The sequence below is a fragment of the Scomber scombrus genome, chromosome 1, assembly GCF_963691925.1.
Source record: "Scomber scombrus chromosome 1, fScoSco1.1, whole genome shotgun sequence".
NCBI lineage: Eukaryota > Metazoa > Chordata > Actinopteri > Scombriformes > Scombridae > Scomber > Scomber scombrus.
This window is the reverse complement of record NC_084970.1, coordinates 35,256,138-35,328,226: the sequence shown is the minus strand read 5'-3', so window position 1 is coordinate 35,328,226 and position 72,089 is coordinate 35,256,138. Positions and strand designations below refer to the sequence as shown.

Genomic DNA, 72,089 nt, shown 5'->3' with positions numbered 1-72,089 from the left:
TCGTCCTCCCAGGTCAAATTGACTCCTCTGTTTTGACTGTTCCTTCGTTCCTCCCTTCCTTCCTTCCGTCTGTCCTTCCTCTCTCCTTCTCTCTTTCTTTCCTTCCTCTCTCTTTCCTCCCTTCCTTCTTTCCTTCTTCCATCCCCCTTCTTTCCTTTCCTCCATTCCTTCCTTCCTTCCTCCTTCTCTTTTTTCCTCCCCCCTACCTTCCTCCCTTCCTTCTTTCCTCCGCCCTTCCTTCTTTCCTTCCTTCCTTCCTCCCTCCCTCCTACCTTCCTTCCTTCTTTCCTCCGTCCTTCCTTCTTTCCTTTCCTCCATTCCTTCCTTCCTTCCTCCCTTCCTTCCTTCCTTCCTTCCTCCCTCCCTCCTTCCTTTCCGTCCTTCTTCCTCCCTTCCTTCCTTGACTCGAGGACAACAGGAGGGTTAAAATAAAGTGGGTAAAACCAGAAATGTGATGAGGGTGGAAAACAATCAGGAAATAAGAATAGAAATAAAAAGGATAGTCCAAGTAGTAACACAGGTTCTAAAATGTAAAATAAAAGACTTATTAATTAATAAAATAAAGTTAAATTGAAAGCCAGATTACAAAGGTAGGTCTTAAGTTTGCTGTTTAAAAATATCTACACTCTCTGCTGCCCTCAGGTCTCCAGAACAGCTGCTCCAGAGACGAGGACGACGCTTCTCAGTGGGTTTTTTTGACATTGTTTTCTTTACTATATAAAGCACTTTGTGTTACATTCATACATTGTATGAAAAGTGCTACACAAATAAAGTTTAATTGATTGATTGATTGATTGATGTATCTTTGCACTGAAGATCTCTGAGAAATTCACATTGAAGCACAAAGGCAAGAGGTTGTGATATGTAGCACAACAAGCTAGTAAAGCTTTAAAACATAACAGTGTTCCTGCACATGCTCAGAACTAGAACTACTCTCTGGAGACTGAAAATCACTGTTATTAGTCTTTGGAGCCGTTTCTAAATAAACTCACATGACCAAACTCTCCATAATTAAGGAACATGACATGTGTAACGCGACATGTTCCTTCATTACGAAGAGTTTGTTACGCGTTTTTAATATGAGTTAAATAGGAATAGGATATTGTAGTAGCTAAGTTCATTGTTGCCGTGGCTCTGCACAGGAGAAACAACCGAAGAAGAAGAGGAAGAGGAGAACTCACAAAGATGAAGAAGTTGAAGATGAACATCAGGTACTTCATACAGCTGAGGCAGTCCCCCTCCATGGCTGAAACCTCCCCCTGCCCCTGTAGACACACACACACACACACACACACACACACACACACACACACACACACACACACACACACACACACACACACACACAAACTGTTAGTACTAAACAAGTAGAAAACAATAGAAAAACATAACACATAAAATACAAAGAGCTGATTAATTTATCACTGAATAGTAAATTAATTGGCAACTATGAATCATTTGAGTCACTTTTAACAAAAAATGCTGAATGCTGTGGTTTGTATAAGCTTCCTACTTTTGTTTTATATCATTGTAAATTAAATATCTGCATAAATAACAGACAGAACAAACCATTAAAATTTGGCAAAGGCTATTTGCACCCCTGGATGCTATTTGCACCCAGTACAGGAGTGCATGCTGTCGGAGGGGAGCGTCTGGAGATATGGGGAAGACTCCCGTATCCCACCGGGACAGCGGGATAAATATACGTCGCTGTTCTCTTCTGTATATCATATCATAATTTCTGTCCGGTGAGAGCTATCACTTCTCTGTCAGGTCTGGCGTGTGAGCAGCTTTAAATGCATGTCTCACGGCCTGAGACTTCAGAGGTCTGAAATGTATTTGGTAACCATGGCAACCATGGATCTGTCAAAATTTGATTCCCATCATATAACAAACTGAAGGTTGTAAATTCAGACATGTTCGGGTTGTATGCATTTACTTAACAAGTGAAAATGTAGCAAAGTTTTTCTGCTGAAAACATTATCAATATATAACTGCTGCTGCAAAACTCGAACCAGAGTCTCCTGAACTAATGACGGACACGCTGCCCGTTACGCCACTGCTTCATTCATACAAAGTAATGTGACAGCCCAATATGTTTGCTAATACGGAAGACTGATAAACTGACGCTTGTATGCATTCACTGAGGAAAGATTATGAAAATATAATACAACTTTCCCGCCAGAAATGTCTTTAGAACAAACATTAGAGATGAAACCTTTCTAAATTCGCCCTTTTCTGCTGGCGTGGAAGATGAATGTCCGCCATGTGTTCACGTTGTTATACGTCTAGGGTGCAAATAGCTAAGCTGTGTGGCCGAGGCTATTTGTACCAGGGGTGCAAATAGACACTCCGTTGACTTGTGGACATTTTAAGGATCATTTTTGACAATTTTCCAACATAACAGCTGGCATTTTTGGCACAATGGGTATTTTATTATTATTTATTACATATATTGTGTTTTATTAGTACAATTTTGGGGGTATTTTAGTAATTATTTTAGTTTTTTTCCCCCCTGTGTGTAGTTACAGACGTGTTTTATGGCTGTCTTGACTGTAGATGTAGCTGCTGGCTGCTGTAACCAATAAAGTATCTATCTATCTATCTATCTATCTATCTATCTATCTATCTATCTATCTATCTATCTATCTATCTATCTATCTATCTATCTATCTATAAACAACAGTCACTTTAACTGGATGCTTCACACTTTTAGACATAATTCAGTATATTTAATGATACATTTGCTGTGATTTTAAAGCTTCTATTAAGACAGAACAGGTAAATGTAATATTTTAGTCTTATAATGGAGCATAAAAGATAAACACCTCACACTGAAGCTTTATGCAGCAGGTTGCATGAAGACTCTGCGGCTCATATGAGCAAAACACAACGAGCAGCACTTGAGAAAAGCGTGATGACACATCGGCAGTGACAGTTCTTTGTCAGTTGTGGGGACGTGACACTGACAGCCTGTGCCTGTGGGATCGTTTGACACATGGAGGGACGTTGGCTGCCGTCGTGGAGGACATGTTGGTGTAAGTGGGGCCAGACGTTGGGGGTGTGAAGACGACCAACTGTGCACTTATGGTCCCTGATGGTGTTTACTGGTTAAAACTAACATACAGCCTCCTGTCACAACTGAAGGGGACAGAAAGCAGTTTAGTTCGATGATTGTAAATGTAATCAGGAGCGTGACTTCTCTGATTAGATCTTACCAACAGCTGCGTTTAGCTTGGTTTGATTAAATTCTTCCTTTTGTAGTTGAACGTTGTCTGTGTTTTTCATCCATGGTAGATACTTTATTTATTTAAGGAACAAAACACAATGTCTCTTTGGAGAGACCACTGAAATATGGACGATATGACAGCTTCCCAAAAATGAAGCCAATACATCTCTATCTCCCCCTGGTGGCTGACTTCAGTATAGGTCATAAATCCCATGTTAGCAGATGGCACACGAACCAGTTAACCTTGTGTCGTCCTCCCGGGTCAAATTGACCCAGTCTGTTTTTACTGTTCCTTCTTTCCTTCCGTCTGTCCTTCCTCCCTCCTTCTCTCTTTATTTCCTTCCTTCCACCCTTCCTTCTTTCCTCCCTCCTTCTCTCTTTCTTTCCTCCCCCCAAACTTCCTTCCTTCCTTCTTTCTTCCGTCCTTCCCTCCTTCTTTCCTTCCCTTCCTCTCCCTCCTTTCCTTCCTTCTTCCTCCCTTCCATCTTTCCTTCCTTCCTCCTTCCCTTCTTTCCTTCCTTCTTCCTCCCTGCCATATTTCCTTCCTTCCTTCCTTCCTTCCTTCCTTGACTCGAGGACAACAGGAGGTTTAAATACATTTTAAGTCATTCTTATCAAGCTGCTCTTTCCACAGCTGGGTTGAAACAGCCCATCAAGGACCTGAATATCAGACTGAACCTGCGTCTAGTCCCACGTACACCAAACATACTGGTGTCAAAACTCAGTCACATTTTTTAAAACATTACCACCATGAAGTTTCCCCTCAACTTGATGAGCATCACCTGAACGCTTCATTTAACAACTGGCACTGGAGAGTGTAAAGGACGTCTCCTTCAGATCTGAGTAAAGGCAGCAGTGTGATCCAGACGTGCAGAGTTTGCAGGATCCAGCTGCTCAATTTGTACAAAACAGCTGTGAGACTTTCATTTAATAGATAAATAGATGGTGGAAGAGTAGATGGCTGTTTATTAAGTGATTTACATTGTTGTTTTCATGAATATTTTAATCTGCTTTGTTGAAGTTTTGTGCTGTGGGTCTGATGGTGCGAACTACATGAATATTTGACTCTGGTGTAAAGTTACTGTTGATACTACAGTATGTGTGTGTGTGTGTTTGTTTAAAGTGCTATAGAAATAAAATTGAGTTGCGTTAGCATAAATAATTCTTTAGACTATTCACATTTCTCCAATCTTTGTGAGGTCCACGCTATATCTAATTGGATTTTGTGACTTATTTTAAAACAGTTTTTAATATTTAACATGGTCTTTTTTTAAATTTCACAATTAAAGAAAAAACCTAGCTTGAAATACTCATTGACCGTATTGTGTAGATGTTCTTGTTTTATATAGATGTTCTTTATTTGATCACATATTTATATATACTTTGTTTGTTTTTTTACCACAATCACTGGGGCCTGAATATGGTTTTTTTGTTCTCTTTCATGTATCTACATGGCTGTAATGACAATAAAAGTCATTTAATCCTTAAAACTGCTGCTCATGTAAAGTGAAACACCTTAAATCTAGGAAGTGAGATGTTTCCTGGTGGATGTTTGAGGTTTCGGAGATTAAAACCAGCAGTGATGACTGACTGGAAACCAACATCTGTCCTCAGCTGCTCCTTTTTAACAGAGCCGACACAGCAGTTAACACCAGTCCCTCCTGCTTATTTACCATCTCGCTCTCTCTGTCTGACTTTGGTGAGCTCTCAGCTGTGTAAATGTGTATTTACTGCTAATTTGACCGCACCGTGTGGGGCTTTTATTTTAATGAAGTAAAATGCCGGCTGCCCTGCGCTCACTGCAATTAAACACAGGTTTTGTGACTGCCGACGCACTCTGGGTAATTGCTTCCTCTTTGGTTGAGGTCAGAGTTAATAAAATAAGGGCATGTGTGGTGTGTTGGGGAGTTTGTCTACAACATGCACTCAGCATTATTAGCACATCCTTGTCAATCACTCCTGTCAACACAATTGCACAATTAGTGAAATTACACGAATATCGCAAGAAAACAGAAAGCGGCGTTTTGATTATGAAATGAACAAAGAGAAAAACACAATTACAGAGACAGTGCTGGTGAGAAAAAAACCAACTACTAACGAGAATACATGAAGAGCTGTCAAACAACAAAACATTAAAGCCCAACAAGCTTTGTAACACTGTCAGACAAACATAATTACACTGTCGCAGTTATTGCAATCACAAACATGCTGCCATAATTATAAAACATGAAAAGGCAGAAACAGACGTCTTGATTAAAAACGCAACAGGGGTCGTGAATGCAAAAAAACAGCTGTCACAATTACCAGTAATCAGGATTTAATCAATTATAATGACATAATTACATTACATCAGTTATAATTACATCATTATGCTTATGTTTTAGATGAAAACTGACATCCAAAAAACCAGCTGATGTAGAAAGGAATAACTAAATTCCCACCAGCTGCTGTTTCAATAATAAATAAATAAAACTAGATGATGAGGATGCTGTCTTGCACTTATTTTGGTACTGTTATTAACGTTTCCATCAATGAGTGTGGTGTGTTATTAAAAATGCTAAAAACAGAGGGGGAAATGAGCATTTTGCCACTGATGACTGACTGATTGATGTAAGTGTTGTGCAAGAAAAAGTCTGCTGATTCTGGCGAGGTCTATGGCAGGGCCGATAACATACAAGAGAGTATCATCCGCATAGAAATGGACATTACGATGTTATTTATATTTATGTATAGTAGTAGTATAGTAGTGGGCATAATGTTGACCCTTGAAGGACATCTTTACCAGTAGTTTGTGGTCTTGTTTTTAAACCATCTGCACCAACAGCTTGAACTCTAACAAGTTCTGGTGATTTAATTTCACCAGGTGGACGGAAACACGACTCTAAACGAATGATAACTATAACTGCTGGATGTGGAAACAAGCAACTATTTATTTTAACATATTAACATCAAAGGGGATCATTTGTTAGTCTTGAGTTCACAACTTGTTTCCACTTAACCCAAAAGTGGACAAAAACGTTAACGAAATATTTAAATTTGATATTTAACCTTCGCGTCGTCCTCCTGGGTCAAATTGACCCTGTCTGTTTTGATTGTTCCTTCTTCCTTCCTTGCTTCCGTCTGTTCTTCTTCCCTCCTTCTCTCTTTCCTCCCTTCCTTCTTCCCTCCCTCCTTCTTTCTTTCCCTCCTTCATTCCTCCCTTCCTCCTGCCTCTTTTTTCCTCCCCCCTACCCTCCTCTGTCCTTCTTTCCTTTCTCCCTCCCTTCCTCTTTCCTTCTTTCCTCCCTCCCTCCTACCTTCCTTCTTTCCTGTCCTTCCTTCTTTTCTTTCCTGCCTTCCTTCCACCCTCCTTTCCTTCCTTTTTCCGTCCTCCCTCCATCCCTCCCTCCTTTCCTTCCTTCTTCCTCCCTTCCTTCCTTTCCTTCCTCCATCCTTTCCTTCCTTCCTTCCTTCCTTGACTCGAGGACAACAGGAGGGTTGAAGACCTAAACCCACAGATGGAGACAGATCCTCCTCAAGCCTGTTTTTGGTACTGGTGTGTTTTTAAAATGATCAAAAACAGATGGGAAAAAAGGGTATTTTGCCACTGATGACTGGTGACTGATGTAAGTGTTGTGCATGAATAAGTGTGCAGATTCTGGAGAAGGCAGATGACATAAAGGAGTTTATCATCCGCATAGAAATTGACATTACAATGTTATTCATATTTATGCTAAGGGTAAATAGCAGTGGCCATAATATTGATCTTTGAGGGTCATCTTTATCAGTAGATCGTGGTCTTCTGCACCAACAGTTCTCATGTCTTAAATTCACCAGGTGGACAGAAACACGACACTACATATAATAGCTGTAACTGCTGGATGTGGTATTTATTTAACATAAGTGATCATATGTTAGTCTTGAGTTCACTACTTGTTTCTACTTCCACCCCTGAAGTGGACAAAAACTTTAACAACTGAATTTAAATTTGACATTTTAAGACCTATAATCAAAGACGCAAATAAGCAGATCCTCCTCCAGCCTGTTTCAGATGTGTTAATCAACCACAGCAGTGACACACTAGTTTATATTTAACATGTGCAGCAGTGATGGTATGATTCACTGCGGGGGACAAATTTACATTCTTTCAGCTCTTGGAGGGATCTGACGTGATCGGCCAACTACATTTTTTTTTAGGGACACATCTTCATATGTCACATACATTACATGAAATCATACTTGCTCTCTTTTTAAAACTCAGTCAGGGAGTTGGTTACATGTTTCAACATCAATTACATAATATTGTACAAGAAAATCCATGTGTTGTCCCACATGTGTCACTGTATCAGTCTGTAGTCTCTCGGTATGTTCTTGTAGTGGCAGTAAAATCATTTATATGAACTTATTAAGAGTGGCATACCTCCACAGCTCCCCATAAAATGACTCCAATTATAAAGAGTGATATAAATAGTACATACTGTATACGGGGGATTAGTTCAAAGAAAGGGTTCTTTCTACAAAAAGCTGCCTTTTAAGAAGTTTTTTAATATTGATGCATCAAAGAGTTCACACTGTTTATGGGAAACATTATATTTCATGTATTTTTCTGTGCATTTTTTTTATTTTTTTACAATTTTCAAATAATTAAAGCCACCTAATTAAAAAACAGAATGTAATCAAATAAATTAAACATAATTTTGGCCTCTTGTCTGCAGTTTCTCTGTTAATGGACTTTTTAATTAACTTTTTGAGTTAACATAGGCCTCTTTTCATTTTGTTTAAACATTTACTTATCTTTTTTGCTTATAATCAATTATATATACAATCAAAAACCAAAAGCTGAAAATATATAAGCTTTGTAAAAGCAGAATTTATGGCAGACCTGTCATACCGCACTGCGTCAGATTTCACAGGTGTTCCTAATAAAGTGCTTGGTGAGCCTTTGAAACTGTTTACTTAGGGTTTTATTTTAGTACTCAGTTAATGGGTTTCTTTCTTTGTAATCCTAACAGCTTGTTGAATGTGGGTGTCTTGTCTTCTTTGTGATTATAATGTCTGCCTCATAACTAGACTCAGCAAAAACAGCAGAGCAGAGTCTCACCATGGTGCAAATTATCCCCCATCAAGGATCTACAACAGAGGTATTCACTTAAAATTCCCTGAAGTCCAATTTGTGAACATTTCCTCAAGTGAAGGTCCGGAAAATCATTATGTCCGTGTTATTTTTCAGTAGCTTGAAGTAGCATTGTAGTTACATCAGCATCTTGTCTAGTGGCTAGATTGAAGACTGTTAAATAAATACAGTAGAATTCATTTATTAGTATTTAGGCCTACAATTAACTTGTGGGATTCAAATAAATAAGTATAAGTATAAAGTATATATTTCTTATATCAAATAAAGATGGAATTTAAAATAAAGTGCATTATAGAAAGCTTTTGATTGTGCTTCTTAGTTTTAGAAAAATAAAAAAGAATCCCTTTTTACTTTTAAACTTAACTTAAATTTAAACTATAAACTTAATTTCACATCTAATAACTTTATAAAAAAACATGTACCCACACATTAACTTTTTTCTCCGTGTGTATCTCACTGACAGTCGAGTCTCTCCGCATGTCCGAATGCACTGATTGGATTGGGTGATTAGCGTCACGTGACCAGATCGGCTATGCTCATTGGTCTGTGAGTTTCCGAGGGCCGCTCTACTTTTATCGTAATAGCTGGAAAAGCCTTTCCCACAAAAAAATATAGTTTAGCGTGATGCCATCTCTTTGGCAGCTTATCTCACTACAGAGAACATAGCCTATCAGATATGTCAACAATGTTTGTTGGTACACACGGGTGGTTTATTACTGCAGCACACAGAGTGATAGAAATGAAACGTCACGCCCGTCCAGCCACAGAAAAACACGAGAACTGCGATATACTGTGAAAGGGTTAAACAGCATTGTGTGAAGTTATTTCAGAAATACTTGATCTGCATTTATATGTAAAAGTTCTGCAGAACAGCTTTAATGGTGGATCCAAAGTTAAGCATCTGGCCTGTTATGGTACATTAGTGAAAAAGGTACTTTTGTGATATAAAAATGCACGACCTCATCCTCCTGTATCTTATGTTTCGAGTGTGTACCACACACACACACACACACACACACACACACAGGAACACAGAGTGGTGCTCTCGTCCCATTTACGTAGCAGCTGTGACTCCTTTCAAAATAGGTCTGGGGGCAGCTGGGTAATTTCACGCAGCCAGACAGAGAATGGACACAAAACATTCCCTCTCTGCTCTCAGTGGTCATGGAGAATCGCTCTGCTTGAATTCAATCATCCTGCTGCCTGATTCTCCACTGTGCTGGTTTCCTGTGGAACAACATACTGGACATAGTTCAGGCGCTGTAGTTTGATCAGCTCATACTGGGACAGCGTGATAGTGCAGTTAGTGTGTGTCCATGTACTGATGTTTTCTCAGTTCGTAGAGCTCGGCTGCCGTCAAACACAATAACTTAAAGGTATCGATTAGAGCTCGACCTATTTACTGGTCTGCCGATAAAGCAGCAGAACATGTTGTAACACTGCTGCTGCTCTTCATCTCTTCACTGAGCAGCAGCAAACTACAAGTTAGTTTGTGACAACTAATATTATATATAAACAGTGAAATACTGATAGAAATGACATTCTTTGATAGGGAATTCAATCAATTGAAATAATGACTTTATTTTGTCAGTGTTCATTTCTAGAGTTGCTTAACAATGTATAATGTTAAATATACTAATTATATATAATATACTATGTAATATACGTATACATAGTCATGCCAGTGCCAAATCAGTGAAAAATCCACATAGAAAAGGTCTATTTCCATTCCAGTTCAAAAAATCACTGTATTGGCCATCATATTGGTTATAGGTGCATTTTTTATTCTAAAATCAGTATTAGTGTTCGGTGGGTTCTAGTATCGATTCCCACAATCCATCAGTCTGTTTTACATTAAGTGTTCGCTGAGTGTTTCGGAACAAGCTCAACCCATTTGTATTTCATTTTGGTCTTTGTGTTTCTCACCAACTGTCATTAAACAGTAACCAAACTCCCAAACTGTTATATATTTTATATTCCCCCCCCATCAACCAGTGTTTACATTCTTCCATCTATTCTGTGATTATATATAGTGGTGACTTTGTTAGTTGTGTGTAAGTTAAAAAGGAGAAGTCTTTCTTCAAATTGCTTTATGTTGTCTTTACTATCAGCAATCTCCATGACATTAGAAACTTGTCGGAGAAAACGTACGCTGCCAATGCTGACCAATTAAAGTTATTGTGGTCTCTGTAGCCCTGAGATGTAGCTACAGGCTCCACAGATCAACAGAAGCTATGTGGTAGCATCTTATAAACTAAAACAACTATAAATCCCTATTTATAACACTGTCAGACTTATGATGGACTGTCTAAAAATATAATAATAAAGGATCAAAATCAATCAAAGCCTGGTGCCTACATTACCCACAATGAAACTAGGCTAATAGTATTGGCAGTTAATGTAGGCTTGAGCCACTAGCCTTAAGCAGAGATAAGGAGCAGACCACAGCCCATTGGTTCCCTCTTGATTGACATTTAAAGATGTTAATCTTTAAAAACTGCTCATTAACATACAGTTGTTGTCTTTTAAAGTGGTCAGTAAAACAGCCACCGGTGTAGTTTTTAGTCAATGTGGCAACAAGTGGAAATAAGTGCATTTGTTAAGGGGCTATTCTCAGCTGCGGATTAATCCATATTTGGTGCATTAGGATAAATTAAATGTGCAGTGTGTGGACTTTAGTGGCATCTAGCAGAATTGGCTTGGCAGAAATGGAATACAACATGCATCAGTATGTTTTAATTCATGTATAGTCATCTGAAAATAAAAATCTTTGTGTTTTTGTTACCTTAGAACAAGCCCTTTACTTCTACATAGGGAGCCCGCCATGTTACAACGACATGTTTCTACAGTAGCCCAGAAGGGACAAACCAAACACTGGATCTAGAGAGGATCTTTCAAGTTTTTGTTAGAGTTTTGTGGCCACCAAAAGATCTCCTACATACTTTAAAAGGGGAGGGGAGGGGTATTCAGTTAGTTGCAATCTGCAACCTCACCACTAGATGCCACTAAATCCTACACACTCGTCCTTTAATTGTTGTTTTTGGACATTACGTTTGTTGATACCAAAAAATTAGTATCACCAAAACTTTAAGGGGTAAATTGGCAGAAAGTAGCAAATACTGTATTTAAATACTAACCCCTTGAGTACACCGAACATCACAAATTTATCATTTGTTGGTGTTTTGAACCATCTGAAAGTGGATTTTCCAAAACTCCACATAAAGCATTCACATATTAATTTATAGTTATTCACAGTTATTGTATTTTATCCATGGTGAGAAATACTTGGATGAACCTGATTTATCACTGTATTCAGAATATCAGAGCCCCAGACGTGGATTAAAAAAGGCACAAACCAACAACAACCAACCCACATGACGCTCTTGAGATTTACCAGTATCAATACCAATCTTCTAAATGTTTACTGTCTGGTTACTGATGTGCGCAGGTTAGAAAGATTAAATCCTTGGGGCTTTCCTCTCCGTGCTCATTGCTGCTGCATAGTTCTGTTCTGATGGATGAAGGCAATCAGGTAGACTAGTTTTCCTGCACTGAGGGGGAAAACACTTCTGTTTACGCTGCACTTCCTTCCAGCCTCTCTCGACACAGTGATTTATTGAAGTGGAGCGTCTTGTCACAGGTGGGTAATCGCTGCAGAAACTGTTACACACACTCACACACACAAACACACACTCACACACACACACACACACACACACACACACAAACACCCCGGTTGTGGGAAGCCTGGAGATTCACACTGGGATCTTGTTTCACTTCTGCAATGTGCTGACTTTGCATTCCTCGACACGGTGTATTATAGATGCTAATAAAGATGGCGTATGTAAAGAGTGTCACTGTGGAAGCAATTTTTTTGGCGTCAGGAAAATTAATGACTCTATGTAGATATTTAAAGGGATAGTTCCCTAGATTGTTTTCTACTCATCATGTGAGCTGAAATTCTAGAGAAGTTTATTGGACCATTAAATAGAATTATTAACCTCTCTTTGTATATTTCCAATATACTGAAGTTACTGGACAGTTTTCAGCAGCATGTTAAGAGTAATTAAAATGTTTATCAGCCAGATATGATTTTCTGTATTGTTTTAGATTCTTGTTTCTGTATTGTTTTATTCTTAGACAATAGATAATTTATCATGTGTATCTGTCCTGCTTGAAGTTGTAAAAACTCAATTTAAAACCACAAATTAAAATATGGGATAATCCTGAAGATGTAAGCAGGTCTTTGGAAGTACATCTTCTGTTTTTCGTATTTATTGTATATATTTAAATAATCACCAGATTTTGAATACGGAATGAATGGAGACAAATAAATTCGGACAAATAAAACTACTTGTCTGCTGATAGAGTCGCAACCTATGAAGAAAACTACAAAAACGACTTAAATTCAACAGCTGGACAAAAACACCACTTCAAATAGATGCTGATAGTTTGATGTCTTCACAACTTGAAAACAGGCAATTGTTTGCTAAAAATGTTATGAGGTAGGGATTTGATGGCTGCAGTTTGTTCACCTTGTCACTGTCCAAAAATAAAATAATGCAGCTTTAAAATGTCACACCATGTTTGTTATTTTTACTTATGCCGTGACCAGTGGTGGGTTTTTATTCAGCGTGGTATGTTTTATATTTTGAGTGAGTTTGTGTGCAGTGAGCACTATATTTGATGTAATGCAGAACTACAGTCCATTTCACCCAAAGCACCAAACCTCTTACTTGGCGTTTTCATCTTGTGTCCCTAAAAAAAGTCTTTGACAAATTTCTACCAATAAGTAACTTGTCCAACCAGGCAGAATAAGATGTTAGCTCTCTGTTATGGTAAAGTTAAAGGAGCATATAAATCAACCCCCCCCCCCCCCCCCCCTTAGGCTCTGCAGACCACAACTCTGTACTCCTTCTCCTCACACATAAAACTGTCCTAAAGAGAGAAGAAATCCAGACCACAGAGGTTAAAATCTACTTGTCTACATGGATGCTTCGACTGCACTGACTGGGAGATGGGAGACTTTGATGAACTCATAAACTCATTTATGTAATCTGTTCTTATGCAACCTGTTGTGAGAATGTTATTATTCCAATTTAAGAAGATTATGGTTTACGCCGATAACAAAGCATGGATGTCCAAGGCGGTGAAGTCTGGTCTACAAAAGAGGAACCTGTCTTTCAGTCAAGGAGGGACTTCTCAAATAGATGGGAATGAAAGTGAAAATCATGACAAACATAAAACATAAAACTGAAGTAAAGAGCAGACTAGCTGAGAGGAACCTTGCCTGAGTTTGGTCTGACAGAACCAACATAACTACTGTATTGATGGCTTCAGGTCAGATAGTGACTGTGCCAATGCTCTCCTGAGATCTGACCAGTTTGACATTAGATATGAAGTTGAATGACTTAGATGTGAACTTAAAGACAATCGGCACTTCGTCCTGAAGCAGAGAAGTTCTTCCTTTCTCTAAAGACAAACAGCCCTGATCCTTATAATATAAACTGCAAATTACTGAAGTCTTGTGCATTAAGTTCTATCTTTTACGATATATTCAACATGTCTCTGAACCTACAACGTATAGCATGTTTCTAAAGGCAGCAGCCCTCAATGTTTTAATGACTTCAGGCTGGTCGCCCGCACTTCTCTTGTAATGAAACCCTTTGAAAAGCTTGTGAAGACAGAGCTTACAAGGAAAACTAATCCTATGCAATTTCCCTATAGGGCCCTCAGAGTTGAGGATGCTATGATCGTCCTACTTAACCTTTTGTTTAAACACCTAGAGGGAAATAAAACCAATGCTTGATTGCTATTTATTGATTTTTCTTCAGCCTTTAATACCATCCAACCACACATTTTAGCCACAAGGGCTGACAGAGCATTTCAAGTTGAGTTGCAATCTGGTGGGTTGGATAATGGATTTTTTTTTGGCACACAAAACACAAAGGGTGAAAGTGAACGACATTTTATCAGATTCATTATGTTCTTCTACTGGTTCACCTCAGGGAAGTGTACTCCCACCTCTACTTTATATTCTGTACACAAACATGTGCCAAAGTAAGCATGAGAACAGGACCATACTGAAATCTGCAGATGATTCAGTCATTGTGAGTCTGTTACGCGACCAAGGTCCAGTCATTGATGAGTTTGTCACCAAGTGTGACGAATATTTGTTGAAGCTAAACATATCCAAGGCAAAGGACTCATTCTTCAATCTATGACACTACGATCATTAAAGACCAGGCGGTGGACTGACAGTCATAGAAGCTGTTTACACTTGGTATTAAAATATGTTTCGGTGATCTGAACACAAGTGGACAGCCGAGACAAATCACTGTTGAATCCAAGGTGTCAGCTAATCGCTTGTAATCAGATTTAATCTCTACCTATGTCACTTCCACTAGAAGGTCAAAGGGCCAGATATTACGCCAATCTGTTGCCAGACAAGCGCCAGATTTGTTTCACACAGGCCAGCTAATAAAACAAAAGCGTTTCAAGAACTAATATACATGTGCAGTGTATTCCAACTGCTGAGGCTGGCAGGACAAAGTCACCAAAACAACAACCACGTACTGCATTGAAGACGTATTTTCCTGTTGTGTCCTTGTCAGAGACGCATTAGCCTTTTCACTACAATAGATATGTGGTCAAATGCATCCAAGACCACATGCAAGGGATTTAAGTGACCGACTCACAATGTGTTTTGGTGGATGTGTGAGCCAAACTCAGCCACACATTTCTCCGTTCTCCGTTTAGCGTTGTCAGGTTAGGCTAACCCAGCATCACCAACTTTGGAGGTAACCCTTTTCACTTTTCCAGCAGTCGGCAATAACAACAGATGTAACTTTTCTTGGTCTTGAGTATAGCTGAATTATTTGGGCTGATAGGGCGCCACCGGTCTGCCTTTCAGCCAATTTTTTCCTGTGGTCACTTTTATCGCAGCTAAAGAAAAAGAAGAAAAATCCCCCTGTTGCCCAAAAAGCATTTTCTCCATAGGCCACCATTGTAAAAGAGACGTCTGTAAAACTGTTGACAGGACACTTCGAACTGCATACAAGCTCAATTATGACTCTTCCCATTACGAATTTTTTATCCATGGAGGTTTTATATTTGTAAAACCTTCCTTGAACTGAGAAAAGCGATTTTTAAAATTTGTAACGTCATCACAATGTAAAGTCTATGGGCCGAGTGGGAGAAACACTACTGCACATTTTCAATGGGCCGCATAACGTCGAAGTAAACCAAGAAGCTAGAGCCTTTTTTTTTTGGTGTGACAACCAAGCAATTCTTATAGGACTGGGTCCCATTTTTGGTCCGGTATCCAGCTCTTAAAATACATCCATGGTCTTGAGAAGCTGCAGCATTTATTAACTGACACACTCTAGTCTGTACTGTACATCTACTGCCAGATTGACAACGTACTGCTCTGCTCACATTCACTCTCTCACTCCAAGACACTTGACTGTGCTATTCCTAAAGAGAAACATCCCTAACAAGAGTTTCCCAGGCAACAATACAGAGCTGGACTCATGTTTTGGTGCAGCATGGGTTCTTGTTGGCCTGTTGGACTGCCGGGCCTGAAACACTGCACTACTAAACAAAACTAGCACAAGATGATGATGCACTTCACCCATGCACAGCACTTTGAGCTTTTGAGTAAGTGGGTGAAAAAGCACTTTGTCATGACCTTCTTAGGAGTTCTTATACTCTGATACTATTTTTGATAGTATGATGAAACTTGTTTTGAAACTGTATCTCGATGACGTCTTCTTTTTAACTCTGGAAAGCTGAATCTCCTCTCTGCACAACAAATCTACTCTTGGGTACTTGTAAAGAAACATTAAACAAATGGTACTTATAACCAGGGATAGAATATTTTCTGTAAATGATGGTGGCAAAAAGTAGTGCAAATCAGCCCATCAACTATAGAAGCTTCTGACTTCACTCCTTTTAACGTTTATAATTATAATAAACTTTATTATATATTTAGTGCTTCAGATAATACAATATACACCATTTAAGACAGTTTAACAGAATATCATACACAAAAACACAATCAAAATAAATAGGCAAAAAAAATAAAAAAAATAAACACATTTAACAATTAAAAAACAATGATACGATATCACAGAAATGCCAGTCTGTACAGGTGTGAGGTACTGACTCAGCTGAACTAATACTGAAGGGGCGTTGGAGATACAACAGTGAAAGAATAGTCTCCTTTACTTGAGCCTGGATCTTATAAAAGTAACTTTAGCAAATTCAATGAACAATTTTCTTCTATCGTTCATCTTGTGTGGAGGAACTGAATGACAAAGACTGGTGAATTATGGGAGAGAAATCTTGGACAAAGACAGCCTCGGGGGAGTGTTTTCAAAGAGGTAATTATTACCACTCCCCCCATCTACCCCATCCACCGTCTCTCTCTCCCCCATCCTTGCTCAAAGCTACCTGTTATGAAAACCAGTCACATGGACAGCTTTTCCCTTTGAGGGACTGTCACCATGCTTCATAACCATAAATAGAAGCAGTCAGGGGAGACATCAAATTATCTTCTTTCACACACTTTGATTTCGGAAAGGCTCTGAGATGCATACCAAAAAAAAGCAGGTGGATGAGGAATATATATATATATATATAGATATAAATATGAAGATGGGGGCGTCTCTGAAGGTGGCCGAACCTCTTCGGAGTGTCCATATGATGTGATGACCCTTTTCGTCCTGCAGGTGGATCGTTAGTGTAACACCTGAGGATGTGTTTCCAGCTTATTTAAGCTCTTGCGCCCTTTCGCTGACTCTCTTTCTTTCCCCTTCTCACCAGACATATTTGCTTTAGTTTCTCATGTTTTACCTTCCTGCACTTTACAACAGTCACTCCCACAGACTGAATCCAAAATGTCCAGACTCGTGGACTTTGCCGGCACGTTCCCTGGAAGTCCGTGAGTGTTGAGGGTTCTCCAACCCCACATTTCATAAAGTCCACAAAGGGTCTCGAGTGTACTTTCTGCAGACTTCCAGAGGTCATAATAAATACTGACTGACTTTCCTGTTCTGAATGCCAAACGTGTGAAAGTACAAGAAGTGGAGAAGTGAAGAAGTAGTGAAGCTCTCATCGAGTGTCCAGTCATTTTTGGGTTTAATTAGTCGAATCATCGGCCTCTTCAGTGAGACACTCGAACCAGATTGGGCCAATTTAGTGTCACTTCTGTCACTTTTCCCCTTAATTAATAGTTGTAAAGCAAGTTATTGCCCTGGTAGCCACTTTAAACAGTCGGTGTTGGGAATATATATATATTTTATCAATCCCAGGCTGCTAAATCACAACTGAAGACTGTTTATGACTGCTTTTTATTAAATCAAAATTTTAGGGTTAATATCTTGCGCTGCTTTTTATTCTCCTGTTTTTATGTCTTATTCTATTTTAGCTTAATTTTATTTAAATGTCTTTTTTATTTTGCCATGTGTTGCCTTTATATCCTGTCGTGATGCTTTTTATGTTTTATGTAATAAAGCACTTTGAATCGCCTCGTTGTTGACAAAGGTGCCTTTCCTTGCAATTCTAAGCTGTAAATCTCTTTTGGTTAAATAACGCATTGGAATTCAAATAGTGTTTGAATTAAGATTAAATCCTGTTATAGTCATAGATTAAGTCAAATTTGAGCTGATTTCAGCACCAGGAGCTGTCTGATCTGTTTAAACAGTCCAGGATCAGTTTGTGTCGTCTTTCCACAGGTAAAGTATTGATTATTAGATTATTTGATGGTAAATTAAGGTAATTTTCACTAGGAGCTTTATGTTTCTGCCTTATATATGTAACATAAAAACAGGCAACTTTTCATTTCATACACATATATCACAAGGAGGTAAAGATCCAGGATTTATCTAAAAGTGAAAGTAAGTTTAAAATGAAAAGATGGATCCTTTTGTGATAAAAAGCCTGTATACTTAAGTCACGCACATGTTTCGTGGCGCACTGAACACGACTTTCTTCTCTTTTTTCCACCGTTCAGTTGAACTGAGGTGAAAGTGACATCATGATTTGTGCTGACTATGCACAGGGGGACAAGTTGTATCCTTAAAATAGAGTTTAAAATTCAGGGGGAATTGAATTATTTAACACAGCTAAAATACTACTCTCAGTATCAGCAAACATGTCATGTTTTAGTCAGTGCCGCTGGTCGTGCCTTTCCATCCCGTTAGTCCGGAGCCGTTATAAATGTTGACGTGAAGGACGGTGAAGAAAAAGACGCTGTCACCCTCTTCTCTCAGGAAATTCGCTCTCTCTCTCTTTGCTTTAAAGGATAACGCCACTTTAACCAGAGCGCTTCAAAAGTTGTAGCATGACGTGTTGGAGTTAATTTGGCTTACTTGATATCGTGCGTCGTGCCATGTGACTGACACACAGTGAGAAGATAAATTAACCCGACTGCATCTTTTTTTAAAAACTGCATGAATAAACACTTGTTGGGATCCAGATAAACTGAATGTGTTTCTATTGAAGCTCCCGAAACATCAAAAGACATCTGACAGTGTAAATAAGTTAGCTTTAATTGGACTTAATTTGATCAGGGCTTTTCAGTCAGTCTGATCTCTGTGGGGATTTACATTCATTACTGTCTGCAGTTTGACTTCTGTTTGATCAGTCTAATGATGTAAACCAGACCAAAGTCATTATCTGTGTGCAGAAACACTGACATGAAAAGTAAAAGAACTACTAGAAAATAAAGAGTCAGAGTCAGCTGAATAATTGAATCATTTGTCGTCATAAATATATATATAGCTGCTCGCTTCCTTGGTGTCTAGTATAGTTGGAGAAGAGCTACGTAAAATATGTGTTTTATATTATTTTTCATTATATTTCGTATTAACACCATTTAGTTTATTTTATTTTGTCCTTTTTTTCTTTCTTGCTAACCTCATCGTGCATTTTTCTTGTATGAGTCTCTGTGTATGTTGTTGTTTATGATCAGTGTGGATTATAATGAGGATCCTAATAAACTAAATGAAACTAGACCTGCATCTAAATACACACTGAGAGACAATTATAGCGATGGCAGCAGTGTTTTATGGGAGAAAATCTAAATCCCGTTCACAAATATTAAAACTAATATTATTATATAAGTAACTCTGGTGATATTTTTCTTATTGTGAGCGAATCCCAAGTATTGTGTGTGTGTCCAAAACCCTGATATAATTAGCTCCATCTTTGTCTAAACCCAATTTAAAAATACATCAATGAGCCACACCGCTGCACTGGCTGACATGTTCCTTGATTTCACACACACACACACACACACACACACACACACACACACACACACACACACACACACACACACACACAGATAATAGTCTCTAACATATGCACTGATTCCTCCTGTTTGAGCAGCATTTGTTACGGTGTTGGGACTCGACCTGGTGGAGGTGATGGGAGAAAGGAGAATGATGGCCAAACCAGACAATCTGACCGCACTGGAAGCTCCTTCAGATATCACAGACCATTATTACACCTGTCACAATAACTACTTTTACTGGACGATATATTTACCTTTAATTCTTCTGCAGTCTCCACTCAGGACGAGCACAGTGAGGAATGGAGGACACTACTCACTTAGCCAATGTGACATGAATAGCCTCTTAGCTGCTCATGTGAAATGTGGCAATACTGAGGTTAAAAAAAACCCCAAAACATCAAGTTCATGTGCATGTGCTTGTAAAAATGAAGGTGTCATCCCTGCTCGTTGTGGCACCTACCATTTGATTTACATGCGACATGTATGAGCGGACAGTCTGTCAAACTCACGATGAAAAACAAGTACATTGAACATAACCAGTCTAGTCTACTGAGCAAAGGGAAGTGAAGGGAGAAACATGACACAGCTGCTGGATCTACAAACTATTTTTTGCCTGTGAAAGTAATGAAAAAGAACTTTAAGAGCCTGCTTATATTACTAATTTATGATTCTGCTCTGGTAACTAAGCACAACTTTTATTCTACTGTGAAGAACCCAGAATTTGTATTTGGTGTTATTTCATTTATTTGCAAAGGTCCCTAGCCGTAGTCGAACCAGGGATCAAGCCACCAAGGCGCTCTCTATTTCATTTATTTCATGTGTAACTGGCGGTTATACCTTTAAAGCTCCTATTGTTATGCCATGTCATATTGTTGCCCCTGAGTAGGGATGAGAATCGATAACCGGTTCCAGTCTAGGACCGTTTCCAAATTGCCCGATCGATTGGAATCATATATGCCCCCGAGCTTATCGATTCCTCTTATCAATGCCCTGATGGAAAAGACGGAGCTCATCTGTGAGGACAGTGCAGCTTCCAGTCTGTCTACAGAGTGACACACTAATGCTTTCAATCTAATGGATGCAGTCAACTTTTGGGTGAGGATCATTTATCTTACCTACCAGTTATGTTTCATATGTTAATCAGCATGTAAAGTCATTAATAAACAGCTGAAAATCTGCATAGGCCGACTTCTGTCCACACAAAGAACTGATCAGGAATTGATAGGCAGAATGAATAATGGCTTTGGTATTAATTCTCATCCCCTAACCCTGAGCTACATTGTGGTGCCATCATCGCCAAAAATAAACTACTTGTTCTTTAGAGCTTGCCGTCACTTAAAACCCCTCCAAAGTTTTTCAGACTTACAGACAGATGCTAAATCTGAGCCGTTGCATGAAGGTAAAAGCACTCTTTAAATATGACAAAAACTGAAGTGAACAAAGACAGAACATTATGAGAGGAGCAACAGAAAAGCATCGTACCATCTGTACCTGTTTAATGGCTTCTGGGTTCAAACGTAGGTGGAGAAAATAGACGTCTGTAGCCTTTGACTGCGTGCTGCTTTACATCAGCTGTAGAGAGATGAGAAAAGAGAGGAGTAATGACGACTGCTATACATTTACACACAAAGAAAAGAAGAGGGAGAGAAGATATAAAACATTACTCAAAATAAATAAACACAAGTAAACCTCAGCTTTTTTCTTCTTCTTCTCTATTATTACCACTTTTCCAATGAATGACGTGTAATATTTTGGTTCTGGTTCTTATCCTGACTGATTATTAAATCACAGGAGCTGACAGCTAAAGCAGCACTTTCTCGGTTTGTTTTGAGCCTCTAAGGACTCTAAGAAAGGCAATGTCAGTCTTTCTGTCAGTCAAACACCACTTTGGCTCAGACTGGACTGCTATTAAATCTGGTTCAGATGTTCATTGTGCTTCACAGAGTCACATAAGGTCAATAATACCTCTGCTGTACTTTGCTGACTGAGGAGCTAAATCACATCTTAAAACTAAACCTATGAATCATTTTATGTTTTTCTGCTTTTAAACACTGAACGTTTAGATTTGTATCTTCTTCTTGAATGCATAATATTGCACTTTTTGCACATCTATACATCAGCTATCTCTTCAATTATTTCCATTGTTATTTATTATGATTTTATCAGGCACTTGATGCACTTTATTTTATTTAGCACTGGTCTTTTTTAACTACTGCTGCCTTATTGTCTTTAATTGTTCTTATGTGTCTCTTAGGTATGATTAGTTAATTATTCTTTGGTCCTGAGGAACACTTTTTCATTCCACTGTATGTATTTAATAGATATTGATAAATAAACTTGAACTTTATTTTTGAGGTGTGTAAATCAAATCATAGATTAATGATAAATAACATAAACTGAACAAATATAATTACGCTCATATTAAATTTAACACCTCAACTCCTACATTTCAGGACCTTTTAAGACATTTTTAGACCTTGCATATCAAAAACTGAATTTAAAAAAAAGACATTTTTAAGGATCTGCAGGGACCCTGAATAAAAGACTGTACTCTGTATTTTATTCCTCTTATATATCTCACCTCTGATAATAATCTATCCACAGATGTGACACCTTTGTGAGGAGGTTCAGCCTCATTAAACACATTTAACAGCTTGACCCTGATGTGTTGACATATCTCTAAAGTCATATGCTGTGACCTCGGCCTTGTAGTCTACCTGATGTTTAGCTGTTACTATGGCAACCAGCACAAGCAGCAATAAAAATGATGATCGATGCTGTGGCTGCAGTCGTACCTACGGGACATCAGGAGGGAAATGCCATAACATAAAGGAACAATCACTTCAGTAATGAGAGTGATTCATCTCCCTGAAATGTTGTTGAAAGCTTTTTTTTTTTTTTTTTTTTAATGTTCGACATGATTCACACTTCATGATTCATGTTTTATATCTTTTGTTGTCTACACGTGTACGACACATGATTCATAACTCGCACAGCTGTTTGTCAAAACCATCAAGACTTAAGCAATAAACAGACAAAGAGTCGTGACAGAGCAGAGAACGTTTGATAAGCGGTAAAGCTGAGTAAGAACAGCATTATTCTGCTCCCGTCATGCAGACAATACTGCAGACACATTAAAAAGTGGAGCGACTAATCCCTCACTGACGTATACTTAGGAGCTCCTTTGTTTGCATTTCAGTGTTTAGCAAAGCTTTTGTTGATTATTCAGAGTGACTGACTGTCCGCCGCGAGCCGCCACAGCTGATGACCAGCTGATTGTTTTCAGCTTGTGGTTCTGGGTGAAAGCAGCCAAGCAGCTTTTGAACACGACCCAACGAGCAGCTTCAGCCTGCAGAGTGTCCGACTTTTGACTCTGATGATGATGATGATCTGATGTTTATGTGATTAAGGGCCATTCATCCCAACTGCTCTACATTTCTCTGGAGTTAATAAGTTATATTTCACAACTATAGTCGGCAAACACTACATTTTAGAGGTGCTGAAAAAAATTCCCTGCATCGAATCACAAAAGTGAAGAATCAGTTTTCTAAATGTTCGTTAATAATCGTGATGTTGACGGAACGACAAAGGCCAAACCTTAGTCAGTCCAGACAGTATGAGCATGCACACGCTAGAGTTCATCTTATAGTAAAAAAGCAAGTTTATATTTATCTGACTTCTTGTATCAATTGATTAAAAATGAGCCATGCAGTTATCGTTAACAGGTGAATCGTTATTGAATTGAATCGTGATGAGTGAAGTTTCACACCATTATTACATCTTATTTTTTTTTAAAGTTTATGAGTTATACTTATATTAGTTTAAGGTCCAGCATCACTCTGTTGTACCTGTAACTACACCCAACAGTGATGTCATAGTGTCTCAAGTACACCTGTAGTCAAACCATTGGAGGTCAGCAAAGAACAGTGACATTTCTTCCTATTTTATTTTGTTATTTTAATATTACTATCATTCTATATATTTATCGATTTTATTCGTCTGTTTATTTTGTATTTTTAATCTATTTTTAACGTAGTTTTTATCTAACTTTTAACAAGCTTATTTTTTCTTTCAGATTTTTATTCTACATCCTATATCTTTATTACATTTTAATCATTCTTATTTTCTCTTGCATGCATTGGTCTGGTCTTCATTTTTATTCCTTTCCTTTATGTTTTTCTCGGTCTACACTTGTTCTGTCTTATTAACAGCTTGTCAATCAAACTGTGAGGCAGGTTGAACTACACTAACCTGTATAAAAAGGTTAATAAATAAAGCTGATTGATTATCTCCTTGTCTAACAGGATATTGTGTTTATTCTGCGTACAGCTACAGGTTGCCTCTGTGCTGATGAAGCCGGACTGTCTAACAGGAGGCTGATGACTAACGGATGTGTAGGACCTTCGAGCTCTGCCCACACAGCATGAAGCTCTGCTCCCGTTTCTTACTCGCTCCGTTTCCCTCAGTGTGAAAAAAAAAACAACCTGAAAATAAAATCACATTCGTGTGCAGATGAAGTGAAACGATGTCTAATCCTGCAGCAGCTGAACCTCTCAGGAGATCTCAATGACTGTTTTAATCTCTGAAGTGTTTAATCGTCTGTTTGAGATGCAGATTAAAACTCAAAGTCATACTGATGACTGCGAATTCAAAGGAAATAAACTTTATCCTGATTTTTTAAATATTAAGTTCACAGTTTTTGCTCATTTTCAGAAACATTTTGAGTAAATTTATCAACAACTGATCCACAAACAAGAAAAAGACTGAGTTACAGCTACACTAGCATGTCTATGAGAGTTCATTAGGCAAAGTGATGCTTTGAGCTAAATGCTAAAGTCAGCATTATTATAGTTTATTTAATAGGAACAGATACAACATACATAGACAGGCTAAAACAACGGTCTTGTGCCAATATCAATTATCAATGTTAATAGCTGATGTTAATTTGCAGCACCTGACCCTAGAAGGGCTTTAATCTCAAGCTTTCAGACTAGGGCTGGGTAATGGTGCTCAATACCTTTATAGGTATCAACCAAAATAAATTGATACCAAGTAGTATCGAAACGTCTCCCATCAAATGATACCTGCAATCGATCCTTTTTGCACCAAGAGTTAGAAAATATGACATTCAGTCTATATTCATATGGACTTACTCACAGCCAATCAACACAAGCATTCTTCAATTAATAAATGATTAATAAATTCATAATCTGAAGACTTTCAAAATGCATTTGTGTAAAAATCTAATCATTTAATGCAATTTATTGTTTCTATTCACATAATGGGTATAGCATGAAGTACTCAGTAGGTATCAGTATCACTTTAAGGCTACTTGGATTGGTACTGGTATCATAACTTTGGTATCATACCCAGCCCTATTTCTGATAGTGTGATATTTTATAGTTTGGTTTCAATCTACAAGCCGTTATCTGACTTCAGGGATAAAAAGGAATGAAAGCTGATGAAAGTGTGATGAAAAGAGCATTATTCCCAGTTGCTTCCAACACTTCAGCCCACTTGGTACCACTTGAGAGATGATTATCATTTTTTTGATCGTCGCTTGGTCTGTAAAATGTCACAAATGTTGAAAAATGTCGATAAATGACGACTTTGACAATATTCACATTTGAGATGCTGGAACCAGATAATTTTGGTATTTTTTTTATTTAAGAAAATATACTAATTAATCTAGCAATTTCTGTTCTAAATCCAAACTTAATTACCAAACTTTACTAAAGAAATGAATAACCACCAACGCTACAATCCAAACTATTGGCTGGTATCAATATTTTTCATCTGAAGCTTTCTGACAGTCTGATATTTTCTAGTTTGATTTCTAACTACAAGCTGTCATCTAGTTGCTTTAAAAGCTAAAGAACAGCTTCACTCCTGTTGGAAGTGCGATGAAAAGAAAATGATTCCCAACTGCTTCCCAACACTTCAGCCCTCGGTGCCGCTCCAGAGCGCTGAGCTGTCAGCCGTTGGAGAACTAACCAAACCTTAAAAGATTAAAGTAAAAACGTTGCGCGCTGAGGTAGACACGAAATCCTCCGGAGGCCCAATTACGTTTTGAAACCAGCCCTGGGGAGATGTACGCAGAGGCGGAGAGCGAGGCTGAGAGCTCTCATGCTTCTCCTTCGTGTTAACGGCTGTTTTATTAAATGAATCCGATACAGCGAGCGTGACTAAAAGCTACCTCTCCCGATACGAACGTCGTAACTCTCGGCCTGGATTACGTAACCCCTCGGACCACACAGGGAGCAGATTCCTCTCACTTGTAATTGCCTCGGTGTGTGAAAGAAACGTCATGAGCATCTGGTTCACGTTTGTGGGAATAAATACAGCCGGCTGGTTTCTCTTAGCGGCCCGTACTCAAAGACGCTGGTTTGAATTATTGGCTCGCACGTGCTCAGAGTGTGTGTGTGTGTGTGTGTGTGTGTGTGTGTGTGTGTGTGTGTGAGTGGTTTGGTGCCACATGTTCTCGTTATTTTAGCCACCGCGTTACAGCTGCACTACTTCTTTTTGACCACAGTTGCTGAAGTACTGGTTGGAGTGCAGTAAAAGTTAGCACACCATTTATTTTATTCCTTTATTTCAAACCAGGGTTATTATAGTTTTAAATTTTCAGCTTGTAAGTAGTTTTAGTTTTTTTTTTAGAGATACTGAATAGTTTTAGTTTTAGTTTTTATTTAGTTATAGAAGCTGAAAAGTATGAAAGAATATATGACACCAAATATGGTTCACCAAGTCTTTGTTTATTTAAAGGTACCATATTGTGCAAAAGCCCATTTTATTCTTTTATTCTTTAACCATTAATGATTATCAACCAACAGCAGAGCTCAGTAATTATCACCACGTGTTCTCGTTATTTTAGCTGCACTACTACTTTTTACCACAGTTACTGAACTACTAAAGCATTTGGTTGGAATGCAGTAAAAGTTAGCATGAGTGAAGAATGAGAATAAAAAACAGATAGAGAAAACGAACAAAACAAGAATAACATTGTCTAATTATAAATTCAAGCCATTAACGCTTAAACCCTTATTTTGGATTTCATGTAATGTATCTCCCAGGTTACGTTGCCCTAATAAAAGGCAAAAAAAGTGATATATTCTTGTTTTCTCTGGTCATTAATATCACATATACTAGTTTTTAAATTGATTTTGTCATTTCTATCAAAGTGTAGACCTACCACAAGCTTCAGTACTACCAAATTCTGTTTTTCCAACTAATTCAATAAAGGGCAAGACACATACATTTGAGCAACCACCTTGACCACTTCAAGCCATTGACTGACTTCAAGCACTTGAACATCTGGGCAAAAGTGCACCGGCCTCAGCCTATCCCCAAAATAATGATGCTCAATGCTAAGTTCTTAAGACCAAAAGATTTGCACGCAATGTCCCACCTGACCAATCACAAGCTGCTGAGAACCAACTTTAAAACCTTCACTCATGCTCCTAACGGGTGTTCAAGAGTGTGCATCTCCTGGTTTACGTATCTCCTTCTCCCTTATTGAAGAATCCATAATTCATGAATATTATTATTATTATATTTAACTGCTGGACACCAGATGTCTCCTCTTTCACTGTGAAGTCCATTTTCAGGCTTCAAGTTTTTCTAAATCACACTTGTATAAACTAAACTGGACCACGACTAGATTTTCACAGTGAGCTCAGAGACGCTCAAACAACAAAGTGAAGTAACAATAACCAAATCTCATTTTGGAGTGAAGAGGAAGTTTAAATATCTGACACTTTATAGACCAAAAATATATAAAATGATAAACCAATTAAAGAATTGGAAGATTAACTGATAATGAAACTAATCGTAAGTTGCGATCTGAAGTCAAGATGCTGATCGATCAGTATTAGCACAAAAATAAAACAAATAAATCCAGCGCCTACAGTACCTGTACAGATGTTTATGACTGAAACACACTAAAAATGTGTCAAAACAGCCAATAAAGAAGAAGTATCTGAGGTCTTATTTTGATGCTCCTGCTTGTACTGAGCCTTTTTTTAAATTAATGTTGTCACTTATCTTTATTTCATTCATTTATTCAAAATATAAGCTTAGCATAAAGACTGGAAACAGGTGGAAACAGTTTAAAAGTATATCTTAAAACACATCTAAAACTCATTATTAATGTTATTTGTTTAATCCATTAATAGAAAAGCAAAACAAGACAATTTTTGGGTTTTAGTGGAAGTTTAGAACAGTTTATTAGGTCAAATATCTTATTTTGATGCTCCTGCTTGTACTGAGTCCTTGTCCTTTCTATCTTTTTTGAGTGAGACCACCAGGAAAAAGAAAAGCTGATAAAGCCCTCCATGCTGTGACTGAGCAGTGGTGATAGTAGTTTTGTTAGGGGAGGGGAGAGGGGGTCGCTCTCTGAGGAGGAGGAGGAGGAGGAGGGAGGGAGGGAGGGGGGGTGACAGACCATCTGCTTTTTAATTCAGTTTGGTTGAATTTAATCTCGTTAACACTGGAAACCTCTGACAGGGCACCGCGGGCATTAATGTGACGCGTCGGTTGTGTTAAATGTTGGTAATTAAATCAACAGAATCAAGGAAACAACTGTTCCTCCTCCTCTTCCTCCTCCTTTGTGTCAGATTGAGTCATTACCACTCAGTCACACACACATTTCTCATCAGCAGAAACCCGTCATGCACTCTTTCATCTTCCTTTTTGCTTATTTTCTGTACTTCCACTTCTTCAAACCTCTAAAATCTTTTGTTGATCTGATCTCATGTTCACATTGAGTCCATATTATCTTTGTTTACATTTTAATACCCCACCTCATATTTCTGGTTTTACACACTTTATTTTATTATTTATATATTTATTCTTCATTTTTATCATACCTCTGATGTATGATAGAGTTTCCTCAGTTCTTGTTTTTATTGAGTCATTATTTCTTCTTTTTTTGTTGTGTTTTGTCTTATTTTGTTTAATATATGAAGCACTTTGTTTTGCATTACTATGTATGAATAGTGCTATACATATAAAGTCTGATTGATTGATATTAGAGCTGTGATTAAGGGGTCACAAGTAGACGCTTCATTCAGTTCTAGTTTAGCAACATCAACTAAATCTGAAACTAATGATTATTTTTTACTATCAATGAATTTTGTGAAAAATGACGACTCAAATGTCTCATTTTATCCTGACCAACAGTCACCAACACAAAGATATTTAGTTTACTCACAGAGAAAATTTAAGAAATCTGAAAATATTCACATTTTAGATGCTGGAACCAGATCATTTTAGTATCTATCTTTAAAAAAAAAAACCTCAAAACAATTAATCAATCATCAAAATACTTCAACTAATCGACTGACTAATCATCCGAGCTACACAATCCATTAATTTCAGCTATAAATCCTAAGTACTTAATTTTTTTCTTCTTAATTACCAGACTTCAAACTATTGGTTGGTATCAGTGTCTGATATTTGGTGTTTCCTGCAGACGACAGCAGATGTTTGAGGTCTCTATGTGCCCTCCTTCAGTTTTAACCCTCGAGACGCTCTGCTGGCAGGACAGGATGTAAAGTACATGCCACTCATTGAGGATCAACCCCCCCACCACCACCACCACCCCCAAACTCGTCACTGCTTTTGTCAGACCGCAGCAACCACGCTGTGATCCACAAATACACTTGCTGCACAGATGGACCCTTGGTTCCCCAGACGTCCCCCCCAGAGATGTGACCTGAACTCTGCGCTGTGAAGGAAAACCTCAAATCTGAACTAAACCTTTTTTAATTGTATTCAAGAAGACATTGATCTCACCTCTCAGTTTCTGTCACGATAACTACTTTTATTGGATGATATATTCTCTCAGAAATAATCATGATAAACGATATTATTGTCATTTTAACACCATTTTATACCAGTTACCATGGTGATATTGGTTCAAATATCATACTTTCCTATTTGAGATGTGCCAGGACCCCTTTAGTTTCACTCTAATCATTTAAAGCAAACCTGCAGCCTACATTGTTTGTTGGAGACGTTGTTGTTTTTTTTAGAAATGTCAGGAGCCATTATATATGTTGGGTCAAATGTGATGCTCACAAAAAGAAAGAAGGGATTTTATGAGTTAAATAGTTCATACGGCTCAATGACGTGATGCAACCCAGTGTCATTTGGTGTAACCAGTATTTTTTCATAAAAATCTGATTATACAGAGGAAAATTAATGAAATAAAATATGGAATAAATATAATCCACTTAGCAATGCAACTTTTTTTGTAACTAATTTTACATAATTTGGCAAAACTTGTTTTAAAAAATGGTTGTTTTTAGGATATCTCCTTCTTAATATTGACAAAATGCTTTAAAATTTAAATGTAGAAATACTCTTACTCATCTTTTCATTTGATGTTTTTAAATGAAGTCATTATTAGTATAAGTCCACTTAAATGCACTGTAGGTGATACAATATTTAATATGTATCATTCTTTTGTGGTCACACCATTTGACATTTTCAGGAGCATTCAGTCTTACTTTTGGTAAAAAATGTGCAAATGTCATTTCAAATGATATAAAACCAACAAAAATACTAAATGTACATTTTAACAAACCTGATGCTGCTTTTAAATCTATTTTTTAAGATATTTTTGAATTGCTCATCTTGCCAACCCTTATTTGTCAGTGACCTGGATTCATCTGCTCACTAACTTGTTAACAAACATTTGCCTCATAAATGTGAACATGTAGCGCTGCAGTAGAGATCTAACACGTCTCTTTATATGATTCTCAACAATAAATACGATCATATTCTTGACTTTTTTCATGCAGATGGCTCACATGAACATGCCAGACTGATTTATACAAAAAGAAACAAAAAAACCTTAACACTGACAAACACAGAGAGTCTCTACTGACAGTCTGGCAGCTGAAGCAGCAGAGTCGCTGTGTGTTGTTCAGATTCATCGGGTGTTAAAGTGGCACCGAAGCCACCAGCCAAATGCACGTCTGGCTCATCAACAGGCCACCATGGCAGGTAATCAAAACTCATTTGATGATTTTATTTTACTCAAATATATAATTATAATATATAATTCTGATCTGGCTGGTTTACTGTCAACAGAAGAGGCGGTTTCCTGCTTTACACACATCATGTAAGGCTGCAACTACTGACTATTATTGATTAAACTGTTGATTATTTTCTTTATTTGTATTAGTTGATTAGGTGTTTGGTCCATAACATAACAGAACATGACAAAATATCCCAATTCATATCAGTTTACTGTCATAGAAGACTAAAGAAACCATAAAATATTAACATTTGAGAAGCATTCATTCATAAAAACACCTCATCAGTCATTAATAAATGGATGATTAATCCTTTAATAAGATTTCAGAGGGCAGATATTATATTATTTAGGTTTTAAGTTATTTGTTTATGAAGAAAAAAACATTCACAATTACACTACGTTGAAAAATAGGAGAACATAATCATCATCAGTTCAATTAATGTTAGTAAACGTGAATAAATATGGGTCAGACACATGTATGTAACCTACAAGACTGTGTATCAGCTGTAGGCATATAAACATGATGAAATATTTCCATTTCTTTGGGTCCCTTTTAGGAAAAGTCAAGACATTTCAGGCTAAAATAAAGGAGTGCAGGATGTGTTTACTGCTCTCCAATGTGGAAAAAGGGTCCAAGTTGACCTTAAAACAGCATCCCTTGTTTTCTATCAATGTTTGAAACCAAAACCTTTAACACTGAACCATTTAGTCAGTGTTTCTCCCTAAAGACCCCTAAACTAACCCCCATCTTATAAGACTTTTGACTTCTAGATGTTTTATTATAGAAAGTGTATGAAACCAATAACCTAAATAGTGATACTTTCTTTAATTGTGTTACTTATGGATGAAAATATAGTAAATAAATAAATTATTCCTTTTTTTTTTTGCTGGCGACCACCTGGAGTCCCTTTAAAAGGTTATTTAATGAAGACCACGGGTGTCAAACATGAGGCCCGTGGGCCAGAACCGGCCTGCTGAGGGGTTTAATCCGGCCCACTTTCCTTGCTGTGTTCTTTTCCTTCCTTCCTTCCCTCTTTCCTTCCACCTTTCCTTCCTTCCTTTTTACCATCTGTCCTTCCTGTCTTCTTTTCCTTCCATCTTTCCTTCCTTCCTTCCTTCCTACCATCTTTCCTTCCTTCCACCTTTCCTTCCTTTCTACCATCTTTCCTTCCTTCCTTCCACCTTTCCTTCCTTCCTTCCTTCCTTCCTTTCTACCATCTTTCCTTCCTTCCTTCCTTCCTTCCTTCCTTTCTACCATCTTCCTTCCTTTCATCTTTCCTTTCTTCCATCTGTGTATGGCCTTTGAATGAAGATGAATTTGACCCCTCTGATGTAGACCAACCACTGATCCACCCTATAGGAGGGCAAATATCAGAGAAGACTGAGCTACCTTATAGTTAAACAACGTCTAAATAAAATATTAGTGACATTAAAATATCCTCCTTTTTTGCTGGGGAGCCTCTGGTGGTCCCCGAACCCCACTTTGACAACCACTATAAAACACGAGTAAGTGGCTTGTTTTAATACCAACATGTCAACCCTTAGATGCATAAGTGGGTCAAAAATGACCCGGTGAGGTTGTTTTCTTGCAATATCTTCACAATGAAGAGTTATCAACATGTTATTGATATCATGCCATTTAAATATAACTTAACTTTTATACATTTCGCAAAACTTTACGAAGTTGGTGTATTACTACACCAACTGTGACTGTCAGGAATATATATTTTGTGGACCACACAGATTATCTAAACTTGTTAAAGTAAAAAAAAATACAAATATTTCAGACATGAAATCATTCTTGTGTGGACCAAAATATGATATAAAATATAATACAAATGATTATTCTTAACCAAAATGACAAAAGTGTCATAAAAACACATTAAAGCTGGTCTGAACTTGGTTAAAAGCGGAGAATAAAGCCAATTGTTTGACGTTAATTGTACATTTTTAGTTGTTATTTACAGTAACGTGGATATAAACCGGTTCCGGTAACTTACCTCTGACAGATGAGCTTCTTTCTCTCGCAGTTATTAGTTGTAGAAGTGAAGTAAAGAGTCTCCTAACAAACTAATACATCCAGTAAACTGTTTACAGTCAGCAGCGGCAGCTCGGTGGAGAGTCAGCAGCAGACTGATGAGAGCCGTTACTGCTGCTGTTGGGTGGTATTTATAGCGTCGTCAAGGTAACCGCTACAGGCTTACAGCTTCCGCTTCTGGTTTTCAGAATTAAGCACTTACTAGGAAAATAAAAGCATGTTGGAAAATATGTTTGTTACTCTCATTTGACAGATTTTAAATAGTTCCTTTTAGATTCTTCAGCACAAAAGCAATTAGAGAAATAAAATCTGAAAATATTATCAATCAATCAATCTTTATTTATATAGCGTCAAATCACAACAAAAGTCATTTTCAAGGCACTTTACACACAGAGCAGGTCTTAAATTAAATTTAAAGAGACCCAACTTTCCCACATAAGGCTGTCATGCTGCGGTAAGCCTATTTGTGGTCATCCCTATGTTCCCACAGCCCTATGTTCCCTTAATGATTTTCCACCAAATTAGGCCTAGTTTCCCACAGCACAAATATGGTAATTCCCTAATGCACATAACATGTTGTTGCCCCCTCTTAACCTGTTTTTTCACCTATGAAAATGCTTGAAAGCCAGGTGAAATTCTTTATTTTATTATTAAACTGGAACATAGGGCTGAGGGAACATAGACAAGCTCCTGCGTATTCCATCATTTCCGGTTTCCGACTGTGTTACTGTTAGTGTTTTTTCCTGATCACTACTCAGTTATGGCGCTTTTCCATTATACAGTTATAGCACTATTCGGCTCTACTCGACTTGTCTCTACTCGGTTTGGTACCAGGTACGTTGTTTTCCATTACTTCATAGTACCTCCTCAACATGGGCGGGGTCGTCATAGCACGGCTGCGCGTCTGCCACCACACACAGGAACGTCTGCACCTCGTCGAAGGACCACGGTGTAGTTTTGTGCATAGGAGCCATGTTAACTCGCACGAAACTCGCTGTAACTATTGTTGCCGGTATTTAAAAATGCCAGGTTTGATTCTTGTGTGGGACGTCGCGCTCATAACTCTTCCAGTGACTCTCTGACCAATCAGTGGCCGGCAGTCTGTTGACGTCACATTTTAGTATCGGCTCGGCTTGCTTGGAACCTCGCCAGAGCAGGTACTAAAAAAGTACCAGGTACCAGGTACTATCACTGATCGAAAAGTTAAAAAAAAACGAGGAGAGTCGAATCGAGCCAAGTAGTGCTATATTATCTGTTTTTTCCAGGATAGTAAAGTCATGACCCAACCTACTCTTCCTCTATTTTGGCGTGATGTACAAACCATTTAACGGCGCAGAGCAAAACTAAAGTTCAGTTTAAGCAAATAAAGAAATGCACTAAAGAAATAAGTGTAGTGGAATAACAGATACAGCCAGAGGCAAAATGTTTTCTTCTACAAGTCTAGTTGCTATTGAATCGGTTTTGAATATGCAGAACATAAAATCTGGCAACAAAGCTATTACAATGTCTTTAAGGAAGCTGTTATGAAAGTTTAATGTGACATATCTACTCTACATTTTCATTTTTTTGTGATAGTAATTCATAAATCAATCCCAGTTAAAGTCTCACATCAGGAATATTAAAGGTACAAAATGACCTTAAAATAATTCACACAGTTTTTTTTGTCTCATCTGTTGATTTTGAATTTGCACTCTGCTCGGAAAACTATGCTAATCTGCAGCAGCCAAACGTGGGAAGCCATCACTCACACAGCGCATGAAAACAACTAAAGAATAATAAATTAGCGCAGAGATAAAAAAAAAAAGGATGACACATCCAGTCGTGCGAGCTTTGTGTTTTCACTGGCTTCACTTTAATTGACTGCTGCAGATGTGGTTGACGGGCCAGTGCAGCCAACATGCCTCCAGGCAAGGTGACCTACTCCTGTTTGATCATTAAACGCTTTCATGAAGTCACAGTTTAGTTTATTCGGATCCAGAAACCATTCATATGTCAAACTGTCAAACTTTTTAAGGACATTTAAGCTGTGTTTTCTTCTTTCTAACATATTGCACTGATTTTATGTCATTTTTAAAAAATATAAAAAGTTATAATAGAAAGTCTATGGGAGGAATGCTGGAAATTTGATATCTGCAACAGTAGTCCTACTTCATATTAAAACATGGGACCAATAGCGCCACCATGAGGTTAGTTATTACATGATTTACGTTTGTGCTAATAACTCATGAACCTTTAAGCCTTTAAAAACAATATTTACACAGTGTGTTCCTTGGTTGAAGCTGAGTCCTTTGCAGTATTGCCTTTTTAAAAATCCCCCTGCGGCCAAAAAAGCCCCATAGACCACCGTTGTAAAAAGACATCTGTACAACTGTTGACAGGACTGCAGATAAGAGAAACACTACTGAGCATGTGCAGTGGGCCGAATAACATGGAAGTAAACCTAGTAGCTAGAAACTTTTTTTGGTGTATGCAGCAGCCGAGCAGTTCATATAGGACTGAATGGGCGCCATTTTTGGTCCCGTATCCAGCTTTTATTATACATCCATGGGGGTATTGGCACTGGTATGCCTAGATTTACAAAGACACACTAGATTAACGAGGATTTAAGATTATACATGAACAACACATGAAATCAGAGGAGTTATCTCCTTCAACACACAAAAATGTACAAATCTGTGATGAAGTGTTTTAGAGCCACAGCTAATCTCAATGCCTCCTGGTTCTAATTCAACAATACATCATATTTCGACAACTCCCTGCCTGGTGTTTCAGTGTGAAGAGGTTTTATGAGTACAACCCACACAGCTCAGTGAAATGGTGGAGAAGCATTGTCATCCTAAGTGAACTGTGAACAGTACACCTCTGTTCTCCGCACTGACAGAGGAGCACCATCTGGCAGAATATGTCGAGTACACCAGGGAGCTCCAGTCTGCTTCAGCACAATCTGGAACAGCGATGAAGAGACGAGTTAAACCCTCCGTTCACCTCTTTTCTCCATGGGTGGTTCGACTGATGTCAGCATTTTTTTTGTTGTTGAAGGTTTTGAAGAACTTTCACCTTGTCTTTTCTCATTGTCTAGAAAAAAAAACAACTTTTATTTTCTGCTCTCAAAGAAAAATAAAGATAACCTGCAGTGGGGTTTTTTTAGGCTGTGGCTGGGAGGCTGATTTTTAAATAATGCAGCAGACTTCCTGGTCTCGCAGCGGGTGAGAAAGCCAGTCACAGTGGGGAAACCATAACACATCAGTAGGATTTATCTCAGCTTATAAAGACTGTCGTTTTTCTGCAGTACAAAGGCTGCAGCAGTTTCTTTTTGGGAAACACATCACATTCGATACAGTTTGCAAAATACTTGGCATCCCCCCAAAAAACCTGTATTTAAATATTACTTGAAGACATGTTTTCAGACATTTAAAAATGCTCTACTTTGAATATTAGTGTCTGATGTTTTTTCTACATTGCTTAAACATCCAACTGAAAGAACAAGCAGAAGAAACATACTTTTGAAAAGAGGGAGACTTTAACAATCTGTTGCAAACATGATGTTGAATATTAAAAAAAAACAAAACTGATTTAGTCTGACTGTAAGAAAGCAACAAAGATATAATATTTCCAACAAGGTGTAGCTGTACAGATTGTGGAGTACAATCAATCATTCGGAAAATGATGTATAGGAACTAGATTTTCATAATAATATACTTATTTATCAACTATAGTTACTTTTGGAGTTGTTTTTACTGGAGGTGATGTAATGGTGGGGAGTGATGTCAACTCATACAATATAAAATGAATGGATCTTGATGCTGGTGTTAACAGCACAGATGTTTCAATGTTTATTCGTACACATATGATGGACTACAAACATCATTTTTAACCCTGATGTCTAAAAGATTAGAGAAATACAAGGACTCCTGTATATGACGTAATACTAAGCGTTGTTGGGTGAAGGCACTGATCAAAATGCTAACTTTTCTGTCTTAATTTCAAGATTCAAGAGTCACTTTATTGTCATTTCACTGAGTATTTGCATCCACAAAATAAAACGAAATACTGTTTCCAACTAGCTCCTTGCAGTGAATTAAATAATTATGGTTACTAACAATTATCATACCTAAAATAAAAAACAAACAAATATTTCAGATGCACGAATTGGCTAATAAAACATTAAAAAGCACAACAGTTTAGCAGCAGTTCAGAGTAGAGAAGAAGGTGCATTAAGATTCTTATGTCTCATTAAACTGATAAAGTCAAACATTAATCATTTACAGGATGATTTTTTTTATGATACATAAACTGTAAATCATCCTGCAATCTGCTTTTTAACGTCTCTGTAAAAACACGGCTCATATAAACAGTGTGGAAGAACAAAGCAGCTTTTTTTGTGACAGAAGAGATAAAACATTTATTTTCCTCAGACAAAAAAAGACCCTGCATACAAATTAATTTTTCTTCTTCTCATTTCATCCCCCGAAACATCACCTGCCATTCAACATGACAGCTTGTCTATCTCATATCACCACCAGTGAAATTGAGATTCTTGCTATGTCTTGTCCTCTGAAGAAAGACATTTTTGGAGATACAAAAAAAAAAAAAAAACACCAAACCTCCTCCATGTCTTCTTGGTGGGAGAGACACGGAGCAATGCGTTGTGAGTTAAGTCATTGCATGCTCTGTCTCTGTCCATTACCTCAGCGTGTTCCCCTGTCACATGTGATGGGCGCTGCGATCCCCGCTGCAGGTGCCTGATGTATAAACTCTGACAGGCCTCCAGAGGAGCTGCAAGCATGAAGGACTTTGGGAAAAAGAAAGGTCGCCCACTGTGGAGCTCGGCGCACGCAGGGGGCAGATTTACGTCTCTGTGAACTGTTGTTGATTGAATGATGGAGAAAGAAAAAAACATGCATAATAAACACGGATTATAGCCTCCACATTTCAATCACTTCAGATATTAACCCTCCTGTTGTCCTCGAGTCAAGGAAGGAAGGGAGGAAGAAGGAAGGAAAGGAGGAAGGAAGGGAGGAAGGAAGGAAGGAAGGAAGGAAGGAAGGAAGGAAGGAAGGAAGGAAGGAAGGAAGGAAGGAAGGAAGGAAGGAAGTGAGGAAAGAAAGAAGGAAGGGAGGAAGGCAAGGAAGGAATGGAGGACGGAGGAAAGAAGAAAGGAAGGTAGGAGGGAGGGAGGAAAGAAGGAAGGAGGGAGGGAGAAAGGAAGGAGAAAGGAAGGGAGGAAGGAAGAAGGAAGGAAAGGAGGGAGGAAGGAAGGAGGAAGGAAGGGAAGAAGAAGGAAGGAAGGGAGGAAGAAGGAAGGAAGGAAAGGAGGAAGAAGGAAGCAAGGGAGGAAGGAAGAAGGAAGGAAAGGAGGAAGGAAGGGAGGAAGAAGGAAGGAAAGGCAGGAGGGAGGAAGGAAGGAAGGATGGAGGGAAGGAAAGGAGGGAGGAAGGAAAGAGGGAGAAAGGAAAAGAGGAAGGGAGGAATGAAGGAAAGAAGGACAGAGGAAAGAAAGAGAGAAGGAGGGTGGAAGGAAGGACAGAAGGAAGGAAAGAAAGAACAGTCAAAAAGGATGTTGCTGGTGAAACACAAACCTTCAAAAACCTTCATTCAGAATGAATCGTCCTGTTGTGAACCTTGATACTGCACGAGGAGGAGGAGGAGGAGGAGGAGGAGGTGGAGAAGGAGGAAGACTCCTGGGTCTCAGCACATACAGAATAATAAACACACTGCCTGTTGTTGGGAAGGACACCTGGGAGCTTCTGTGGACATACACAGCTATGTCAATAACTCCAGGTGAGGTCTTCCATGCTACACTTCCCTCCTCGTGTACATGCAGGAGAAACACGGAGCAGCGAGGGAGGGAGGAAGGAAGGATGGAAGGAAGGAGGGAAGGAAAGGAGGGAGGGAGGAAGGAAGGACAGAAGGAAGGAAGGAAGAAAGGGGGATGGAGGAAGGAAAGAAGGAAGGGAGGAAAGAGAGAAAGAGGGAGGGAGGAAGGACAGACGGAAGGAAGGAAGGGAGGAAAGAAGGAACAGTCAAAACAGACGGGGTCAATTTGACCCGGGAGGACGACACAAAGGTTAAATATAAGCGCTATATAGATCCCTCAAATACTAAACAATGGAATAAAAAAGGTAGAGTCCACGACATGTTCAATACTTTCTGCTAACAATCCCATAATGTAACTACCATCACTCTACAGCTGATGGTGACGACACAAAATGACGATGATTAGTTAGCATCTGAAATCACTACTGAGGGAACTATTTAGTGTTTATTATAGAGGAAGTAGTGAATAAGTGAATAAAGTCAGAAATAGTCTGCGTCCTATTTAGCGGTAAACTATAAAATATGTGGTTTTATTATGTGACTCAAGGATGACACAAAGGAGCATTTTTTAAATCTGAGCTAGAAGATCTGATGAGAAGCTGAACTTAAGTAACCTTGAGTGTCTTTTGATAGATCTGAGGAGAAAAATGAACGGCACACTTGAGACTTTCGGTCAAAGCTTCATGAATGAATAAATAAGTAACAGCCTTCATCGAAGCGCTGCTGCCTGAGCTTTTCATCTAAATGTTTTCCACCAGCACAATTTCATCAGTAAAAGGCTCAACAGGGTTTTAATCTACATCACCCCACACACACACACACACACACGCACACACACCTCAACCCCCCCCCCCCCCCCCCCCCCTCACCCTCACGTGGACCCCACACAGACTCCCATCCATATCACTAATGACTTCCTTTCTGTGGATTCAACGCCCCTCATTGAGAGGTGAAATTACATTATGGTTAACATGGCTGATGATGATCTCATTGTTCAGGATTGTGGAGTTAGTGTGTGTGTGTGTGTGTGTGTGTGTGTGTGTGTGTGTGTGTGTGTGTGTGTGTGTGTGTGTGTGTGTGTGTGTGTGTGTGTGTGTGTGTGTGTGTGTGTGTGTGTGTGTGTGTGAGAGAGAGAGAGTGAGTGAGTGAATGAATGCAGGAGCAGACCTTCACACAGACTAAATGTCTTGCCTGTTTCCTGTCAGCTGTTGTTTCTCACATGTCTGTGTTGAAAGATGTCTGATGTGATTCTGCGTGTGTTCGGGACTGTGAGCCGAACATGACAGGACACACACACACACACACACACACACACACACACACAGCAAACTTTATTTAGTCATTTCCTGAGCAACATGTTTTCACAGGAACAAGGAACGTACCATAACGTACCAGCTGTTTGTACAGTAAGCTTAAAGTTAGCCTTTTTATGTGTTTATTAATTAAGTAAAGATTTATGATTAAATTAACAAAGAAACCACACAAACCAGTTCTAATGTAGAGATGAGGTTTGTAGCAGCCAATAACGTAATAACTGCTGATAACATAATAATTTTACCCGTTTTTTTTTTTATGTAATAAAGCCAAAGATGTTTTCACTTTTTGCCAATAATGTGATAAGTTATTACATTATTGGGTGGGTAAAAATATTTTTTGAATCCTTTACAAATGTAATAACTGGTGCCAATAACGTGGAAGTGTGAAACTTTATATCCAATAAATAAAACTGAAATGCAGTGATATTTTTATATTATTACGTTATTGGCTCCATTTATTACATTTGTAAAGTTTTTTTTTTTTTTAAACCTACCTAGCCAATAACGTAACAATTAATTAGATTATTGGCAAAAAGTTATTAGTTTATTAGTTCAGAAATGTTATTACATTATCGGCTGCTACAGAGGTATTACGAAATAATAACAGCCACTACCTGCCAGGTGTTACTGTTACTGTTACTATTATTATTATTATTATTATTATTAATATATTATTTCGAACATGTTAAAATAACGAAACACAATAAATAGGCTGTGGTTTATAACAAAATAGGATGAAGCAAGGAAGGAAAGGAGGGAGGAAGGAAGGGAGGAAGAAGGAAGGAAGGAAAGGAAGGAGGGAGGAAGGAAGAAGGAAGGAAAGAGGGAGGAAGGGAGGATGAGGGAAGGAAAGGAGGGAGGGGGAAGGAGGGAAGGAAAGGAGCGAGGAAGGAAGGGAGAAGGAAGGAAAGGAGGGAGGGGGGAAGGAGGGAAGGATGGAGGGAAGGAAAGGAGCGAGGAAGGAAGGGAGGAAAGGAAAAAGGGACGGAGGGAAAGAGGGAGAAAGGAAAAGAGGAAGGGAGGAATGAAGGAAAGAAGGACAGAGGAAAGAAAGAGAGAAGGAGGGAGGAAGGAAGGATAGAAGGAAGGAAGAAAGGGGGATGGAGGAAGGAAAGAAGGAAGGGAGGAAAAAGAGAGGAAGGAAAGAAAGAGAGAAGGATGGAGGGAGGAAGGACAGATGGAAGGAATGAATGAAAGAAGGAACAGTCAAAACAGACGGGGTCAATTTGACCCAGGAGGACGACACAAAGGTTAAATATTAAATGGAGGATGTTGCTGTTTTTCTAGTCCCAACCCTTTTTTCCCCCTTTTTTTTCTCATGTTACGTTAGCTAGCTTAATGCACTAACTGACAATATAAATGTTAGCTTGCTGAGCCGTTTAGATTGATAGATCAATATGTTCATTGCAGTGTGAGCAGTTCTTATTATTTGTACCAAATTGACACCTTAAGAATTCCCCAGAAGGATGTATTGTCACTTAAAGCTGAGCAGGTGGAGCCAAATGCAGGAGAGCGAAGTCAGGACTGTAGAAAAGGGTTTTATTTGCTGGATTTGTAAAAAAAAAAAGATGACAAAACGAGACAAGACTTAACAGAGGATCCAACAGAGACTGAGCAGAAGACCAAGACTTAAATATACAAGGGGACACGAACAGGACACAGGTGAGTAAAACAACACACAGGTGAAGCACATGAGGAAATCAACTAAGGCGGGGAACCACAGGAAGTAAAGATAACAGGAACTAAAACACAGTCAGAAAGTTCAGGCAGAATGTGACATATATATTCCATTAATCATTTTTAAGTGGACTTTAATCGTTCCCTGAAGTCCCAAAAGTCTCTTTCCCTACAGACCACCATTATAAAAGAGACGTCTTTAAAACTGTTACCAGGGCAACTTGAACTGCAAATCAGATAAATTATGACTCTGTTTATTATAATTTTTGATCCATGGAATTTCTATCCTTCCTGTTGTCTTCAACGTTTATCCTCCCCGGTCAAAATGGACCCGGTTTACGACATGTTTTCCTGTTTATATCTTGAAGAAATCCAGTACACCTTGTCTAATTCCCACACCAAGTTTCTTAAACTCTGTGGAACCTTTATTGATCGTATTAGGAAGGAGAGGTGACTCAGTGGGACCTAATTAAATTGGATCATACTGTATTGTGTTGTATTACATTGTAATGTGCTGTGATCCACCAGGTTAATTTTCTCTCCTGGCCTTCCTCGACCTTCTCTGTCTTAGTTACACCGACTCGATTCCTGACGCTCAATCCACTTATGGACATTTCAGTCATTACACAGTTTGACACACATGTGCATCTTTACTATGAGTTTGTTTTATTTTATTTTGTTCTCCATGTTGTTGAAAAGGAAATTCTCATAAACCTGAGTCTGGATTGACTGTTTTTAAAGCATACGGTATTAATTATCAGCCAATTCTGTGTTTTAGACCTTTTTAGCCAACTTCATCCCCTTATTACTACACGTTTCACACCTATTTTTTGGTAATGATGGTCAGTAAGCCTCATTTAAATGAAACTACACCTCATTTTGGAGATAACACCTGACAACAGGAGGGTTATATTTGTAAAGCTTTCCTCGAACTGAGAATCACGAACCAAGTTAACCTGCTCATCCACTGATTCAGACCATAGCAAATGAGTAATGGGTTTGAAAAAGTTGTTAGTCTTGTTGTAGTCATACTTATCTGAGTAACACTGAGAATTATGATTTCATGGCTTCCTACATCATTGCTCTACGTGTTGCACTTGTGGTGATTTTCCGAGGTTATGGCACAAATAATAACCTGCTTACACCTGTAATAAAATAATAAGAAAAACAAGTCTCTCCTTCACTCTTTAGACTCATCATGCACACAGTCAGATCAACTGTTGCGCAGGGTGTTGTGTTGTATAAACCGAGGATACAGCATGTGGAGTTTTGGCAAAGATTTCTGAACACTTCGCTCCGAGCAACGTGTTGGATATGTGTGCGTTGGACAGACGTGGGAGTTTTGTCCTCCTTCGGAAAACAGGATGAAGCCGAGTGTGTGTGTGCAAAGTGTTAAAGGTAGCTCAACGTGAGGAGGGCCCGTCAGGCGAAATGTAATTGTTATGCAAGTGTGAGAGTGTTTAATAGAGTCATCTGATCGGTATGAAAGAGCTGCTGAGCTGTCAACACCACAAACACTCTTGATCCTTTAATTCATTGGATAATTGAGCCCAATCTGAGGGTCCGGACCCTCCAATGACTCACCAGATGGATCTGAGAGGTCGCAAGATGATTAACACAGAGAGAAAACTAATTGCTTTTTACTATGTCTGGCTTTCCTGGCTCTAAAATCTCAGGAAACGGCCAAAAAGCCAAAATGATAGAGATGGAAGCAATCATGAAAATGCCAAGAAGCTTGATATAAGGTTATTATTCATCTAGATAAGAGCTTTACTTCATGAAAACACAGCTGTCTGCTTTTTGTACAAACAACTCAAATCAAAAACTCCCCACTGACTCTTAGTTAAAGTCCTCCTCCACTTAAAAACATGTTTTTCTTCTTCTTCCCTCAGTTTGTTGTTTTTTTTCTCTGTGCAGAGTTTTTATCTTCTGGAGGAGGAAAAGTTTCTCAGAGTTCACCTTAAATCTCAGTTCAAAAAAGCAGTGTGGAACTTTTACATATAAATGAACGTCCAGTACAACTCTCTGTATTTCACAGTATATCTGAGTTTTTAATCTGGTGTTGGGTCTGACATGCCAACGCTGGCTGTATGAATGCATGAATACAGACATATAACAGCTGGTTAGCTCTCTGCTAACTTAACCCTCCTGTTTTTCTCAGGTCAAGGAAGGACAGGGGGAAGGAAGGAAGTAAGGAGAGAATGAAGGAAGGAAGGAAGGAAGGAAGGAAGGAAGGAAGGAAGGAAGGAAGGAAGGAAGGAAGGAAGGAAGGAAGGAAGGAAGGAAAGAAGGAACCGTCAAAAGAGATGGGGTCAATTTGACCCGGGAGGACGACAGGACGGTTAAAGGGGGATAAAATAATGAAGTCATGTGCTTTTTCTAGACTTTCCAAATGGTAAGAGACCAAATGGATTAAATTCTGATGCTGAAATAAGTCATGTCATGGTGGTTTGTGTGATACTCAAATCTATTTATCCAGCGTTTTACCATAGCGACAAAGTAGACTACGTCGGCTCCTATGATGTAAGAACGCCAACAGTGTTTTTGTAATTACTGTCACTGCCAGAAGGAGGACACAAAAGCACTGCACACTAGCTTTAATGCTTTTTTAAAAATTGAACAACAATGAAATACACAAACAGGCAAACGCCACATCACAAATACAGTCTACAGCTCATAATTCAGATTCTACTCCTCACTTACAAGATCTTTCACAACCTGGCACCATCATATCTTTCGGAACTGATTCACATCTACACACCTTCCCGAACTCTCCGATCCTCCTCCGCCAACCAGCTCTTTGCCCCATCTGCCAACTTAACTACCACCATGGGGTCAAGAGCCTTCAGCCGATCTGCCCCCCTCCTCAGGAACTCTCTCCCTCCAGACATTTGCACTTCGGACTCTGTTTCCACCTTTAAATCCCGCCTGAAAACGCACCTACTCAGAGTGGCATCCTCTGTCTCACACTAACTATGCAATCACGTTCTTGTTTATTTATTGTACTGATGCACTTTATAGTCACATTCATATTTATTTCTTTATCTTTGCACTAAATGTTACCTGATTATTATTGTTGATGTACTGTTGTTGTGTTTTATGTGCCTTGTAAGGTGTCCTTGAGTGCTTTGAAAGGCGCCTTTAAATAAAATGCATTATTATTATTATTATTATTATAATAAATGCTGATTATTATAAACACTGAGACTGGACTTGAAATGAAAATTATTTGCACATTTATTGACTCATTTTTTCTTATTCTTGTTGATTGTTGATGTTGATCTTCAGGCTAAGGTCTCCTGATGAATATATGTTTGGTATTTTGATATCTGCTCGTAAAAAAGTGATCATGGCTGCTTCCTGAACCTCTTTCTTTACTTTCTCGCTCTGTCTCAATAAAACTGTGTTTATTGGGTTATTTTGGACTCAGTGGGTCAAATATGTGAAACTCATGTGGCCAGATTTTGTGGAGGTGTCATACGAATGATTATGCAATACTCTCATCTCCCTGCCCTTTATTTTTATTTTTATATAGATGTGCATGTATTTATCTAATTTCTTCTCAGACTTATTTATCATACCCTTTTTTTGCTCTTATGTGCACACTGATAAAAAAATCATCCTCTCTTTTCCCTCAATTATGGTTGTTTTTCTTAACTTCTAGCAGTCTGACTTACACAAGCAATGAAGCTTGTAAAACATGCTTTAAAATATCAAATAATATCCAAATATATTTAAATAGACATCCTTATTAATACTCAGATAGACATCACAGCATTAACTTGGTATTTCACCAGTCTTCTCTCTCCTGGTTTCTGTGGACACTTTTATAACTGCAGCTGTTACTGAAGTGTCTGTGTGGGTGTTTATCTCCCCCTGCTGGTTACAGATGGAACTGCAGAATATGTGCAGCATCATATTATCAGCACATGTCAGCTGTGATTGAAATATGGATACATGTCTTCTATACAGCATTTATAAGCAGGACATAAACAGTTAATAATGGTTTATAACACTCTATAAAGTAGCTATAAACAGATACAAGTTTATTACAGTAATAATGTATTTGTTAACATTTATAAACTCTGTTATGAAGGCATTTTAGCCTATTATAACTGTTTTAATATACTGTATAATAATTGTTTAATATAATTGTATAAAACATAGCAGCAGTAGTCGTGCTGTAATGTAAGTGGTTTTTAAAAGAGTGATTAAATGCTTTTTCTTGTTGTGCCTCCACACTGCTAAATTTAGGGGCTATAAACAGCACACAGTGTGCAAAACAACAAGTGTCCATCTTAATGTATCTAATAGGAGGAAGTCCAGCTAAAAAGATACTGGAAAATGCTCAAAAAACTAAAGGTAAAGTAATCATCAGCAAATAATGAAGCACCTAAAACCATCAGGCTCAAACAACCTGCTCAGTCAACAGGTGAGTAAATTAACAGCTGCTGTAGTTCTGTCTCTTGAGTTTTGTAAGGCTGCAGCTCAGACTGATTTTGAAGCTTACCAAGAGCTAAAGCTGATCTTATTACTATTTTCTTCTTCAACTTTTCTTCCTATCTTATTTTAAAATTAGCAAGTAGTCACCAAAGTCAAATCTTTTAAATCCTACAAATAAAGGCTTTGATTTGGATCCTTATTGAACATCTGTACGGAGAGTTGTAGCTCTACATCAAGGTGCCATTGAGAAAGAACATGACATGAACACGGGCGCAGGGGGTTTTCTGTGAATGATATAAACCCTTTGCTTTTTGGAGTCAGTTTCCATATTTCACATATTGGAGGGGACGTGACCCTAGTCCACCACAGCTGCACCAGCTAACCGTGTCCTTTTGGTCAGGTAGTGTACAGTGGCTTTTTAAAAACAGTTTTTCCTCTGAAAACAACGCTATGAGAGCGCTGAGAGTGAACCAAAACAGTGAAGTTGCAGCCGGACAGCTAAACAATGAGCTGAAACTCAATATAAAGCTCTGTAAAACCGACAGATAAGACATTATTAAAATATTGTTTAAATTAAGTTTTATAACTAAGTTTGGGAACAAAGACCATGCCTCATACCTCCTTTATTTCTGCTCAAGAAGTACACACCTTATCGCTCTCTTTTGTTTGACTTCAGGAATCATAGGGGCTCCATCCAGGACAGGAAGAAGAGGCAGCTCCCCCAACCAGAGTCTCATCCTATCTCCGTCTTCATACACACCATAAGACCGGTACCCCGCTCATCCCTCACTTCCATACATCCAACTGGCACCCTGAATCTGACCTCATCCCTTCATCCCCAACACTTCAACCCTCAACCTTCATCCCCCTTAGCCCCTCATCCCTCTACTATTGTTGCAATAAATCTTTAAACTCTTATCTAAGTTGGCATGGTCTTTGTTAGTGAATGTGGCTTTAAAGGACCAGCGTGTGGGATTTAGTGCCATCTAGTGGTGAAGTTGTAGATTGCAACCAAATTAATACAGCTCCCCTTGCAACCATGTAGGAGAACCAGGTGGGGAGCTCCGGTCCTCTGAAATGAGGCCAACGCGGAAGTAACTTAAAACTGTATTCTATCAAAAGGCCACCAGGGGGCGACCATTTTGGTGTCAAAAGGACTTCCGTCTCTATACAAGTCAATGGAGAATTCACCAACTTCTCACTTGATTTCTAACCTCAGTAAACGTTTTCAAAATGTGTTTATGGTCTCAATCGCTAGTTTAAAGCCTTCTTCAATGCAGTATGATGTTCATTTGGGACATTTTGGCCTCCCTGATTTTATATGTGACGATAAAGCAGGGTATGCATTAGGGCGTGGCTACGTCGTGATTGACAGGTTGATTGGTTCACAGGTTCAGGAGGGCGCCTCATGCTCCTCCTGATGCCCATATAAGTAGAATCCGTGTTTTTTTTTTAACCCGGCATGCACTGGAAATGTTCAAGATGGTGCTGCTCAGATCCGAAACTATTCGCTTCCAAGCAGCAGTCCACAAACCAATGGGTGACGTCATGGATGTTGCGTCCATTTTATATACAGTCTATGAGGAGAACCTACGGTGGCTGTGAAAGGCTTTATGAGAAATAAAGGTTCATTCTAAGGTAACACAAATAGTATTCTTATTTTCAAGTGATTATACACTAATTAAAACATACTTAATATTATATTACATTTCTACAAAGTCCGTTTGACTAGATGCTGCTATATTCTTCTCAGGTTCTTTTTTTCAGTGTTATATCTGATGTTTTTCTTTTAGATGATGCAGTGCACTTTTACTGACACATTTATTACATGTACTTGTTTTATTAGTACAACTTTTGGATATTTTTTAGTAAGAGGTTTGTGTTTTCCATTGGATAGTTAGAGATGTGTTACCATGTGATGTTACTGTGTGGTGTGGCTGTCTTAAGTGTGGATGTAGCTGCTGTTATCTATCTATCTATCTATCTACTTTTAAGACTTGGATGTGATTTTTGCAGCAATAACTGATCTCAGCCAGACAAAATATTGTAATCAGTTTATTGGCAAAATGAAACAGAATGAGTTGTGAGTACACAATTACTAATCCAGCTAGCTACCAGAAGTCCATCTACTTATAAACAGATATACCCTTTTTTTTTCGTAGGAACCATTCATTATAAAGGTTAAAGTGAATGTTTTTCATACAGACTGTACATACAAAAGAAAACAGGGTGGTGGCATATTTGTACATTCTAAAAACAACACAAGATATTGGCTTAAAGTTTTAAAATTTTACATAAATGAATCTCAAAATGATTTGCCGTATAAACAAATTTCACTTTCAGGACGGATCTCCCCCCAAAAAATATTTCCTCTGCTCCAAAATACAACTTAAAAATCTGTTTCTTTCCCTTTCCTCACACTCAAAAGTTCACATATTTCAAAAGTGGTTAAAAGAAACATTTCACTCTTCAAACACTCGTTCATTTTTAGGTTAAACTAGGTAGAAAGTGGCCTTATAGATGAACTTAAAGCTACCTTTAAAAAGAAGTTTCTGCCTGTCGTTAAAGACAATCGTAAACTGGGAGTGACACTTTTGGAGTCATGAATGCTTCTTTTTTTTTCTTTAGTACCTCATTATTTCTATTATTTTCAAAAGAAAATCCAGAAAGTTCAAAAATTAAGAAAACATTAAAAAAAAAAAGAAAACAAGAATTTGAACTTTAAAAAAATGTAAAAACAGATGCCAGTGTCTAAAGAAGACACTGGAAGTATTTATTTTTTTTGGATTCAAATTCACACAAAGAATGTCTAAAATTATATACAAAGTACTAAAAACATTTTCACAATAACTCAAAACGCTGGTGTATAAAAAATTAAAAAAAGAAAAGAAAAGAAAAAAAGAAACACACACACACACACAAACCACACTGTTTTCCAGTTGTCGTGCCAAATCGCCCAAATCTGTATGAATCTTTCTCTTCAGGATTTTTTTCTTGGAAACTAAATTGAGGCGAAAACTAACAGAATCCGTCTTTATAATGTACACCAGCGACACTCTGATCTGAGCCTGAGAGCACGTTTCCTCCGTCCGCAGCCATCGATCATCATTTCTTACTTACATCAAATCCAACATGTCAAAAACCATTTTTCAGCATCGCTCTCTGATCCAAAAGTCTCTAAAGTGCTCCAAGGAAAACTGGGCTGATAAAAAAAAAAGGAAACAGATGGAAGTGCCTCGAAAGAAGAAGAAGAAGAATCCAACAAAAAATAAAAAATAAAGCAAACACACATTACAGTATTTTACATTTGGACAAAATGTTTCAGCTAATACAGGGTGGAGAAAAAAAAGAAAAAAATCACTTTTACTCTCTTTGTTTGTGTGAATCTTCAGCTGGAGGACGCCGTCGGTTTCTCTGTTTATCTACTGGAACTTTGGCACTTTGCTGTACTCTGCTGTGTGGATGTTCCTGCACAGGCAGATGGACAGGCTCATCCCCATCAGCTGTGCAACACAAAACAAAACAGATCCAAACATTTCATATCTTCAAAACATCATTTTAACATGTTTAATTTTTCTACATTTGAATGTTTTAGCCTGTGTTTTACTACGTGGACTATCTTTTTTTATTCTCTTTTATTTCCTGGTTGTTTTCTATATTTGATGTCTGGTTTTACTTGATCACATGTTCCTTCATTATTAAGAGTTTAATCATGTTAGTTTGTTTAGAAACGGCTCCAAAGACTCATAACAGTAGCTGTAGCCGGGTATCTGGAAAAGCTGATATATTTTCATGCATGTTTGCCTTTCATCCACACGAAAACTCAGTTTTAATCAGGCGGGGAGTTCCGGTCCTCTGAAATGAGGCCAACACGGAAGTAACTTAAAACTGCATTCTATCAAAAGGCCACCAGGGGGCGACCGTTGTGGTGTCAAAAGGACTTCCGTCTCTATACAAGTCAATGGAGAATTCACCAACTTCTCACTTGATTTCTAACCTCAGTAAACGTTTTCAAAATGTGTTTATGGTCTCAATCACTAGTTTAAAGCCTTCTTCAATGCAGTATGATGTTCATTTGGGACATTTTGGCCTCCCTGATTTTATATGTGACGATAAAGCAGGGTATGCATTAGGGCGTGGCTACGTCGTGATTGACAGGTTGATTGGTTCACAGGTTCAGGAGGGCGCCTCATGCTCCCCCTGATGCCCATATAAGTAGAATATGTGTTTTATTTTTCCCGGCATGCACCGGAAATTTTCAAGATGGCGCTGCTCAGATCCGATACTATTGGCTTCCGAGCAGCAGTCCACAAACCAATGGGTGACGTCAAGGATGTTTCGTCCATTTTATATACAGTCTATGGTTTTAAGTAATTGAAAACACTTATTTCTGAAAACACAAAAGTGGAGATTTGGAAAACTGTATTGGTGTCTGCGAGTGTAAAAGGGGAAAACTGGGTTTTAGGTTCCCGAACGTCACAGTATGCGACAGAAAATGCATCAACGTATACATGCATATTTTTATCTTCGGCGGGCAGTGCATTTTATTTATTTTATTATATTTTATTTTATTGCTTTTATCTTTCTCATCTTTTTATTGTGCTTCTATTGTGTTATCTATTTATTGTGTTTTATCTTGTTTTGCAGCACTTTGGAAACCTTGTTTGTTAAAATCGTGCCATATAAATAAAGTTGATTGGATTGGAATGGATTGAACGTCAGGTTTGCGACCGTTGTTTAGGCTTTATGCAGGTTCGTGTAGATGAAAACTTTTCTGGCCCTAAATCAGACACCACTGAGTATGTGTAGGGGTATGGTAATGTTTACAGCTTCACTAGCTTGTATATCAAAACATCGAATCATACCATATATTAATAAAAAAAAATACTAAGAAAAAGAAACTTCTGTCTCTCCCTTATTGCACTTGTATCTGGTCAGCTACTTGAGGATTTGTATCACGGCTCTTTCTGAGCCACTGTCCTCTAAATGCTCCGTCTTATCTCACTTGTAAGTCCCTTTGGATGAAAGCGTCTGTCAAATGATAAAATGTAAATGCGTTTTAAGTCTTTGGAGTCATTTCCAAACAAACTGACATGATGAAACTCTTTGTAATGAAGGAACATGTCACCCAGTGCAGCAGTGAGACTCATTAACTTGTTTTTTATATTTTTTTTGACAACTGAGGAATAAGATACATCAGACTTTGATACACACACAATACTTGTTAGTAGATGAGTTCATTGTTGGGTTCGGTTTATGTTTTGATCAACAGGTAATGACATGTTTCTATGTTAGAGTGATGGTGCTGCTGTACCTCAATAAGAGCCACAGCGAGGCAGATACCCAGGACGACCCAGATGTTGGTGACGAGCCAGCTCTCCACGCTGCTAGCACAACCCTAAATCAGACACAAGAACATGATCAGTCTGAGTCTCTCCATCCTCTCATCCTTTATGTCAGGTGAGAACAACAGAAAACACCGTTTACCGTGTCGTATACGGGCCATTCGGGCGTCTGAGCCTCGCAGAATCCGCTGTCGGAGAAGTTTCCGGTGACGAGGGAGATGTTCTGGCAGGAGCAGGGAAACAGCAGCCGAGAGCTGTTGGTGACGATCATGTTCCCGTTCCAGTCCTCGTGGTTGTTCCAGCCGCAGCAATGCATCTACACACAGACGGCAGTACGGAGGTCGGCAGCGTGAATGAAAAAAAAGATCAAGCAGCAAGCCCACCAAAACCACATTTCAAGGATGTTTCGATTCGAGCGGCTCATCAGACAGGAATGAAAATGCATCGTCGATTATGGGTTCAGTCAATTTGTTGACTTAAGGAGGCAGAAAAATGTTCCTGTCTGATGTTAGATTAAGAGTTTGGCAGCTCGGCCCACTAACTGAAACTGAACCCAAACACAGACACCAAAACCAGGGAACTGTCTATTGTTATCCTCAAAGCTCATAATCAACGTATTAAAAAGACAAATTCATGTTTCTTGCAGCATTATTTTAAAATTCATATTGTTTTCTGGTACTACTTTCAGATAAATCACCATTTACAAAGAGTTTACAAACATTATTTAATGTTAATAATCTACTAATGTCCTCGGCTTTAACTGCAAACATCTAACAACACAGATTTTAAGCATTAAAAAGCCCTTAATATTGACCAAAAGACCATGAAAATCAATTAATGTGATGTATCCCCATAAAATAACTTAATGTCGTTATTATTAATTGGTGAATTCATGGGATTTTAAGGTAAAACAATGGCAGGATTTGATTTGATAGATAAGTATATTACAGTACGTCTGTCTATGTATTAACCCTCCTGTTGTCCTCAAGTCAAGGAAGGAAGGGAGGAAGAAGGAAGGAAAGGAGGGAGGACGGGAGGAGGGAAGGAAGGAAGGAAGGAAGGGAGGAAAGGAAAGAAGGAGGGAGGGAGGGAAGGGAGGAAGGGAGGAAAGGAAAGAAGAAAGGAAGAAGGTAGGGAGAAGGGAAAAGAGGAAGGGAGGAAGGAAGGAAAGAAGGATAGAGGAAAGGAGGAAGGGGGAAGGTAGGAGGGAGGGAGGAAAGAAGTAAGGATGGAAGGAAGGAAGGAGGAAGGAAAGGAGGGAGGAAGAGGGAGGAAGGAAGGAAGAAAGGAGGGAAGGAAGGAGGGAATGAAAGAAGGAGGGAGGGAAGGAAGGAAAGAAGGAGGGAGGGAGGGAGGGAGGAAGGAAGGAAGAAAAGGGGATGGAGGGAGGAAGGAAGGAAGGAAAGAAGGATGGAGGAAAGAAGGAAGGGGGGAAGGAAAGAAGGATGGAGGAAAGAAGGAAGAGGGGAAGGAAAGAAGGAAGGAGGGAGGGAGGAGGGAAGGAAGAGAGGAAGGAAAGAAAGAGAGAAGGAGGGAGGGAGGAAGGACAAACGGAAGGAAAGAAAGAAGGAACAGTCAAAATTCACAGACGGGTCAATTTGACCCGGGAGGACGACACGAAGGTTAAGGGTGATAGTTTTTACTAAATTAAAATGGGGCTGAAAGTGTTCATTTGGATTGGAAACATGTTAAAAGGTGGCAAACATCTGGAAGAAAATTAAGCATTTCAGGACTCAAGTATTCAAAATTAATGACAGAAACATTTAGTACAAGTTTCTATTTATGTAGTTATTTAAAAAAGCAGCTTTAATTTTGTATAAAAACAGATTTAAAGAGCATGAATCAGACTCACATTCCTCTGGATGAAGTCCCAGGCCTGCTCTGTGGTGGAGTTGTTTCCTGGGTAGTTGTCCAGCACTTTAGAGACAATCTTGGACATCTCTTCATGTAACTGAAAGGAAACAGGTTGAAGTGTTGATAAATATCTCATCTAACATGGCAGGTTTAGCAGTAGCTGGCTTAAACTGAAGCAAAGATTTGTCTTTTTGAATTGAAAACATTTCCTTGAGCAAAAAAACCCCCAGTGTATTCCCAAAGCTGCAAGATTTCAAAGTTTATGAATGCACAGAGACAAGCGGAGCAAAACTGCATCTGCTCGTATGTTGTGTTCATTAGTTTCTTGTGGTGAATAAATGTGGACTTCAAAAACACTCCAGCGTCCAAACCAACGCAGATAAATGAGACGAATGGTCTGAACACACATCGAACATTAGCGATAGAGTGAAGAAGAAGAAGAAGAAGAAGAAGAAGAAGAAGAAGAAGAAGAAGCTGGAAGTCAAGCTTTTTGTCTCCCTGTTGACTTAACCCTCCTGTTGTCCTCGAGTCAAGGAAGGAAGGGAGGAAGAAGGAAGGATGGAAGGGAGGAAGAAGGAAGGAAAGGAGGAAGGAAGGGAGGAAGAAGGAAGGAAAGGAGTAAGAAGGAAGGAAAGGAGGAAGGAAGGAAAGTAGGGAGGAAGAAGGAAGGAAAGGAGGAAGGAAGGAAAGGAAGGGATAAAGAAGGAAGGAAGGGAGGAAGAAGGATGGAAGGGAGGAAGAAGGAAGGAAAGCAGGAAGGAAAGGAGGGAGGAAGGGAGGAAGAAGGAAGGAAAGGAGGAAGGAAGGGATGAAGAAGGAAGGAAAGGAGGAATAAAGGAAAGGAGGGAGGGAGGAAGGGAGGAAACGGAAGGAAAGGAGGGAGGAAGGGAGGAAGAAGGAAGGAAAGGAGGGAGGAAGGGATGAAGAAGGGAGGAAAGGAGGAAGGAAGGGAGGAAGAAGGAAGGAAGGGAGGAAGAAGGAAGGAAAGGAGGAAGAAGGAAGGAAAGGAGGGAGGAAGGAAAAGGAAGGAAAGGAGGGAGGAAGAAAAGGAAGGAAGGAAGGACGGAAGAAGGAAGGAAAGTAAGGGGGATGGAGGAAGGACAGAAGGAAGGGAGGAAAGAGAGAAGGAGGGAGGGAGGAAGGACAGACGGAAGGAAGGAAGGAAGGAAGGGAGGAAAGAAGGAACAGTCAAAATAGATGGGGTCAATTTGACCCGGGAGGACGACACAAAGGTTAAAGGAAGAGTTTGATATGTAACATGTGTACGTATGAAACTACTTATACTTTGTTTGTATCGCCTTGTGAAGCACTTATATAAATAAAGTGTCATTATTATCTTGCTGAGAGTTCGATGAGAGATGTACGAGCTCATTAACTTAGCATAAAGACTGGAAACCGCTAGCCTAGCTTTGTCAAACGATAAATAAATCAGCTTTTATCACCTCCAAAGCCTATTAAATAATACATTATATTATACGACATACAGACAGATTGATTTCCTTATAAAAACCGCCACATAGTTTCCTCTCACAGAAACACAGCAGTCTGTAGGATGATTTAACATCGCTGTGTTACAGCACTTTAAAATCAGTGTCCTGTTTCACTTGAATTCCTGAATAATGTCTTATTTTGTCTCAGCTTCGGTATGTCGAGTGAATTCATGGGCCAACGCATTCCTGCTGTGGAGACTTTTGGCAGCCAGGTCTGCGATCAGAGGTCAGATTTCCAGCATGTTCAGAACATTAAGCAGTTTTCCACCAGGAGCCAAACACAGAAGTGTCGTTTCTGAATGGATCCAAACCACCGGAGACGCTGCAAAATCCGAGTGTAATTGCAGTTAAAGTCTTTTTCTTTCTCAGAGAGCCGAGGATCCAGACGCCGAAGGTCTCCAGTGAACACGGCTCTGCGTCCTGCTCTGGAAAAGCAGATACTCCCATCGTAACAGAGCAGAAGGACGGGAGGTTCGCCTTGAAACTCAATTTGGCAGAGAGGAGGCGAGGCTGAGAAGAGCCAACAGCTTCCAACAAATGTTCAGATCCAATAAACAGATCTGTCTGTACTCTGAAAAACTCTGTTCCTCTTTTCTTTTTTTTTTACAGCCTTTTTCTTATTCAGATACTAGAAGCAAACACAAGCTGCCATGAACTCAAACTCCAGTTCAACAGAGCCAGAAACGACTTCTGCTCCAAGTCTGTCAGTTTTTCTTTCTTGTCTTTTTATTCATTGCTGTAAAAAATCCATAAAATATAAATAGATGAACATTGTCACTGCGATTAGTTGATCAGTTGCCAACTATTAAATCCATCGCCGATGACAGAGTCCAAATTTATTTGATTCCAGCTTCTCAAATGTGAATATTTTCTGGTTTCTTTCCACTTTTATGACAGTAAACTGATTTAAAGACGTCAACTTGGGCTTTAGGAAAAAAATCTCAACATTTTTCATCATTTTCTGACATTTTATGGACCAAACAACTTATAATTAATTGAGAAAATGATAAACAGATGAATCAATAATGAAAATAATCATTAACTACAGATGTTCATGTCACTGTCCAGCCTATAAACTACCACAGTGTGATACTGTGACAGCGACAGCACAGATAATAGAAATAAACTGGAACATTATTATTATTATTATATATTAACAGAGAGCTGGGATGGGATGATTCCCCCTTAGACAAAGTGTCAGAGTTAAAAAGACAGCTGGCTGCAGGATTCAGGTCTGAAGTGGAAGCATGAAGCTGAGAATAAACTCTAAAGTAAAGCAGGAGACGTGTTGTGTCAAGTTTGGAGTGATTCATAGATTTCTCAATGAGGAAGAAGAAGAAGAAGAAGAAGAAGAAGGAGGAGGAGATGGCATTAAAAAAGTGGAAACCCTGTCTTAACCCTTACATACTATTCAGAGCTGTAAAAACACCATATACACATTTTTTTCCGCAAGGTGGATTTTGTCTAATGTGACCCTAAATATACAAAAATTGAAATAAAAAGCGTCATATTTTTATTTTTGTGCAGCTGATAGACATTTTTGTAAAAGCCATCACCATTCAAACATGTTGCTGTATTCATCATATTCTATAAAATGTTAAATAGTTTTTTCCATAAATAAATGGAAAGGAAAGGAAGGAGGGAGGGAGGAAGGAAGAAGGAGAGAAAGGAGGGAGGAAAGAAGGAAGAAGGGAAGTAAGGACGGTAGAAAGGAAGGAAAGGATGGAGGAAAGAAAAGAAGGAAGGAAGGACGGAGGAAATAAGGAAGGAAAGAAGGAAGGGAGGAAGGATGGAAAGAAGGACAGAGGAAGGAAGGAAGGGAGGAAGGTAGGAAGAAAGGGGGATGGAGGAAGGAAAGAAGGAAGGGGGGAAAGAGAGAGGAAGGAAAGAACGAGAGAAGGAGGGAGGGTGGAAAGAAGAAGGAGAGAAAAGAGGGAGGAGGGAAGAAAGGAAGGAAAGGAGGGAGGAAAGAAAAGAAGGAAGGAAGGACGGAGGAAATAAGGAAGGAAAGAGGGAGGGAGGAAGGATGGAAAGAAGGACAGAGGAAAGAAGGAAGGGAGGAAGGTAGGAAGAAAGGGGGATGGAGGAAGGAAAGAAGGAAGGGGGGAAAGAGAGAGGAAGGAAAGAACGAGAGAAGGAAGGAGGGTGGAAGGAAGAACGAGAGAAAGGAGGGAGGAAGGAAGGAAGGAGGGAAGTAAGGACGGTAGAAAGGAAGGAAAGAAAAGAAGGAAGGAAGGACGGAGGAAATAAGGATGGAAAGAAGGAAGGGAGGAAGGATGGAAAGAAGGACAGAGGAAAGAAGGAAGGTAGGAAGAAAGGGGGATGGAGGAAGGAAAGATGGAAGGGGGAAAGAGAGAGGAAGGAAAGAACGAGAGAAGGAGAGAGGGTGGAAGGAAGAAGGAGAGAAAGGAGGGAGGAGGGAAGTAAGGAGGGAAGAAAGGAAGGAAAGGAGGGAGAAAAGAAAAGAAGGAAGGAAGGACAGAGGAAATAAGGAAGGAAAGAGGGAGGGAGGAAAGAGAGAGGAAGGAAACAACGAGAGAAGGAGGGAGGGTGGAAGGACAGACGGAAGGAAGGAAGGAAGGAAAGTAGCAACAGTCAAAACAGACGAGGTCAATTTGACCCGGAAGGACGACACGAAGGTTAAGAAAGAACACTAAAAAAAGTTAAATTAATAAATTATTCCCATAAAGTAGCTCCTCAGAGTAACTGACACCTCTCTGCTGCCTTTTGTTCATATGTCACATGCTTCATTTTAAACACCAGGGGGCGCTGTGACACCAAACACTGTTACTTTCATTTTCAGTTTATTGGTGACACTTTGACCAACGTGTGGCCTTATCACAGGCTGAACTCTCCGTTACGGTCGTACCCTGGTTGTAAAACCCCAGTAAGAGTTAGACATCATGTTCTATTGTTAGCTCATGTTATTACAGTCAGAGCTCATAGTTCTGCTTCTGGTGTTATAACTAAAAGATTAAAAAGGTGAATCATTAACAGGCGTTGTGAGCCGCAAACCACCACGAACCATCTGTTAAAAATAACCTGCAACACAGTCAAATGTTCACAAATCATTCATGCAAATTCTCAATGGAATAAAAAAAAAAAAGAAGAAAAAAAAAAAGGGGGAATTCCCGTGAGGATTATTCTGGTTTTGGGAAAACATGTTTGACGTGTTTGAGGAGTCACATGACCAGATTAGAAAGATTATTATCGTCATGTTAAATGTCTTGCTCTTGTTAACCTTCGTGTCGTCCAGCCGGGTCGAGTTGACCCCGTCTGTTTTGACTGTTCCTTCTTTCCTCCCTTCCTTCCTTCCTCCCTCCCTCCTTCTCCTCCTGTTGTCCTCGAGTCAAGGAAGGAAGGGAGGAAGAAGGAAGGAAGGGAGGGAAGAAGGAAGGATGGAATGGAGGAAGAAGGAAGGAAGGAAAGGAGGGAGGGAGGAAGGGGGAAGGAAGGGAGGAAAGGAAAGGAAAGAAGGAAGGAAGGAAGGAAGGAAGGTAGGGGGAGGGAGGAAAGAAGGAAGGAGGGAGGAAGGAAAGGAGGGAGAAAGGTAGGGAGGAAAGGAAAGAAGGAAGGGAGGGAGGAAGGAAAGAAGGTAGGAGGGAGGGGAGGTAGAAAGGGGAAGAGGAAACAAGGATGGTAGGAAGGTAGGGGGGAGGAAAGAAAGAGAGAAGGAGGGAGGGAGGAAGGGAGGAAGGAAGGAAGGAAGGAAGGGAGGAAAGAAGGAACAGTCAAAACAGACAGGGTCAATTTGACCCGGGAGGACGACACAAAGGTTAATATAAAGTTAAATATAGTATTTTATTAAGTTATTACCATTCTTTGCATTCGCCACTAAGGATCAATTATGTTTTTTCTTCTTCGTTGGTCTATTATCTGATTTGTCTTGGATGAAGAATTATCGTATCAGCACATTTTGAAACGGCCGCATTCAGTCAACTTAATGTTCTGATATGTTCTGACCAGCCGTGTAGCTGTTTCAACAGTAACACGAGCAGCTGATCCAGATGTTCTGTTAGAGGAATAATCTAATTGGTGCCGTTATGCAAGACTGCTGCAGAAGAAGAAGGAGGAGAAGAAGAAGTCTTGTGTTCTTTTCAGCTTCTCATTGTGCATTATTTTATATAAAACCAGTCGGATATCTGCGTACATGTGGGAGCGAGGTGATTACAGGCAGCAGATGTTGATGCACAACAAGGCATCACATCTCCAAGTGAGGTGAAGACAGGAAGCTCAAAGCTCTTTCTTTGTTGCTGAATAGGATGCAGGAAGTTACGTTCACTCACCACAGTCTTCTGGAAGTAGATGAGAGCACCGGCGGTGATCTGAGCGAGGAGGATCAGCAGCAAGCAGGTGAAGTAACTGAAGAGAGGAGAGAGGAGGAAGGAGTGTGAGAACAGGTATTTATCACCAGCGTGACGTTTTCGAGCACAATGCAGAACTGCTTTATTTGTTTATTCCAGATGTGCAACAACAAACTTTTTAGAAAACAGTTTGCATTATAATTTTCTAGAAGCTCTCTTCTTGTCTGACGATGAGTCAAAAACTTTAAAATATATAAATTACTATCATATAAAACAAGGAAAAGCAGCTAATAATAATAATAATAATAATAATAATAATAATTAATAACATATGAGGAACCAGAACAGTCACGTTTGGTAATTTTTACTTGAAAGAAGCTAATAAAACAAGACAAATTATGCATATAATTTCAGTTACCAACTAATCGATTAACTGACTGATCGTTTGCAGCTCTTACTGTAAGTGTTTTCCTTTACATTTCTATCCCGTCATTTTAACCCCTCCTGTTGCCCTCGAGTCCAAGGAAGGAAGGGAAAAGGAAGGAAGGAAGGATGGAAGGAAGGAAAGGAAAAGGAGGAAGGGAGGGAGGAAGAAGGAAGGAAGGAAAGGAGGGAGGAAGAAGGAAGGAAAGGAGGGAGGTCAGGAGAGAGGAAAGAAGGGAGGAAAGGAAAGAAGGAAGAAGGAAAGGAAAGAAGGAAGAAGGAAGGAAAGGACGGAGGAAGAAGGAAGGAAAGGAGGGAGGGAGGGAGGGAGGAAGGAAGGGAGGAAAGGAAAGAAGGGGGGAAGGATGGAAGGAAGGAAGGAGAAAGGAGGAAGGAAAGGGAGGAAGAAGGAAGGAAGGAAGGAAAGGAGGGAGGAAGAAGGAAGGAAAGGAAAGAGGGAGGGAGTTCAGGAGGGAGGAAAGAACGGAGGAAAGGAAAGAAGGAAGAAGGAAGGAAAGGAGGGAGGGAGGAAGGAAGGGAGGAAAGGAAAGAAGGAAGGGAGGAAGGAAGGAAGGAAGAAAGGGGGATAGAGGAAAGAGAGAAGGAGAGAGGGGGGAAGGACAGATGGAAGGAAGTAAGGGAGGAAAGAAGGAACAGTCAAGACAGACGTGGTCAATTTGACCCGGGAGGACGACACGAAAGTTAAGCGTTTCTGTTAACCTGTGAGGCAGTAAATCCCCTCCTGTCGTTCGATGCCTGTATTATCCATCATGGCGTCTACAGGATGTTACCACACGTACATACATGCATACATAAATACAAAACACGCAGTCGTCTCCTCTCACTCACCAGGCCGAGCAGACAGCGGATCTCATAAATGGCCCCCAAGCAGCCGAGGAAGCCCATGAGCATGGAGAGAGCTCCGACTCCGATCAGGATGTAGCAGGCCACCTTTATACCTGTGGAGTTATCTGCAGAGAAACGATGAAAAACAGAAAGTATTTTTAAAGTCAAGTCATCTTTTTGAGTCACTTTGAGCTGATATTATTCTTCTTTTAAAGGTGAAATGATGCGATATGATCAGGTGGGAACAGGCCACACCACAGATCACACTTTCAGTTCTTTGTGTCCAACAATAACAAACAATGTCGACTTTCTTGTTTTTACGTCAACAGCAAAAACACAGAGAAAACCCTCCTCATGATGTGATCGAGGGAGTGGAGATAAAGGAAGGAATTTGCTGTGTGTGCATTTCCACAATTGGCAAATAAAGGCTTACGAGTGACACATCAACACCCTGAAAAGAAATCTGCTAAAAACATCCTCAGAAGAAAGTGAGAATCCTGCCGAACGTCATCAAACCTCACCGCAGAAAACACACGCTGTATTTTATCCTGACAGCTCAAATCTAAACAAAAGTCTACTTTAACAACTGTCACTAAATTGCATGTAATTCCACAGAGTCGTTCAGAGTGGACAGAGGCTTGTAGGGCGATTGACAGGCACGGTTACAACAAAGGATTCATTTAAATCTGGAGTTTAAAACCATGAAATGTGTCAGAATCTGTAGATAGCACATTAATATCAGTTTTACTTTTACTGTTTAGAAAATGTCGATTACGTCTATAAACGCTCTTAAAAACGAGGCAAGAGCTGCTGATTTGATCGGCCGAGTCCAATATTCTCTCTTTTAGCTCTTTTTTTACTTTCTACCAACTTCCTGAGAGAAATTTCTGACACTTTAACCTTCGTGTCGTCCTCCCGGGTCAAATTGACCCCGTCTGTTTTGACTGTTCCTTCTTTCCTTCCTTCCTTCCATCGGTCCTTCCTCCCTCCCTCCTTCCTCCATTCCTTCTTTCCTTCCTACATCCACCCTTTTTTCCTTCCTTACTTCCTTCATTCCTCCCTTCCTTCATCCCTTCCTTCCTACATCCCTTTCTTCCTTCCTTCTTTCCTCCCTTCCTCTTTTCCTGTCTCCCTCTCTCCCTCCTTCCTTCTTTCCTTTCCTCCCTTCCTTCCTTCCTCCCTTTCATTCCTTCTTCCTTCCACCCTTCCTTTCTTCTTTCACCCTCCCTCCTTCCTTCCTCCCTCCCTCCTACCTTTTTTCCTTCTTTCTTTCCTCCCTTCCTTCCTCCTTTCCTTCCTTCTTCCACCCACCCTCCTTCCACCCTTTCTTCCTTCTTTCTTTCCTTCCTTCCTTCCTCCTTTCCTCCCTTCTTCCTCCCTTCCTTCCTTGACTCGAGGACAACAGGAGGGTTAAGCTGCTAAATGCTCCACTATGTTCACCAGCTAGTCTCCAGCTAACTGTGTCTGTTTGATGTTGAGCAGGAAGTGTGCAATGACTTTTCTTCTTTTCTTACTGCTTTTTCTTTGAAAGCGATGCTATCAGAGCGCTGATAGTGACCGAAACATAAAAACATAAAAACGACATCATAAAGTTGCAGCCGGACAGACAGACGAGATAAACAATGAGCTGAAGTTCACTATAAAGCTGCAGAGTCACTGATGTTTCCCTGTAGATTCGTCACTATGTGAAAGATAAGCTGTGACTGATGTAGACACAGTTACGCTCTCATGATTTACAATGCAGCCGGAGGAGCAGGAGGAGCAGGAGGAGCAGGAGGAGGAGCAGAGGAGGAGGAGGAGGAGGAGCAGGAGGAGGAGCAGTGAGGTGAGGTGAGGTGAGGTGAGGTCGGGGTCAGACTGTGTGGGAGGATGAACTCATTCAACATTCTGTCAGTTTCTGTTTTGTTTTTGATTTTCTTTCCTTTTCATTTGCTCTATTCTTTTTTTTCTGCTACTATCTGTTTAGTTAGTTGCATTAATAGTTGCTCGTCCCTTTCTGTGTGAATGTGGTTCAACTACAGCCTGACTGTTACTGTATTTTTAGGGTCAATACCGATATTGAGGAGTAAAAAATAGTTTAACCTTTGTGTCGTCCTCCCGGGTCAAATTGACCCCGTCTGTTTTGACTGTTCCTTCTTTCCTCCCTTCCTTCCTTCTATCCTTCCTTCCTCCCTCCCTCTTTCTGTCCCTCCTTCCTTCCTTCATCCCCCTTTCTTACTTTCTTCTTTCCTTCCTCCCTCCTTATTTCCTTCCCTCCTTTGTTCCTTCCTTCCTCCCTCCCTCCACCCCCCCTTTCTTCCTTCCTTCTGTCCTTCCTTCCTCCCTCCCTCCTTCTTTCCTTCCCTTCCGTTTCTTTCTTTCCTTCCTCTTTCATCCCTTCCTTCCTTCTTTCCTTCCCTCCTTCCTCCCTCCCTCCCTCCCTCCTTTCTTTCCTTCCTCCCTTCCTTTCCTCCTTCCTTCTCTCTTTCTTTCCTCCCCCCTCCCTCCCTCCTTCCTTCCTTCCTTCCTTCCTTCCTCCCTCCCTCCCTCCCTCCCTTCTTTCTTCCTCCCTTCCTTCCTTGACTCGAGGACAACAGGAAGGTTAATAGTAGTTAGAGCCCGACCAATACTGGACTTTTGGAGCCGATGTGGATACAGATAATGAGTCAAAATGTACAATATTGATGTATTGGCCTATAATCGTATATAAACACACAAATAGAATATATAAATAAACATACATTTTTTGCAATGATCTGTCAAATGTAGTTATCAAACACTTGTGACAAAGAGATGTAGTGAAGGCCGTGATATTTTACAGTTTGACAATAAACTTTATTGTTTAAAATACATGAGGAAGCTTTTATTCTAGCAATCATTGATTTATGAAGTAGAGGTGGGGAGGGGAAGTGTTCACTCTCTTTACGGATGTGGTTGACAGTGTTGCATTGCATCATGTTAACTGTTATGTGTAAGTTCACTGTTTTCAGTTTGACCATTGTGCTTTCTTTTTTTCATGTTTGTTTTTCTCTTTCACACATTCAAAGTGACATTAATGTAGTGAAACCGTAAACTACACTGTGAATTTAATAACTATAACTAACTAACACCTTCCCGAACTCTCCGATCCTCCTTTGTCAACCAGCTCTTTGCCCCATCTGCCAACTTAACTACCATCATGGGGTCAAGAGCCTTCAGCCGATCTGCCCCCCCGCCTTTCCTCTGTCCTTCTTTCCTTCCTTCCTCCCTTCCTCTCTCCCTCCCTCCTACCTTCCTTCTTTCCTCCATCCTTCCTTCCTTTCCTTCCTCCCTTCCTTTCCTCCCCTCCTTTCTTTTCTTTTCCTCCCTCACTCCTTTCCTTACTCCTTTCCTTCCTTCTTCCTTCCTCCCTCCCTCATTTCCTTCCTTCCTCCTATCTCCCCTTCCTTCCTCCCTCCCTCCCTCATTTCCTTCCTTCCTCCTATCTCCTTTCCTTCCTCCCTCCCTTCCTTCCTTCACAACCTGGCACCATCATATCTCTCGGAACTGATTCACATCTACACACCTTCCCGAACTCTCCGATCCTCCTCTGCCAACCAGCTCTTTGCCCCATCTGCCAACTTAACTACCATCATGGGGTCAAGAGCCTTCAGCCGATCTGCCCCCCCCGCCTCAGGAACTCTCTCCCACCAGATATTTGCACTTCTGACTCTGTTTCCACCTTTAAATCCCGCCTGAAAACGCACCTATTCAGAGCGGCATACTCTGTCTCACACTAACTATGCATCACGTTCTTGTTTATTTGTTGCACTGATGCACTTTATAGTCACATTCATATTTATTCTTTATCTTTGCACTAAATGTTACCTGATTTATATTGTTTGATGTACTGTTGTCGTGTTTTATGTGCCTTGTAAGGTTTCCTTGAGTGCTTTGAAAGGCGCCTTTTAAATAAAAATATATTATTATTATTATTATTATTTATTATTAAACTAACTAAATAACAAAAAAACGTACATATATATTAAACTTGATATACATTAAATGCTGTTTAGCAACATATCGGATAACACATAGGCCGATATCGACATATCTGCTATATCGGTCGCGCTCTACGTACAACCAATCAAAAAATAAAAAGTTGATAATGAAAAACATCAGTAACTATTTGTCTGTTAGACTTAAATGTTTTATTTCATGAAGCAAACATTTTATAAAATCCTGTAAACCCTCATGAAGTGAAGCTGCATCTGAACTCGAGCTCATGTGTGATCATCATGAAATAAGAGAGACTAACGTGCGGCTGCAGAGTTTCTCCTAATGAGGTGTGATCAGAGTCCAGTGTAACACAGGAAGCTAAAATAAAACATCCTGAGCTCCAGTTTAAACCCCCGTGTTGGATTAAGGGAACTCTCTTCACCGACGGAGCGTCACGGTCTTTATTTAAAACATGGATTCTGCAGAACGACACAATCACAGCATCTGAGATCTTCACTCAAGAGTCAAACAAAAGCTACTCGGGGGGGGGGTTTGTGAACATGCAGCATGTTGGAAGGAACGCGTAACTGTGTTGTTGAAGCGTGCCAACCGACTGTTTTACAGACCTGAACCCCCCCTCGAGCGCTCGTGGCCTGCAGGAAACATGGGATTCCCCCGGGATCAGTGAACCAGGGCAGGCAGCTCGCAGAGAGAAACCAAGACAGAGAGAAACCAGCAGAGTTTATGATGGAAAATTAGGCTGAGAAAGGGGGGGGGGGGCGCAGGAAGTGACAGCCGGCCGTGTTTAACACATATACACACGTGTGGCGTGTCGACCTGCAGGAGCGGTCGACTCCGGACTGCTGCTGTAAAACTGACTGCTGAGTTACGACCTGTGAACCTCGACATCACACACACACACACACACACACACACACACACACACACACACACACACACACACACACACACACACACACACACACACACACACACACACACACACACACACACACACACACACACACACACACACACACACACACACACACACACACACACACACACACACACACACACACACACACACACACACACACACACACACACACACACACACACAAGTTTCCACCATTCCTCACGGTGTCGAACACGGCGAGTCGAGTCAAGTCTCAGGATCAGATTTCTTGTTAAAAGCTGACGTTCCAGGAATTCAACAAAGTCTTAAGTTCAAGAAGCATTTGTTATATATAAAATATATATATAAAAAACTAGTCCTGGGAAACATTCATATTAAATTTAATTAACAAATAATTATCGTAATATATGAAATGTATGCAAAATTGCCGAAAATAAACATAAATAAATGTTCAGCGCGATGACTTGTGCAACAAAACTAAATCTCAATAGGTATTTCTTAATTAAAAAAGGGTTTCTGCAAGTTAGATTAAAGACTTTTTTAAACCTTCGTGTCGTCCTCCCGGGTCAAATTGACCCTGTCTGTTTTGACTGTTCCTTCCTTCCTTCCTTCCTTCCTTCCTTCCTTCCTTCCTCCCTCCTTCCTTCCCTCTCCCTTCCATTATTCCTTCCTTCCTTCCTTCCTTCTTCCTTCTTTCCTACCTTCCTTCCTTCCCTCCTTCCTTCTTTCATTCCTTCCCTCCTTCCTTCTTTCTCCTCCCTCCTTCCTTCCTTCCTCCTCCCTTCCATCCTTCCTTCTTCCTCCCTTCCTTCCTTGACTCGAGTACAACAGGAGGGTTAAAATACAATACGATACAATAATATACATGTTTCACGTTGATTTAATTTGTTAGGCCAAAAATAGGAAAGTATCTCTCAAATAGGAAAGTATGGTACTTGAACCGATATAAATACATGTTAACTGGCATAAAATGGTCTTAAAATGACAATAATATAATTTATCTTGATTATATCTGAAAGAATATATCGACTAACTAGACAGGCTCGATCATGGCCAGAACTATGATCCACCGATTGAAGCTGCGACGAGCCAGAAACGTGATTTTCAAGTGACGAGGACGAAGCAGAAACAACGTCTGCTTCTGCTTCTCTCTGACTCAGCGCAGACTTTTGTACAATCAGGTTTCAGCAGCACCAGGCTGATTTCATCCCTCACATGTTGCAACCAGGCTCAGCTCATTGATCCCCCCCCGCCTCCCCCCTCCCCGGTCATCTGTGAGCCCACACCAACACCAACAACAGGCCACCGGCTCGGCTTATAAAATGTTCCATTGAGCATCAATACGTCTCATTTATGTGCAGACACAAAGCTAATCTGTCCGCTGCACTTTAACCCTCCGCTACGTGTGGTTTGTGTCATATGACCGCATCGCCCGACCTCCATGAAATCCCCCTGGACTCACGCTCCCTCCGCTCGGACTGACCGGTGATGTAGTGTGTGTATGGCTCTGTGTGTGTGTGTGTGATGAGTAAGGCAGTGAGCGCACTGGGCTGATGTGATGCATGCTGATGCTGGACGGAGCAGAAAGGGCCCAGTGTCCGAGGGGAGGACACCTGCAGAGCGAACACGGACCAGAGACAAATGTCCTCAGTGACGCTCCCTGTTCGGAGAGCACACACACACACACATACACACACACACACACACACACACAGTCTCTCCTCTCTATATTTCTGGCTGCCTTTCCTTCTCCAGTCGTCTCTGTGACTTTCTCTCGCTCTCTCTCTCTCTCTTTCCCTTTCTCTTTCTCTTTCTCTCTCTCTTTCTCTCATACACTTACTTTCACTTGTTCAGACTGAGATGCATCAGTGAGACATTTTGGGGGGATTCCTCTTAGAGTCAGGATGAAGTTAGCCTAGTTTAGTATAAAGAGTGGAGGCAGTGGAGGAGAGCAGCTGTCAAAAATACACCTAGCAACAACTTCTAAATCTCATTAAAACTTATTGTGTGTCTGTTTGTTTGTTTGATCTGTAGAGGAAGAAAAATGTAAAAAATAACAATATGCAGTGTTATGTATACGAGTTATGTTTTGCAACTATTTCTTCACAAACTTCAGCCGGATGCAGCAGTGGTGCAATTGTCAGGTTTGGTAATATGTGCTGTAGGTAGACAGGCTCCCATCCAAAACAATAAATTAATAGATTTCACAAGACGAGAAGTTAAATCTGACTCCAAGATATGGAGGAAATGTTGTTCATCACACCTCACATTAAAAATAAACCACAAACTTTCACACTTTGTTCATCTGAAAAGCTCAACACACTTTGGTTAGAGCATATCTTTAGCCCTGTCACAATCATTATCGACTTATCGTACAATAACGTAATTATCAGCATCATCACTGATCGTATGATACATGGACATGACCTTTGACCTCAGTATTGCCACACTTCACATTAGCAGCTAAGAGGCTATTCATGTCACATTGGCTAAGTGAGTAGTGTCCTCCATTCCTCACTGTGCTCGTCCTGAGTGGAGACTGCAGAAGAGTTAAAGGTAAATAACTCTGTCCCCAACCATAATGAAAGTCCCACTCCCACCTTTACATTATAATGCTATTATATTATCATTATATCAGTGGTATAAAATGATCTTTAAATGACAATAATATCGTTTATCGCGATTATTTCTGAGACAATATATCGTCTACAAAGCTTAAACCCTTAGAAACATTTTAAGTCATGTAGTTCTTAAGGACAGTAAGATATTTAAAGGAACATATCATGCTTTTTGTGATTGTTTGTCATTTTTATGCTGTTATGTTGGATATTAAACATGGTTAACCCAGGCGGGGAGTTCCGGTCCTCTGAAATGATGCGAACGCGGAAGTAACTTAAAACTGCATTCTATCAAAAGGCCACCAGGGGGCGACCGTTTTGGTGTCAAAAGGACTTCCGTCTCTATACAAGTCAATGGAGAATTCACCAACTTCTCACTTGATTTCTAACCTCAGTAAACGTTTTCAAAATGTGTTTATGGTCTCAATCGCTAGTTTAAAGCCTTCAATGCAGTATGATGTTCATTTGGGACATTTTGGCCTCCCTGATTTTATATTTGATGATAAAGCAGGGTATGCATTAGGGCGTGGCTACATTGTGATTGACAGGTTGATTGGTTCACAGGTTCAGGAGGGCGCCTCATGCTCCTCCTGATGCCCTCATAAGTAGAATCCGTGTTTTTATTTTTCCTAGCATGCACCGGAAAATTTCAAGATGGCTCTGCCCAGATCCGAAACTATTGGCTTCCAAGCAGCAGTCCACAAACCAATGGGTGACGTCACGGATGTTACGTCCATTTCTTATATACAGTCTGTGAACGTATGTAAAAATGCTGCCTTTAGAAAAAAAAACCACAAAAACAACACTTCGATGCTCCTGCAGACGTCATCCAGCTCGTAAAAACCTGCTTCAGGGTTCAGGAAAGAGCACAGTCCTCTTTGAGAAAGGAGGACTAATGGCTCATTCTGGCTGCTTTGAATCCAGCTTGGATCAGTCAGTGACGTTAAAGAGAAAAATGTCTTCTTCGTTGCTTTTGTTAAACTTTCGGTTGGGCTTGATGCGTTTGATGGCAAAACAGATCGATCGAGAGGACGAATTATTAATTTGAGAGCATATATATGTGTGTTTTTCTCTCCTCACAGGCTCCACAGATCAATGATGGGAAAGAGATGTAAAAAGGAAAAAATAATCCTCTTGTAGCTGAAAGGAATTTTTTTCTTTTTCAGTCCAGAGAATCAAGCAGATGAAAATGAAGGAAATCTGTTGGACACTTGTGTTTAACTAAACAGTCTCATATGGTGGAAAACAAAGCAGCGAACACACGTTACCCTTCAACCTCACACACACACACACACACAGGCTTCACTTTCACGTTAAAACACCACCGACACATGGCGGCCTTCATCAGGGTCGCTGTGACTCATCAACACAATGAAAGAACGTCTTATCGCAGGCTTTGGACAGTTTTATTCATGTTTGGATGCGTTTGTCTTTCTGTGTCTCTGTTATTTAAAGCCACACACACACACACACACACACACAGACACACACAGACACACACAGACACACACAGTGGGAGCCTGCAGCCAGAACTTGGCCTGTTTTCAGCCTGTGTAATCATGGCTCCATTTGTATTGGCCTACATGCGCTCTACAAGTGGATTAGTGTAAAGAGTCCAGTGGAAAAAGAAAAAAAAAAAAAAGAGAAAAATATACTGGCCGTTTTGTTTTATTTCTTCTTCACTGGTCACGGCGCTAAAAGCCGGCCAGAAGAGCGAATGTCCAACTGAGTCAGATAACCGACTTCTCTCGAGTGATAATTGATTCAAAAACACACAAATGAAAAAAGAAACAGGTCAGAGGAATCACAATCACCACAATTTATCTAACAATAAAAAAAAGGCTTCAGGAAAATAAACCATAAAAACACTGAAAGGAAAAAGAAAAAAGAAAAAAAACACTTTAAATTTGATAACGGGCACTTACTCAGGACGACTATGAAGCTCTGATTGTCCAGGAGGAGCCACAGTCCGAAGCCCATGAGAGCGCCTCCGAACAGCTGGAGGAGAAACACGAAGAAAACGTCAGAAAAAAGTAACACAAATTACTATTAAAGAGGTTTAATACAAGTTTTCTTCACTGTTGAGTTTTATTTTAAAAGCAGTGTTACGAGTCAAGGAAGGAAGGAAAGGAGGAAGGAAGGGAGGAAGAAGGAAGGAAGGAAGGAAAGGAGGGAGAGAGGAAGGGAAGGAAGGAAGGTAGGACAGAGGGAGGAAAGAAGGAAGGAGGGAGGGAGGGAGAAAGGAAAAGAGGAAGGGAGGAAGGAAAGACAGAGGAAAGAAGGAAGGGAGGAAGGTAGGGGGGAGGAAAGAAAGAGAGAAGGAGGAAGGAAAGGAAGGAAGGAAGGAAGGAAAGAAGAAGGAGGAAAGAGGAAGGGAGGAAGAAGGAAGGAAAAAGGAAGGAAAGGAGGGAGGGAGGGAGGAAGGAAGGAAAGAAAGAAAGAAAGGAGGGAGGAAGGAAGGTAGGACGGAGGGAGGAAAGGAAGGAAGGAAGGTAGGACGGAGGGAGGAAAAGAAGGAAGGAAGGTAGGACGGAGGGAGGAAAGAAGGAAGGAGGGAGGGAGGGAGAAAGGAAAAGAGGAAGGGAGGAAGGAAGGACAGAGGAAAGAAGGAAGGGAGGGAGAAAGGAAAAGAGGAAGGGAGGAAGGAAGGACAGAGGAAAGAAGGAAGGGAGGAAGGTAGGGGGAGGAAAGAAAGAGAGAAGGAGGAAGGAAAGGAAGGAAAGAAGAAGGAGGAAGGAAGGAAGGAAAGAAGAAGGAGGAAGGAAGGAACTATATAACTATTATTATTATTAGTGTAGGTTTTAAGTCAGCGGGCTGGATTGGGTTTGATTGACAGCAGGTGGCTACTGGTGTTAAACTGTATGAACGGAGGTAAAATAAATAATAATAAATAATGGTCCGACAGTGTGTCGCTAAGCAGCATTTTGAATAACAACGACCAAACCGGCATTTAACGGCTCCAAAGTGACATTTTCATGTATGTTTAAATGCTGTTTAATGTGCAGCACTTTACTCTGCTGAAGGTTTGTTTGGTGGCTCATTTAACAAGTTGAGGTTTGATTAGAAGCTAGATTAAAAAAAAGGAGAAAAGAGTCTGTGGTTGTTGGTGTTGTGTAGCAGGATGCGGTTCAGGCTCAGTGATGATATATAAAGACACGTTATCACTTCATGCATTTTATTAAACGTATGAATAACTTGCACACATTCTTTTTTTGTGGACCCAGCATCAAATTTCTGCTTTTAATCCATTTAGAGAGAATATATTAGAGGATTATGGTAAAATGTCTAAGTGGTGTAACCATAAAAACTTTGTACCAAATAATTCAACTTGCTTAAAAACAGTAAATTGTCAATAAAACACCATATCAACTAGTTTGGCATGATCTTACATTATAACTTTATATTAAATAAAGGTAATGGAATACAATTGTTCTAAATATTACATTTACTCTGGTAACCATGGAGATCAGGAAACATTTGAAGTTATTATTAGTATAAGTCCACTTAAATACACTGTAGGTGATAAAATATTAATATGTATCATTCTTTTGTGGTTACACCTTTCTTTCTTTCTTTCTTTCTTTCTTACCTTCTACTTCTTGTTCTCTTTCTTTCTCTCTTTCTTGGTGGATAAAATATGTAATATTCATCATTATTTTGTGGTTACACCATTTGACATTTTCAGGAGCATTCAGTCTTACTTTTGGTAAAAAATGGTGCAAATGTCATTTCAAATGATATAAAACCAACAAAAATACTAAATGTACATTTTAACAAACCTGATGCTGCTTTTAAAACTATTTTTAAGATATTTTTAAATTGATCATCTTGCCAACCCTTATTTATCACTGACTCATGTCCAAGTCCTTGAAACTTGGACTTGGCTGCCGTGAGACTGAACTTAGTTTAAACTTATAAACCTTAAAAACAGAAACATTTTAGTTTCAGGTTTCGACCTTATTAAATCCTGAAGCAATAAAAGATAAATAAGACAGTAACTCTAACCCTTGAATATCGAATCATCGGGGCTGTTGCTGAGCTAAAAGACTAAAAGACTCTTAACTTTCAGGACTTTATAAAGATTTACAGACAAAATTTACTGTTTTCTTTTTTTACGTCTAAATTTGACACACACAGCATCTTGGTTGGCCGGCTCAGGACAGTCTGTGTTGTGTTAAACTGGTTCGACATGTGTTTCTGATCTGAAGCTCTTCTAACTGAATCTCTGTGGTTTGGAGTTTACTTTCACTCTTGTTTTTTTTTGTCTTTTCTTTCATATATCAGTTTAATCCCTCTGTTGACTGAACGCTTTCAGCTGTGCGAAGATGCAAACAGAGTATTTCCTGCCGCTGCTTCACATTAAAGGTTTTTGGTGAAC

At 39.6% G+C, this 72,089-nt stretch overlaps 2 protein-coding genes across 2 annotated transcripts in view; both read right to left on the bottom strand.

The window, feature by feature from the left end:
• LOC133979877 (tetraspanin-18B-like) overlaps positions 1-1,244 on the bottom strand; it is a 6,694-nt gene extending 5,450 nt beyond the window's left edge. Inside the window, exon 1 of the mRNA XM_062418437.1 lies at positions 1,182-1,244. Within this exon, the coding sequence (XP_062274421.1) occupies positions 1,182-1,244 (63 nt within the window). The remainder of the gene's footprint in view (positions 1-1,181) is intronic.
• Positions 1,245-48,141: 46,897 nt separating this feature from the next.
• On the bottom strand, positions 48,142-69,723 carry LOC133984435 (CD82 antigen-like). Its single transcript, XM_062423798.1, has 7 exons — positions 69,637-69,723; positions 60,242-60,363; positions 58,952-59,026; positions 53,174-53,272; positions 51,464-51,637; positions 51,291-51,374; positions 48,142-49,479 (listed from the first exon to the last, which is right to left on the bottom strand). Exons 1-7 carry the CDS (start codon positions 69,689-69,691, stop codon positions 49,399-49,401), a joined length of 690 nt encoding a protein of 229 aa, XP_062279782.1. The 5' UTR covers positions 69,692-69,723; the 3' UTR covers positions 48,142-49,398.
• Positions 69,724-72,089: the final 2,366 nt, after the last annotated feature.

What these genes read in the sequence shown, in the direction of transcription:
- LOC133984435 (XM_062423798.1), bottom strand. Translation starts at nt 69,691, where the DNA reads ATGGGCTTCGGACTGTGGCTCCTCCTGGACAATCAGAGCTTCATAGTC. An exon ending in TCCGCTGTCTGCTCGGCCTG is followed by an intron (nt 59,027 to 60,241) that starts GTGAGTGAGAGG and finishes CCTCTCTTCAGT; the next exon opens with TACTTCACCTGCTTGCTGCT. An exon ending in AATGGCCCGTATACGACACG is followed by an intron (nt 51,375 to 51,463) that starts GTAAACGGTGTT and finishes TGTCTGATTTAG; the next exon opens with GGTTGTGCTAGCAGCGTGGA.